The sequence below is a fragment of the Camelina sativa genome, chromosome 13 (assembly GCF_030686135.1).
Source record: "Camelina sativa cultivar CO46 ecotype springtype chromosome 13, ASM3068613v1".
Taxonomy (NCBI): domain Eukaryota; kingdom Viridiplantae; phylum Streptophyta; class Magnoliopsida; order Brassicales; family Brassicaceae; genus Camelina; species Camelina sativa.
This window is the reverse complement of record NC_141892.1, coordinates 20,976,232-21,043,470: the sequence shown is the minus strand read 5'-3', so window position 1 is coordinate 21,043,470 and position 67,239 is coordinate 20,976,232. Positions and strand designations below refer to the sequence as shown.

Sequence of the window (67,239 nt, the reverse complement as noted above, 5' to 3'; positions counted from 1 at the left end):
ATAAATCTGCCATGTAAAATTACGTTCTTTATACCATAACCAATTGTACAAAACGAAACCAGATTCACTAGCCCCGGCATCTCTACTACATTCTTGATCTAAAGAACATACCAACAACACTTAACATTTACTTGGCAGCTGCAATGAGCAACAAGCTAAAACCATACTAATGTTCATCATTTTATCCACTTGTCGATTTCTTTCGTAGTAGCTTTCACAAGCTTCTTGGTACTAACAACAAGTTCATCAATAAGAGAATCAACTTCATTCCTGTCAACAATTCAACAAGTCCCAAATCATCATCATCCGAAGTCTTAAATCACTAAGATTTATAAAAAAAAAAGACTAAATTTTTATAACTCACAAAGATGGCTTCCCAACGTTATAATAAGAACGAGAGTGATCATAAGCAGCTCCTCTTCCAACACCATAGCCAAAACCTACACCAATTCCACAACCAGCTCCAAACCCTAAACCAAACTGTAATCCAGGCACTCCTGGTCCGAATCCTACACCTGTTTCCATCAAATCTCTCTACTCAGTTTATCTATAAAAAAACAGCTTCGAGCGATTCGTAACTCTGTTCAATCGAAATTAGAAATTTTTACCTCCGATAAGACCGGCACCGAAACCGACTCCGCAACCAAAACCGAGTCCAAAGGCTGGACCAACATTTCCAACGTCTTTGATTCTAACTTGAGGAAGTTTCCAGAGCAATCCCTTGTCATCGTCTCCGCTTCTTCTTCTTCTGCTACTCATCGTCGTCCCCCACTCTCTCTCTCCGTCGCTCTTTCTCCGTGGATTTCGCTATTACATTACTTTAATTGGGCCTAAGGCCCATTCCTTGTTTTTATAGGCTCGATTGTTTTTCTTAGGGGTTGGTGGGCATTTCCGGTTAATTTGGATTTATGAAAAATCTTAGCCAAACTCAAACCGAAGTTAATTTGATTCGGTTTTAGTTAGGTTTGAATTAGTTTGGTTCTGTTTCAATTCGTATTGGTTTAGTTTGGTTTTATTTCAATTAGTTTGTGTTCCGGTTGTTGAACGTTGGTTACTTGGTTTCCTCTCGTTTAATTCAAAGACGATTGAAAAAAATAGAGTTGCAGAACATAAATGGGCTTGCTTACTAGCTTAAAAAAGCTTCACCCCGGCCCAATTAAGAAGGTTAAGAAAAGAAAAACTTACAAAACCTTCATCTTCAAAAACGTTATTAAGACGATTGATATCATTCGTTTGCGCCGAACTAGGAATCTGCAGAAACCCTAATTTCGTGAGGAGTTTGATTCATCAGTTTCCGCCATGGAAGAAGTATGCGAAGGCAAAGAGTTCTCATTCCCTCACCAAGAAGAAAACGTCCTCTCGTACTGGACTCAAATCGATGCTTTCAAGACTCAGCTCAAACGCACTGAGAATCTCCCTGAGTACATCTTCTACGATGGACCTCCGTTCGCCACCGGGCTTCCTCACTACGGTCACATCCTCGCCGGTACGATTAAAGATATTGTGACTCGGTATCAGTCCATGACTGGTCACCATGTCACTCGTCGCTTCGGATGGGATTGTCATGGTTTGCCTGTCGAGAACGAGATTGATCGGAAGCTGAACATTAAGAGGAGAGATGAAGTGCTTAAGATGGGGATTGATAAGTATAATGAGGAGTGTAGGAGTATTGTGACTCGTTATGTTACTGAGTGGGAGAATGTTATTACTAGGACTGGGCGTTGGATTGATTTCAGGAATGACTATAAGACTATGGATTTGCCTTTTATGGAGAGTGTTTGGTGGGTTTTTGCTCAGCTTTTTGAGAAGAATCTTGTTTACAGAGGCTTCAAGGTTTGGTTTGCCTTCTTCTTCCTTGCATTGTTTGAATTTGGTGAATAGAGATTCTTATTGTTGACTCATTACTTGATTGCAGGTTATGCCGTATAGTACTGGTTGTAAGACTCCTTTATCTAATTTTGAAGCTGGTCAGAACTACAAGGTGTGTGCTTCAGCTTTTGCTAATGTTAAATTGTCTTTTGTTGTATAATTTGATCTCTGATATTGGTAGAATGGGTGTACAGGACGTACCTGATCCAGAAATTATGGTGACTTTCCCTGTTATTGGGGATCAAGATAATGCTGCTTTTGTGGCATGGACTACTACTCCGTGGACTCTTCCAAGCAATCTTGCTTTGTGTGTCAATGCAAAGTTTGTCTATGTGAAGGTTCGTAACAAGAACACTGGAAAAGTGTATGTTGTTGCTGAGTCTCGGTTGTCAGCTCTTCCCACTGATAAGCCCAAGACCAAGGTAAGTAATGGACCTGCTGGTGATACCAAGAATGCAAATCCTAAAGCGAAAGGTGCTAAACCTGAGAGTGCAGCTGATTCTTATGAAGTTTTGGAGAAATTTAATGGAGCTTCTTTGGTTGGGAAGAAGTATGAACCTTTGTTTGAGTACTTTAGCGATTTCTCAAGTGAGGCCTTTCGAGTAGTAGCAGATGATTATGTCACTGATGACAGTGGTACTGGTATTGTCCACTGTGCTCCTGCCTTTGGTGAAGATGATTATCGTGTTTGTCTTCAGAACAAGATAATTAAAAAGGTTAGATTTGACTACACCCTCTTCCTTATCACTCCGTTAAAATAGAATAAGATAGAAATAGAATTAAAAAGGTTCGTCATGACCGTAGTTAACGTAATAGAATTTCTATTCTATCTCTCTTCCTTTGTTTCAGTTTCTGACCACATGACTAGAAAATATAATGTAGTGTCATTCAGTTGGGGTTTAGTTGATCTTAGATTTTGGGTTGGTAATTACGTGGGATTTCGTAGAAATGCTCATTTGTTGTTACTTATTCTTCTGCTTAGGCTTATAGTATCGTTTAAGTACCCATGCCTGTCTACTCTACTAATTTTGCTTCATCTCATTGTGTTAAACATACTTGTATATGATTTTATCCGTCCTTGCAGGGTGAGAATTTAGTTGTTGCTGTTGATGACGATGGGTTGTTTACTGAGAGAATTACTGGCTTCAGTGGCCGTTATGTCAAAGATGCAGACAAGGATATTATTGAAGCTGTTAAGGTGATTACTGATGCCTAATGTTTTTAGCCATGATTAGTCGGTTAAGATTATAATGATTTGTCATGTTTCTTAGAGAACTTAAGTGCATTTTGAACCATTGGATTGTTTTACTGTCGGTGATTTTTTTATTTATGAAGTAATATTATTTTGTTATATCAGAACAAAGGCAGGCTTGTGAAAACGGGGAGCTTTACTCACTCATATCCATTTTGCTGGAGATCAGACACCCCTCTCATATATAGAGCAGTTCCGAGTTGGTATGCTTCATGTTTCATATGAGCTTGAGTTAAGGTCTTAGTAGTTGGATCATTTAGTGCTAGTATAGTGAGGCATTTTGTCTCTTTAGGCCTTTCTAACTTTGGCTTTAAAGATGTAGGATTTTTTCCTGTACTAGTTCTCTTGGGATAAATGATAATCCTAAGATTTTTCACATGATTATATCGGGCAGCCCCTTTTTGGAGCTTTATAAGCTATCTTTGTGTATATCACCAAACTTTATATGATATTTTGATTTCCCATGTTTCGTTTATCTATTTTAGATTTCATATGTAGGAGTATCTGACCTAAATGGCACGTAGAAGAAATTAGCAGAAATATGATATGAACGTTGATCTGTCTTTTTCATGTGTGGTTAGGACTTTAAAGTTTGTTTCTGGTTGACCTGTTAGGTTTGTGCGCGTGGAGCAAATGAAAGATAAGTTGTTAGAAAGCAATGAACAGACGAAATGGGTACCTGATTATGTGAAGGTTAGTAGAAGAAAGGATCAGTACTCTTGGGTATATATTACTAGTGCGTTTAGATAAGTGTCTATGAAATAATTTCTCGATTAATCTGCAATTCAGGATAAACGTTTTCACAATTGGCTCGAAAATGCAAGGGATTGGGCTATCAGTCGAAGTAGATTCTGGGGCACACCTCTTCCGATATGGATCAGCGATGATGGGAAGGAAGTTGTTGTCATGGATTCCGTGGAGAAGCTTGAAAAGCTCTCTGGTGTCAAGGTCTCTTCTTTTGTTGTTTGCATTTCTTCGTTTTATGTCTGTCTCTCTTTCTGCTGTAAATACCTATCATGCACTCTTGGAAGATAAATTGGTTAAAATAAAATACATCATAATATCAGCATATAGCTCACTGAAGCTTTGGAAAGTCTACTGTCACGATCTCGGTTCTTCTATATGGAACAATTGTTTTGCTGGATAACTCAATATTCCGTCTGATATCTGACTAGATATTTCTAGAAGTCTTCGTTATATGTTCTGTTCACTTTAATGACATCCTCTGGGGGTTTGTTCTTTTTTTTTTTTCTTGCTGGAGTATGTAGTTATCAAAAAGTCTGACGCTCATTTGTTTTTCTGATGATTTATGGTGAAGGTCTTTGATCTGCATCGTCACCATATTGATCAAATTACAATCCCATCAACTCGCGGCCTTGAATATGGTGTGCTCCGTCGTGTAGAAGATGTAAGATGGATCCAAATTCTTTCATTAATCAGATAATTCATGATTGTTTGGGGTGTTACGATTAAATCACGCTGTTGCAGGTTTTTGATTGCTGGTTTGAGAGTGGGTCAATGCCTTATGCATATATCCATTATCCATTTGAAAACAAGGAGCTATTTGAGAAGAACTTTCCTGGTCATTTTGTGGCTGAAGGGCTTGATCAAACTCGTGGATGGTATGTCATTCCACTTTTTGACTGTGGCTAGAAATATAAGCCGTTATATTAGTTAAGCTTTAGCAATTAAAAACCATATCATTTTAGTTCTCAGGGTTTGTTCCGTCCGTACTGTGTTGGATGATTTTAATTACGCTGAATGATTCCACTTAATTAAGTAATGAGTCGAAGCTAAAGGAAGTTGTGATAAGTTTACTATGAATTGTGATTCTACAAGTGTTTTAACAAATGCATCATAAGCAATAATTCTTTTCTACTAATTAGGCAGTGAATAGTATATAAACTTTTGGTTTGGTCTGCACAGGTTTTATACTCTTATGGTGTTATCTACTGCATTATTTGGAAAACCAGCGTTCAAAAATCTGATATGCAATGGTCTTGTGCTTGCTGAGGATGGAAAAAAGATGTCTAAGAAATTACAGAATTACCCACCACCTTTGGAAGTCATAGATGAGTATGGGGCTGTAAGTTTTCCCTGTAATATGCTCTTATACTGCGTTTTGAGTTTTTTTCCCAATGTTCTCTAGCTATGGAAATCTTAGCAGCGTGTGTATAACTGTATATCATAACTTAGTGACTATATGTAAACCTTGACAGGATGCTGTGCGATTGTACCTGATAAATTCTCCAGTTGTACGTGCTGAGCCACTACGGTTCAAAAAAGAAGGAGTACTTGGTGTTGTGAGTGATTTTGGTGTTTAACTTTCTTGCTGCTTATTGGAGTAATTTGTTGTTTGTCTGAATTTTTCTGGTCCGTATTGGGATTCACTAGGTCAAAGATGTTTTCCTTCCATGGTACAATGCATATCGGTTCCTTGTTCAGAATGCAAAGAGACTTGAGACTGAGGGTGGTGCACCCTTTGTTCCTACTGATCTGGCAACTTTACAGTCGGCAAACGTTCTTGATAAGTGGATTCACTCAGCTACGCAAAGTCTTGTCCGTTTTGTTCGTCAGGAGATGGATGGATATCGGCTTTACACTGTAAGTTTTTTACATGTAATTTTCAGCATGAAATGGTGTTTGTATTTAGATAGACGTTATTAATTTCTCGTGGTATCTCTAACATCTTTTTTTTGTTCCTTTTCTTTTTTTTTAGGTGGTTCCTTATCTCTTGAAGTTCCTCGACAATCTCACTAACATATATGTTAGATTCAACCGCAAGAGGTTAAAAGGCCGTACAGGAGAAGATGATTGTCACACTGCTCTTTCAACTTTATTCAATGTATAGTAAAAATAGTTTGCAGGGATACTTTTTTTTGCATAGTCATCATCATTTGATCACTTATTGTAACTAATAATTGACTATTTTCAGGTGCTCCTTACTTCTTGCAAAGTGATGGCCCCTTTTACACCTTTCTTCACTGAAACTTTATACCAGAATCTGCGGAAAGTGTGTAAAGGTTCTGAGGAAAGCATTCATTACTGCAGTATTCCACAAGAGGAAGGAACGGTAAGAATCAAGTCCACATCTTTAATATCCAGGGATAAAATACAAAATTTCTGACTTTTTGCTTAATTATATTTTCTTCTTGTGTTTAAACAGAGCGGGGAGAGGATTGAGCAAAGTGTTACAAGGATGATGACAATCATTGATCTCGCTCGGAACATTCGTGAGCGTAACAGACTACCCTTGAAAACTCCTCTAAAGTGAGTGTTGGTACTTTATTTTTTTTCAGTTTCCACGTTGTTATTAGCCTAAAACATGAAAACAAATTCATACATGTTTGTCCTTGTTGTATATCAGGGAGATGATTGTAGTCCATCCAGATGCAGAATTCTTAAATGACATAACTGGAGTACTAAGAGAGGTCTGTGATGTTACGGAACAGTAGTTTATCTTCTGGAAGTTTTAATCAATTATATTATATATATGAATTGTTTTTGAGATTGTTGGTGAGGACCATTTGAAATCAGCAAATGATAGCTATGTGGAAGAGAAATGCTCAAGGGTCCAGAGTCCTTAGGCTTTTCACATCAACTATTGATACGTAGGATTTATCTGTCTGATTTTGCATTGCAGTATGTCTTGGAAGAACTTAACGTAAGATCTCTTGTATCATGCAATGATACTCTGAAGTATGCATCTCTAAAAGCGGAACCAGATTTCAGGTTAGTTAAGGTTTCTTCCTGTGTTTTTCTTTTAACTGTCAAGCTCAATGTGCTTTTTAGCCTTTCTGAAAGAAATGTAGAGTGAAATTTTACATGTTCATTCCTGCAGTATATTGGGAAAGCGACTTGGAAAGTCGATGGGCCTTGTTAAAAAGGGAGTTCAAGAAATGTCTCAAAAAGATATCTTAGCATTTGAGGAGGCTGGGGAAGTTACTATTGCTGACCACTCGCTAAAGCTAACGGATATCAAGGTCTTGCGTCTCTGGTGTTTTCCTGTGCGATAGCATGAAGAATATGTTGTTACTTGCTAAATTCTGACACATCTTTCATATGTTATTCAGATTGTCAGGGTTTTCAAACGCCCAGAAGGTTTGAAAGATAGTGAGATTGATGCAGCTGGAGATGGTAAGAATCATAAGTAACTACCACTTCTCTGTGGTCAATTTTATGTCAATCTTGATTCAGTATATTGGTAAGGATAAATATAATGTTTGATTTTGTTCATGGTGCAGGTGATGTTTTGGTGGTTCTGGATCTACGAGCAGATGATTCTTTGGTTGAAGCAGGTGTTGCCCGAGAGGTAAATATATATAACATAACGTCTAGATGAAACAAAAGCAACACAGTTTCTTATAACTTGTATATTTTCTTTGGGTTTCTTTTTTTCTGTATCTGAATATTCTATATCAAGATAGAGCAGCTGTTGTGCTCATGAGCTTTCTTTCCCCGTGTTATAGATTGTCAATAGGATCCAGAAACTACGGAAAAAGTCAGGTCTGGAACCAACAGACTTTGTGGAAGTGTACTTTGAATCATTGGACGAGGATGAATATGTCGCGAAACAAGTTATTCACTCTCAGGTAACTGGTTTTGGTTTGTTACTCAATTCATGTTAACTTAAGTTCTACTTGAAATTTGCTTCGCCATGGGATTAAACGAAAATTTATGTTTCCAACATGAATATTATCAACCACATGCCTTACTTCTGTCGCATCATTCTTGTTTGTTGGACAGGAACAAAACATTAAGGATTCAATTGGCTCCCCTTTGCTTCTGTCTACTTTAATGCCATCACATGCAGTAAGTCATCAACACTCCCATATCTACTTTTTTTTGGCACAGCAGAAGCATAATGTTTATCCTCCTATCGTTTATATAACAGGTCATAATAGCCGATGAGATATTTACCCCAAAAGAAACATCAGATGAGAGTGCCAAAAAGGTTCCAAAGTTGTCATATAAGATAAGTTTGGCCAGACCGGCTTTAAAGTTCAATGAAGAGGCTGTTCTTGCGTTATACTCAGGTGAGTCACCATCTCGTTACAATGGATGTCTACCATCAGTTCTCTTTTTCTCTTAACAAGTCTACACTATTGGTTACAGGAGATGTGAAGTCTGCAACCGGGCTTGAAACGTACTTGTTATCAAGGGATCATTTGAGTTTGAAATCAGAGTTCCAAGCTGGACAAGGGAAGGTTTGTTTGTGCCACTCAGAATCCTGATCGTTAGTTACGCTTATTGATAACCCAAATTGTTATAGTTTATTCACTTTCATGTATCTTTTATGGTAGATAACTGTGAGCTGCATCGAGAACCTGCCTGCTGTGACTGTTGTTCTAGGAGAACATCTACATTTGAGTGTCGGCGACTTGCTAAGCAAGAGGAACGCATAATCCCTCCCTCGGTTTTGTCTGATTGATTGTGGTGACTCAGGGATTTATTTCGACGGTTAAATTGTCATATTTTTCTTCTTCCATATCTTACCTTCAAGTGTTTCTTTAGATTGTTGCATATTTTTCTTCTTCCACATCAGTGTTGAGACTCGGTATTCGTTCTATTTGTACAATATTATTATACTCGGTATTCGTTCTATTTATATGTGATGAGTCCAGTGACCAAAGTTGAACTTGGAATTTAGAACAAAGAAGACGCTTGGATATCTAAAATTTCCTTGTGAAAATTGACTTTTTGTTTATGTTTTCATACATTTTTTTTGGTAACATTTCGCCTGTTCGTTATCTAATCGCTGCGATAGCGACGGTGACCAAAAAATAAGACATCGACAAAGGCAAAAATCAAGTTGATCTGAAAAAAATACAGTCGCAGGAGATGGAATTTTCGTCGCTAGTTCCGGAGAAGCTGCCGCTGTTATTTATAGCGACTGATAAACTGTGCAAAAACCAATCGCTGCGACTAAATTGAAGAGGGATCTAAGATTCTCTCTTATTTTCTTATACTTTTCTAGTTTCTATCCCTGTCGCAGCGATGAGGTGCCGAATAGGGCCATGTCGCATGCTCGTTATATAATCGCTGCGATAGCGACGGCGACCAAAAAATAAGACGTCGACAAAGGCAAAAATCAAGTTGATCTGAAAAAAATACAGTCGCAAGAGATGGAATTTCCGTCGCTAGTTCCGAAGAAGCTGCCGCTGTTATTTATAGCGACTGATAAACTGTGCAAAAACCAGTCGCTGCGACTAAATTGAAAAGGGATCTAAGATTGTCTCTCTTATTTTCTTATACTTTTCTAGTTTCTATCGCTGTCGTAGCGATGAGATGCCGAACAGGGCCAATATAAATTAAAGGCGAAGCGCTCTTCCATGAATCCTCCGCATTGAACAAGAGAGAGATCCAGGAAAAACCAGTACAATCCCAAAGAAAGAAACCCAAGATCCGGAGATTGCCATCTCAGATCTGGAAAATCTTGGTCCAGCAAAACAAAATCAACCACAAAGGATCTCAAGTCGAAATTCACCCACATCAAATCCCGACCAAACCGAATCACATAAAGAATCAAAAACATCCGAAGCCGAAACACATAGCAAACGAGAGAGAGTTTTTCTCGAAATAGACTGCTATATTTTATCACGTATTTGTAACTACATTTGACATAAATGCAAATGTAAAACTAAATAAAATATTAATAATAATGTTGTTCCGCATATATAGTTATAGTTATTTTAAATAAACAAACTTGAATATCTAACAACGAAAAATACATAACGAAAAAAATATATAATTGTATAAAGTCTTCTTCTCCCTAAGTTTGGGTTTAAACCTAGATAGGGATGGTTAGTGATGTTAAGATGGATCTACCATGTCCGTTAAAACCCTGTCCATTAAAATCTGCCCATTTAGTACTATGCTCTTTTAGACCCTTTTATATGTTACCCATTTAGTACTATACTTTCTTAGACCCTTTTATATGTTACTTATTTAGAACCCTGTCCATTTATTTTTGTTGCTTTTACAAGTACCCATTTAGGCCTTTATGATTTTTTTTTCTACAGTAATTTTTTGAACAGAGTTTAATCTGTTGCAAAGTTATAACATGTCCTGATGTCCAAAACGAGTTTGTTGCAAATTATAATAGTTAAAATTATAATTTGTTGCAAAGTTTAAAATTATAATATGTTTGAAAGAGGAACACAATACACAACAAAGTAATCAAACTACCAATGTAACCAAATACAAACATCTTCACAAATCACAAACCAAACTCATTACTAAAAACAAGTCTTAAATCTCCTGATGACTCCATGTGTTTTGAGAATCCTTTTCATCATCTTCTTATTTTATGCTACCTGTTAAAAATGTTAAAAATGTGAATTAGTTGCAATTTAGAGCTGTTGAAACAAAGTAAAGCTTACCAATTACGAGTATGAAACTTACCTTCATATTCTGCAAAACCTCTTAACCAGTTACGAGTACACAATAGAGCTTGAACATTCTTTGGAAGCAAACAGTTTCTGTACGGAGTTAACACTCTAGATCTGATGCTGAACGTCGACTCTGAGGCAACTGTGGTGATGGGTATACTTAGCAAATCACGTGCCATACATGCTAGATCACCAAGTCGATGTTGGTTGTCTTTCCAATAAGACAAAACATCCAAATTCGGAAAAGACTTCCTCTCTAATCTTGGCTCATCTAAATAGATATCCAAAAGTGTCTTTGTATTGTCCACCCCAACTCCAATGTTTCTTTGAAGCTCATAAAGATCCTGCAGAAAAATTCACATCGAAGTCATCATTATGATACAAATTCTTAGTATTGTAAAGAAAGTAGACTTACATTATCGAAGTCATCATCAAGTGGAGACTCAGAAACTAACTCATGTGGAGTTGGAGCTGCTGAAACACCTGAAGCATTTGCGATAGACTTAGCTTGATAATCCTTGTAGAGCCTAACCAAATTTGCTCTAAGCTCATCTTTTTTCAACTTAGAAGTTGTTGGATCCACTTTCTCATAAGCCATCTCAATCATTTGCAGTTTCATTCTTGGATCTAAAACAGACACCATGGACAAAATTATGCTGTAAGCTTTCCAATACTTCGAGAACATTTTTCTGCATATTCTGAGCTATCTTTTCAACACCTTCATCATCACAAGATGCAAATTTCCTCAACAATAGCTCAATTCTCCATACTTGTGTGAAATACACATTGGCAGTGGGATACTTCGATCCAGAAAAATGTGTAGTGATGACATTGAACGGTTTCAACAACTCACAGATTTTTTCTCCACGATTCCATTCATTTTCTGGGTAATGTCTTGTAATATGTGTCATACCATTGCAAGCTAACAAATGCTTTCCTAAACTTTAAAGCCCTTGCAAGCATCCCATATGTAGAGTTCCAACGATGAGGAACATCAAGTGACAGACCAACTCCACTTTTAATTCCAACTCTCTCTACACAAGCTGCAAAAGCTTCTTTCCTTGAAGGATATGCTTTAACATTTCTAACATTCTATCTAATATTGTGCAAGATGTCATACGCTAGATCTAAACCAGCTTTGACTATGAGATTTAACACATGACCACAACATCTCACATGCATAAAATCACCCATTAGTAAAAAAAACATGTATATCCACCAAAGAATTTGTGGCTGAGCCTAATTATTCGTGGCTATAAGTAAAAAAAGTCACGAATAGTCACCAAAAAAAATCGTAGATATAGCCTTGTAACTAAATTATTGTCGTGACTTTTCATGGCTATGAAGTCACGAATTTGTTACTCATGATTCGTGGCTAATCTTAGCTACGAAACTATCACTGTTACTTCGTAGCTTCCAGTAGCTACGAAGCAACCACAATTAATTTGTGACTAAGCCTAGCCACTAATTTTATGAACATTCATGTCGAAGTTAGTAGCTCCAAAACTACAAAAATAACCATCTAGTTTCGTGGGTGATTGTTTGCAAAAAAAAAAAGATTAATTTTTAAAATAAAAATCTGCAACGAAAAGCTAAATTCAGAAAACATGAAATCAAATAGCAATATTTTAACTAAGTAATCTTATCTTACATATTACCAAAAGAGCTTACTAAATAACTGTTCTTCTTGTCTTACATATTACCAAAAAGACTTACAAAATAAAAGTCTAACTGTTCGAAAGTTTAACATAAAAGCTATAAACATCATAGCCTGTAATTTAAATATCTAATGATGCACATCAGGCATCTAAGTTGTCTTGGTTTGAACCTGGAGTAGGTGCAGCAGTTGTAGAATCTGCATCAGAAGCAGAAGCAGAAGTTGTAGCAGGAGCAGCAGCAACAGAGGGTTGTCTAACTCCAAGAGACTACATGAACAGAATAAGAGCTTGTCGTGATGCAACCAGCTCGTCTATAACCATAAACATTGGTGTTGAGTCGCTTGAAGTTAGTCTCCAAAACAGAGATCAGCACTTCCGTGAAAATTCCATCTTTGCGTCAGTGTGTCCTCCGCACAAGATCAGTGAAGGCTGGTGCTTCATCCAAACCAGACTCAATCATCTATAAAACAAAGAGGAAACATTAGTACATATATTAAAGTAAATAATAACATACGAGAAGTATAACACTTACCATCTCATGCTCAATCTGCAAAAAACGTCGAGGACATACACAATGCTTGTGAACCCCTATGCCATCATGATTAGATAAGTGGTTTCTAGCATTCTTTCTCTTCTTCTTTTCTGGTTCTGTTTCCCAGTACTCCACTAGAGTGTCCTACTCAGCCTCGCCAATGTACATGGGTCTCTGATTTGCCCTCTTCTTTATGCTGATGCGCTTGTGTGTGGCTCCTGGTGTCATCCATCTACATTGCAGATCTTGCAATTAGAAGCACAAATAAAAAAAATCCACAAACTTGAGTAAAATTTAAACATAGAACAAAGCCAAGTTAAGAATCGACATCAACAAATCCTAACCCACATAAACATGTTCGTAATACATTGAAATGAGTAAAAGCTCAGAAACAATTACAAAATTAATTACACCCAATTAAAGCAAATACATAAGTAAAGTTATAATACAAAAATCGAACACTTGTTTATGTTTAAAATTCAAAATCAAACATATCTAAACATCATCTGAGTTGAAAACGTGATAAAATCAAAACTAAAACAACAATATGAACAAATCAAATCCTAGAAAAACCTAAACAGAAACAAAAATAAAAGATCTAAGCAGCCTTAGAGAAAGAGAGAACAAAAAGAGGCGTTAGGGTTTTTAATTTTAGCTTCTTTTTTCTAAGTGTGGTGGTGATATAAATGAAGAAGGAGAAAAAGTAGTATATTATAATACCCTTAAAATTACTATTTAGCCAAAATTTTCATTTAGCAGGAAAACTAAATTAATTGGTGGAGTTGTGAGAAATTAACTGCTGGGATGGTGGGACATTATTTGGGTTAGTCCACCCAAACCAAGTGAAATTTGTTTAAAAGAATTATTTAATTTTAATGAATTTTGATAAAAATTTCTGATTTATTAATATTAATTTCTATATGATTTAGTAACACTAATTTTCTGATATAATAAAATATAATACACATAATTTGATAGGATAGCCACAAAAGTACCAGAAAAAAATTAGTGGCAAGGCTTTAGTCACCATTTAGCTACCAAAGATTTTCGTGACTGTATAGCCATCACAGTTTTCGGGTGATTGGATGGACAGTTCAGTGAATGGGCCACAAAAAAATTTAGTGGTTAATAGGAGTCACGATTTAGCCACTAATACTATCGTGTCTATATAGTCACTCAATCATTCGTGACTATTTTGTGACAAATATTGTCACGTGCTATATTGGTGATTATTTCGTGGTTAAATGGTCACGAAATTGTTACTAATTAATTTAGTGATTAATTCGTGACAAATAAATTTTTAGTCACAATTGTTGGTGACAAAAACCTGGCTATACGTTTTTTTTTACTAGTGACCATCCTAAAAGAGGCCACTGCCACTAATCATCTGAAGTTGATCCTTAAGGATCTTTTGCATACTATCGTAGTATTGTTATTTGTTGCATTATCTAAGGCAATAGAAAATAGCTTCTTCTCAAGACCTCATTCTTTCAAACACTCCAATATCTTGATGGAAATTTCTTCGCGAGTGTGAGGAGACTTCAGTTCACAAATTGCCAAAATCAAACAGTTTAAGTTCCAATCATCATCGATGAAGTGAGCCGTCAAACATATGTAACTCATAACTGTGGCTCGAGCAGACCATAAATATGAAGTGAAACACACACGACCTCGATGTCTTGCAAGCATCTCTTTTACCTTAACCTTTTCAATCTCATATCTTCTGTAGACATCTGCTCCAGCTGTTTGTCTGCAAATCGGTTGGCATTCCGGATTAAATACTTGTCTATTGCTCTCACTTTTTCATATTCAACATAGCGAAACGGAAGATCATGATAGATTATGATCTAGCTGGTCATCTCTCGGTCTTTCTTCGGATCATATGGAGGCATGTCTTCCAATCTAGGCTTCTTTGGACACGTCAACAAATGGCGATGCAAACTCTTTGTTCCATGTGTTTTAGTATTAATCACCAACTTCATACCACAATGGATGCATTTTCCTCTATATTTTTTTATCTTCTTCTATCCCGACTGATACAAATTCCTTCCAATACATAGCAATGTCAAGTATCAAAAACTCAGGAAGCAAACATAGTAATACCCAGGAAAACCCAGGAAGCAAACATGATTCATACAACATAGAACAAGACCAACACCAACCAAATAAATTGAACTGAGGGATTAGAGAGAGACCTTTGAATCTATTGTTATGGTGGCGTGACGGTGGAGAAAAAGGGTTGTGTGGCGTGATGGTGGCGTGACGGTGGCATAATATTCGCCGGGACCAGAGAGCAAAAGACGACGGAGGTGGAGTTGTGACATTAACCCTAAAATCTCCTAACCACTATACATCGTCGTTTACATCATTTCGAGAAAAGTAAACGGGCTCCCCATTTAAAATTAAACAAGACCGTTAGTTAAAAGGATTAAAGGGGTGCACCCGATTAAAATTATTGGTTTCTTTAACGGATTCGGGTCTAAAAACGCTGTATATAGCCCTTTAAGACCTGCAGGCCTTAAGCCCATTTTAACATCACTAGGGATGGTTAGTGATCTTCTTGTTGTAACTAATGATGTAATCCTTAAATTAATAGTGGATGTTTGTGAGCTCGACTCACACGAGACGTACCAGTAATCATTCCATGAAGTCGTTAAGTCGTTGGTCTTGTTTAGGTTTATGTCGATTGATCCGTTGATGTAACACACGTTTTCCGGAAATGAATGAAATATTAAAATTTATGTTGAGAACTTAAGTGGGATCAGTTTAATTTTTGTTGGTTTATTAAGTTGGTCGATTTATTGATTAAACTAAAATAATGGTTTAGTCAGCTATGTTTCATCGAATTTGTGGCCTGCTTGACTTTGATTTTTCGGTTTAGATTCGGTTTTGGAAAGCACTAAGTAAGATTATAAAGGCTTGGACGCCTACCCTTCTCCATTTTAGGTTGGTGCTCTTCATTTTAGAGAGAGAGAGAGGGAGAGAGAGAAGCTTGTTGTTGTGTGAAGGTTGGTGTTGTGTGAAGAAGAAATATATCTTGATGAAACGATCCTAACAGAAAATCCATGATTCGAATGAAAAACCGCGATTGATTTTTATAAGCATATTTGGAGGAAGATAATCGAAGAAGAGGAGAAGCAGCATGTTTAGAAAGAATACAAAATTCGGCGGTGAGAAGCTCTGGTGCTAGTGGCAGATTTTTGAAGAGAATAACTGATTCTAGACTTGAAAATGTGTTCATGAATCTAGAAGTCGTTGAAGAAGAAGCTCATATTGAAAAAGAAGGAGATGCACCTATGGCAAGGTTTCTAGGAGGATTGGCCAGAAATATTCAAGATCAAATGGAGTTACAGACCTATGAGGACCTGGAAAAGATGTTGCACAAGGCAATTCTGATTGAGGAGCAGCTTAAAAGGAAGATCAATACTCGATAAGTCGCTAGTTCTAGTTCATAGTCGAGTTACTACAAGGAGAATGGAGAATGGAGAGGTTGAAATTGAGGAAGAGAAAGAATGTGATTCTACTTCATCTTTCGAAGAACATGATGTCTGTGCTACATAGGAAACATTGTTGGTTACACAAAGATATTTAGTGACGTAAGACAAGGTCCAAGAAGTAGAACAACGAGAAAACTTATTCCACACAAGGTGTTTGGTGAAAGATAAAGTGTGCATTCTTATTGATGAATGTGATTTTCACTTCAAAATCTTTTACCTCAAATGATCACACGACTACTACAAGTGCACAATTAATCGGTTGAAGTATTCAAGGATCGATCTACAGAGAGAGAGTTGTTGTTTAGAGATTCTAGTGGAAGAGATGTAAGACTATGACTCAAGAAAAAGGGGGTTTTGGTTGTCACTATCGTAAGTAAGCAAATAAACAAAAATGAAAGAAAATAAAATAAATGAGTCAAGCGTTGGGCATCAAGGGAATCACAGGGGATCAATGACCTATCTACCTAGGAAAGTTTAGGGTTAGTCTGTTTTATCGAAGACTATGACTACGAAACACGAAAGAACAATTAATTTATAGGTCATAAGCTAACCGTCTAAGATCCCTATAGACACTCAACTATCGCAGGCAACGACGCTTAGATTTAACATTTAAAATAGATTTGATTCTAATCTATGAAGCTCCTTTGGTAAGGTCAAGCACATATGGTCAAGTCTTGATTCTGAAAGTCACATATCCTTGGCTTCCCCCTTTATCTCCTCTTTGCAATGAAATAGGGCATAAGGCTTCTCTTTGTCCTACATCTCCTCAATCTGAGCTGAACTCTCCCTCTAGACCAGCAGAGAAATTTACCTCGTTTCAAGGTGAAAAAAAGCAGGGTTGGAAGGCTGTTCATGGTGGTAAGGCTTGTCTTAATTCAGGTGATTCAGTTGTTAAGCAAGCTTTTGTGGATCAGGTGGAAAAAGATACAACTACTTACTCTAAGGAATTCCAGATCCCTTCTTTAAAAGTGGACAAGTTCATTTCTGTTCACACTTCTGATTTGTCCAATTCTGCTACCGCTTCACTCATAGATGTTCCTCCACCTCCTGCTACCTCAAACCGTTTTGATATGCTCTCAATGGAGGAAAATGCTATTATTACAAATAAGGACTCTTCTTCTATGGTTCTCTACAGTTCTTCTTCTTCTACATTATCTTCCTCTAAAGGAAAGAAACCGAAGAGAAAGAGGTTTGATCTTCTATCACCTGCTCCAGGTGGCATTCTCTCGATACAAGGAGGGAAGCGTCACACTTAATAATATGTTTATATGTCGAACAGCTTTTTTTGGAATGTGCGAGGTCTTAATGAATCGTCAAAGCATCGACCTCTTTGCAAGTGGCTTTGTTGTCATAAAGTTACTTTTGGAGCCCTTTTGGAGTTGCATGTTAAAGAAGCTAATAAGAACCATGTTTTATTGTCTTTTGGTCCGGAGTGGACTGTTTTATCTAATTATCAGTTTTCAGACTTGGGGAGGATATGGATCATTTAAAAAGCACCTACTAGAGCTAGAGTTCTTTCTATGGACCTCCAGTCAGTTACTTGTGAAATTTTTTTGGAGGATGGGACTAATCTCATTTATACTGCGGTTTAAGCTTCAAATGATGATGAAGAAAGGAAAAAGTTGTGGTGTTCTCTTCGTAATACAGAGGCCAATTTTGGTTTATCATACAGGTCATGGATGATTAATGGAGATTTTAATGACATTCTCTATCCAGCTGAAACCTCAAATGCTAACATTGTTTGTTCTACAAGAGGAATCAGGATGTTTGGTGATTGCCTAGCTGATTTAGGTCTCTTTGATCTTCCGTTTAGTGGTCCTCAATTCACTTGGACAAATAAAAGATCAATAGATCTTACTGGGAAGAAATTGGATCGTTGCTTGGTGAATGGGCGTTGGCTGTCAATGTTCCCATTTAGTCATTGTACCTTTGAGACTCCAGAGTTTTCAGATCACTCACCTTGCTTTATTCAGCTTGTCACTACTCCTCCTTCTTATGGTACACGTCCTTTTAAGTTTTTTCCCTCTTAACAAAGCATCTAAAGTTTCTGAACTCTGTGTTTGAAGCTTGGGTTAAGGTTGGTGTTCCTATGTCTACCCTTAAAGACTTTTGTTTCAAGCTGAAAAAGTTGAAAGGTCCTATGAAATTTTTGATGAGGTTTAATTTTAGTGACTTAGTGAAGAGAGTAGTGGAGGCTCACTCTAAGCTTAATGCCCTTCAGCTGATAGCCTTGAATGATCCTTATACAGTCAATCTTCAGAATGAATTGTTAGCAAAAGACGTGTGGATGCATCTTAGTCTTGCTGAGGAATGTTTTTTCAAACAGAAATCTCGTCTCACATGGTTAGGTGAGGGTGATTTTAACACTTCTTTCTTCCATAAGGTCTCTATGGCTAGAAATGCGGGGAACGCCATAAAAATCTTGTTAAATCCGGATGGCTCTGCCACATCTTCTCTCAAGGAAGTTCATGAGCTAGTTATAGATCACTTTGCTGGAATTTTGTAGACAATTAAGGGTCGGTTTTGTCCTCATTTGCTTGTGTTTCTTGAATCTTTGCTCCAATCTACTTGTTTGAATGCTCAACAATCTTCTCTGTCCTCTCCTTTCTCAAATGAAGCAATCAAGACTTGCCTGTTCAAAATGCCTTTGAATAAAACTCCTGGACCAGATGGATTGCCTGCTGAGTTTTTTAAGTCGAGTTGGTATATTATTGGGCAGGATTTAACAATGGGAGTGCAACAATTTTTTCTGGATTCTTTTATCCCATCCGCCTTAAAATCGACAAGTCTTATCCTTATTCCGAAAATTCCAGGGACACTTGATGTTAGGGATTTTCGTCCTATCTCTTGTCTCAAGATGGCTTATAAGATCATATCTCGGCTTTTATTAGATAGGTTAAAGATTCATCTTCCTGATCTTATTCTTCCTAATCAAACCGCCTATATTACGGATAGACTACTATTGGAGAATGTGTTATTGGCCTCAGAAGTTATGCAAGGCTATCAACTTGCTTCAGGTAAAGAAAGAATCACGCTGAAAGTGGACATTTCTAAGGCCTTTGATTCGGTCAGATGGGACTTTCTTCTTAGCTCTCTTCATGCTTATAAGGTTCCTCAGGGTTTCATTAATTGGATTAGAGCATGTGCATGCTTCCCTTCATTCAGTATTAGTATTAATGGGGTTTATTCAGGCTTTTTTAAAGGAAGGACATGTTTGCGCCAAGGAGATCCGTTATTCCCCATTCAGTTTGTTATGATAATGAATGTGTTATCTCTCATGTTGAACAAAGCAGCAGAAGAAGGTTCTTTCAATTACCATCCTGGTTGTGAGGATCTTAAGCTTACACATCTTTGTTTTGCGGATGATTTATTAATCTTCTTAGAGGGCTCTGAGCACTCTTTGAGAGGAGTTATGTCAGTCCTCTCAGAATTTGAGGAAATGTCTAGACTGGGAATGAATATTGAGAAGACCTCCATGTTTTGTTCCGGTTTAAGTGAGAGTAGTTTGGAAAGGCTACATTTACTTTGCAATCTGAAGCACGTCTCACTTCCAGTCAGGTACTTGGGCCTTCCTTTATGTTCGAGGAAACTTTCGGTAAGAGATTGTGACCCCTTTCTGTCTCAAATAAGAAAGAAATTAAACTCATGGACTCATAAGTTTCTGAGTTTGGCAGGAAGGTTAACACTTATCTCTACTGTTATTTCGAGCATTATTGATTTTTGGACTAGTGCTTTCTTCCTTCCAAAGCAAGTTATTAAGAGGATCAATAGCCTCAACAGCTCTTTTCTATGGCGAGGCAAGATTGATGTTCCCTAAGTTAGAGGGTGGAACCAAGGAACATTAGTAGTTGGAATGAGATTTGTGCCTTGAAACTTATATGGATGTTGTTCTTTAGAGATGGTTCTTTGTGGGTGGCATGGATTAGAAGTAAGTATTTTTCTAAATCTCCTTTGTGGGCGCTCAATGAGAAAAATGTTACTTACTCTTGGAATTTTAGAAAATTACTTAAGCTCTGTCCCAAAGCTCTTAATTATTTAAGCATCAATATCGGCAATGGTGATTCTACCTTCTTTTGGTGGTATCCATGGACTCCTTTTGGTTCTCTCTACCATTTTCTAGGATCAGATGGTCCTAGTCTTTTAGGGATCCCTCTGCTTTCAACTGTGGCTGAATTGAGAATTGAAGATGGTTGGTCTCTCCCTACTGCTAGATTAGAGAGACAATTTCTTCTCCACTCTTTCATCTATACCATTACCATGTCTACTTCAAATGATACTCCGGTTTGGGCTGTTGATGGTATAACTCACAGGTATTACTCTTCAAAAGTTGTCTGGTATGCTGTTAGGATTTCAAAATCTGTTAAATCTTGGGCTCCGCTTGTTTGGCACAAAGTTGCCATCCCAAGACATGCTATAACCACTTGGTTGTTTATTCTCAATCGTAATCCTACTCTTGATCGTTTGTCTACTTGGGGTTATGATGTTGAGTTAGACTGTCTCCTTTGTGGGTTAGGCCATGAATCATGAAATCATCTGTTTTCTAACTGTGCATTCTCTGCTAAGGATTGGCATTTGATAACGAATAAGCTTCAGATTTCTACTTCTCTGATTTTATGGGATCAGATCCTCCTTTGGCTGCCAAGGTCTTCAGTTTCCAAGCATAAAAAACTTCCTCTCCTTCAAGGATGGCAGGGTGCGATCTATGAACTATGGTGAGAGAGAAATCGACGGTTTCATGATAGTATCTCGCTATCTCCGGTTGCACTTACAAAGATCATTCTTTCTACTATGAGGATAAGTGTAAAGCAATGACTCACAAAATTGCCACTAGTAGTCACAACATTATTTTTGTGGCTAATTAGCCACATCATTGCCACTAGCCGGCTACAAATTGCTTCGTTCCGAGATTGTGTCTATTTCGTGGCTAAATTATTGTAGGCAGAAATATTTTGAAGCTTCAATATGGCTTTAAAAGTTTTTCTTGTAGTGGAAGTTTGTTTCTTTTGTCAGATTATTTTTTGCAGTTTAAAACAAATAAAGTTGAATACTTTCCGAAGAGGTATTCTTGATCAGGGAAGGTGTCTTTGTTTATGTTAATGGCGGCAACAAGTTTGTAGCTTTTTATTGTATTCCACTATTTTAACTTAAAAAAGGTTGAAACTTTCCGCCGAGTTTTAGCCGCCGGATAATTTTGTACTAATTACTACAAGTTTGGACAGCTTGGACAACTTCCACACTTTGACAGCTTTCTCGGCTTGGTTGGATACCAGAGATCATACTGTACCATGTTGTCTGTGGAGACTCGTGGCCCAGGCCACCCTCTATGCAATCTGGATGGAGCGTAACAGTCGCTACCACAAAAAATATCCACAAACGCTCTGGTACTCTTCAAATCTCTCGACCGTCAGATCAGGATGCGATCTTGGCAAAACAACATCGCAGGAATTTCAAAAATCTTTTGCAAACCTGGCTCAAATATGACTAGTTGATCTACTCATTGTCCGTTAATGCCAGACCCTCTCTTGTTTTCATTTTTTTTTTTTTTTTTTTGCGAAGAGATAGCCTCAAGTTTCTAAGTTAATGTAATTTATTGCAAACGTTTCATTTTAATGAAATTCACAAGTTTAAAAAGTTTCACAGCTTTTTATTGTATTCCATTATTTTAGCTTAATAAAGGTTGAAACTTTCCGGCGAGTTTTAGGCGCCAATTAATTTTCTACTAATTACTACAAGTTTTGTTTGTCTCCTCTTATCAAATTTCAAGTTATTGAGGTTTTTTTTTTTTTTGTTTTTTTTTGTTTTTGTAGATTATAAAACTTGGCCAATGTTAAAACTTCTAAATAGCGTAAATAAATCAATTTGGTCCTGAGTTACGATATGTTTTTGTTCAAATAAGCTTGGTTTAATTCCGGTTAAGCTTTGGTTAACACTCTGTCTCCTCCTGTGGCATAAATGTAATTTCACTATGAATGGAAAAAAGAGACGTCGTTAGTTTTTTTAGCAGACACGGCTCTGGCTGTTATGGAATCTCCCGGCTATATCCTTGTAACGCCGTTAAAGTCTCCATATATAAGAGACCAGTGTACGTTGTAGCTCCTTTTTAGCTCATGAGAAAAAGCATTGTAAAATCTCTCAGGGTTTTAGAATTCTCTGTGCACACAAGGTGTTCGACGAATTGACTGTGAGGCAGAAACTAAGAAAAGACTTATATCAACATGTCTTTTAAGATGTTTGAAGAAAAAAAGCTTAATGGAAGATCAGAATCCATGCTCATCTTGGTATTCATGGTTTGAAGGAAGTATTAAAGATTGAGGAAGAGGATTGAAACAAGTATGTTAAAATAGCTGAAGATGAGAAACTTTTTGCCAAGTTGAGTCCAGGTCGTGAAGAGAATAACAAACAGAGGCAAGGAGCATGATCATCCTCAGCGTTGGAGATAAAGCTTTGCGAAAGATTATGAAGGAAGAAACAGCTTCTGGTATGTTAAAAGTTCTATATGACTAGTTCTTTAACAAGGAGGTTTTACTTGAGACAGAAGTTGCATAGCTTGAGGATGAATGAAACCAAGTCTGTTGTAGAAAACGTTGATGAGTTTCAGAGGTTGATTGATGAATTACGTAATGCTAAAGTAGAGATGTCTGATGAAGACCATGCTATATTTTTGTTGATATCTTTGCCATAGCAATTTGATGCGGTTAGAGATATGTTTACGTATGATAGAACGAACTTAACGTTAGAGGAAGTCATTGATGCTGCACTGTCCAAAGAGATGGAGCCAGGTGGAAGGTGTATAAAAACAAGTTAAGAGAGAGTTCAAGAATAAGGACTGAAGTTAGAAAAGTTTGATGGGAGTGGTGATTACATTTTATGGAAGACAAGGATCCTTGCTCATTTAGAGATTCTTGAATTGATGTAAGCTTTAAAAGATTGAGGCGCGTGGAAACAAATATGTTGGAAAGATGAAGGTAAGAACCATTGTGTAGCTTTGATTCTAGATCTAGAAGAGAAGAAGAGAAAGTCAAGGAGCATGATAGTTGAGAGCTTAGAAAATCAGGGATGAACCAAAGCTAGAACAAGTCTTACACACTTGATGAAGTGATTTGTGCTGTACTGACTAAAGAGTTGGACCTTGGTTCCGTTTACAAAGATGTAAATTAAAAGCTCTGCAGAGAGTCTTCTCACAAGCAAAAACATAATAATTGGTGGCTCTACTTGTTTGTTTCGCAGAAGAAACACATGAAAACAAACAGCTTACGATAGAAATATTTGCTTTTATAGAAAAGTTAGGTAACTGATTCACTAATTTTCGAAACTATATGTGACAATATGCGGAGGAAATGGTTAAAATCAACCCCAACTATTTGCTAAACGCTTTTTTATACTTAAATTTCAACATCCAGCAAATAACAACATGAACTGTATTAAAATTCAAATTTGCTATTTAAACTATATAAAATATTGTTAATTTCAACCTCTGCTCGAACAGTGTTAAATCAGAGTTTAATGATGTTAAGTCATTAAACTCTTAGTTTTGGTCAATCCCAGTGTCATATGGATGTTACAGATCGTTTGACTCAACATCGTTAAACTCGAATAGAAGTTGAAATTGACAACACTTTATATAGTTTAGGTAGCAAATTTGAATTTTAATATAGTTCATATTGTTATTTACAGGGTATTAAAGTTTAGGTATAAAAAAGCGTTTGGCAAATATGTTTGGTTTTTTCTGTAGTGAAAAGTCTAGCCAACTTTCATGTGGTGACCTTTTCTTATTGTATTCGATCGTCTAAAAAAGGACTATCTCAACTGTTTTAGTTTAATTTATTGTTAAAAAACACAAGATACAGCACGTACTATATAATTAAGTGTATAAGAAACTTCACCTGTGTGTATGTCGACATTATGCACATAATTTGAGTCCATATATGCATAAATATATCAGGAAAGGATTTAAAGCAACTGCAACTCACATCATTAGGGTGAAGAGTATGAGGATAGCTGGGGAAAGTGTATAGAGGTCAACAATAGTCTCCCCGGTATGTCTTGAATTGACCACTTGAAATAGTGATCCAACCAACTTCTCGTACGAACTCATTCCTTCAAGAGACTCGGAGCTCCACTCAAAGGTGCAAAAGAGAAGAAGCTGTATCATTAGAAACCCTAACACCGTCAATCCAAGAAGGACACATAGACGAACGGAGAGTAGATGAGAGTATCCCATCTTTTTGTGGTTCTTGAGAATGTAACTAAACTCGTCGCGCTTTGTGATCTTATAAAGTCCCCAAATGAGGAAAACCAAGAAGCAAGGGAACAAAGTGTTTCCCATCAGTACTTGAGGGATTAAGAGCCAGATGAGACCAGAGTTCTTGCGAAAGATGATCATGTTCTCATTAGTGGGGACAAATCCACAGTTAGCAAACGTGGAGACAGTTGTGAAGACGGAGAAGGTGAGAGGTGAGATTTTTTTGGAACTAAGGACATCTCTCGCCGATTTAACAAATTTTACGTACACAAGAAGCAACACAGAGCCAGCTAGGTTTGATACAAGATGATAACTAAGAACCACCGAGTACAAGCACTTAGATGCCCTTTCATCGATCTTTTTAAGACCCTCGCAATTATCTACTACAGTCTCAAGGTCACTACGGCCATCCTCTATCGGACGGTCCAAATGAAAAGACCCCATAAGATGTCTAATCTTGTTATGAGGGAAGACGAAGTTGGTGAAATGGGAAAAGTAGAGGCTTAGAAAAGAGGTGAAGATTTCGCCTCCGAGCAACATGAGGATAGTGAGGAAGATAAGTTGAGTGTTGGAGAAGACTTCCATGTCAACGGTGGACAGGGAAGAAACTGTGATGGCAGAGACAGAAGTGAAGAAGAGGTCCAAGTCATGAGGACGTGAAGTGGTTCTTGGCTTTGTGATTTTGAGTGCCAAGAACCCTAAAAAGGAGAAGAATGAGAAGTAGATGAAGTAGAGAAAAAATAGGGAATTAGATTTAGTAAGCTGCGAACGGAGTTTAGATAGTTTTGCAGCAACTCTCTCCATTTTTAGTTCTTGAGTCTGTCTATGCATTATTATTGGCCATATAAGGTGAGTTTATATATTACAGATTACACGTACATGAACATTTTCAGCCACATATTATATGGTGACTATTACTGATATGATACCAATATATAAAATTTTCCACTTCACGTCGTTATTTTCCAGAGATTTTCTCTTTCCAGTTTCGAAGGAATACGATATAGAATTCTATACGAAATGAGAAAAAAAAAAAGAAGAAGCAAATATTGAAATGCGTAATTTAATTGACGTGGCAAAATTCTCTTCCTTAATTGGAATGAAACGAATTGTTCTTTATTATTTGTTTGCTCCAAAATCATCCAATTCCATGCATGATACTTTAGCCTATGTAGAGATCAATTCATCCAATTCTTGAGAATAGAATTGTTGGAATTAGGAATAATTGATCGAAGGAAAGAATGCTTATATATAGTATATATATCAGTAGTTCAGTACTATAGCAAAAAGACTTTAACAATGGATGAAGTGATTCAAAGGAACTATAGTAATTATAAGTAGAAGGAATAAGGTACTAGATGGAAATTAAAGAGTCAACATAATATGTTACATTTGCTCGTAGATTGAAGAGAGAATTCGAGCAAAAAATATCAAAGTCAAAATCAAAGTCTAAAAGGCAAATTTGGAAAACACGAGTTTAGAATTTCCCAGCATTTTACTTAGATAAGCAATCTTGTATAACTGTTGAAAATTTTAAAATGTTTTCTTGAGAGAGTTATACGCACGAGGAGTAAACTGTTGTATGATAAGGGGACCATTGGTAAAATGTAGGAAGTGATACAATATAATATTTAAATGGTGAATGTATCAATCACTTGCTAGGTGGCCAACTTAAAAATGAATGAAATTCGAACCTTTGATGCAGATGTTGACAATTGAGGCCAAACATAATATGTTCATGCTTAAATGCGTTTAGCACTAGAAAATCATTTCCTTTATATATAAAATGTTATCTTCTGCTAGGTGTAAATGTTTTTATATATACGAAAAAATTTAGGAGATCTTCTTAAGCTTAGAGATAAAATTATTCGGAGCCACAAAATGTTTGTTGAATAACCTTTTCGAAGAAAGGTACCATTTTTTAAGTGACCTCTCTTTTTGCGTCTTTGGATTCGTCTAGCTGTCTTAATATCAGATTTAACGATGAGAACATTTCACTATTTCAGTAAGCCAGACCGTGTAAACGTGTACGGTGTACTTATCAATAGTACTAGTTATAGTGTCTGTCCGACCTACGGTCACTTTCGAGAATTTACTACTACGGTCACTTTCGAGAATTTACAATATTTGAAACCTGGGTTGTTTATTGTGAAGAAAAAAAAAGTACACATGTATGTTCCATATACTTTCGTATTTATTGTACGGTTCCGTCTCCAGTCGAACTCGTGGCTCATCCCGAGAGATCTTATATACCTAAAACAAGATAAAGGGAGATGTCTGAGCAAAATCTAATACTACACACTTGATCTAGAATAATCAAATCACTTTCTAAGTACTACGTGTGATTAATTACATGTATACTCTTATCGATTAAATTACATTCATCAAATGTATAGGTAACCACACAACATATATAACACAATCACATTCATCATAGCAACCAACAAACACTCTTCGCATAACAAGATGGATGGCTCATAAGTCCCTAGAATGTCACTATTCAATAGTAAGGCAAAACAAGTTCATGGGAGAGGACATATGATACATCACCAAGTGCTTTTCGAACCACGGATTGATTCACGCAAGTTTTCAGTGTTTTTCCTTGATTGAGAGTTTGAGACTTTCTAAATATCTTTTTTTGATCAAACATATTGTATTCCATTCATTCACTCCTAAAGGAGGTAAAGTTTACAAGATCTTGAACCAAGAAGTAAAGTTATTTTATATAATCCCCAAGTGAAATATTACGATCAACGTGTCTTTTTTATCTCCTTTAATTAGGGCGTCTTCTCGCAAATAATATTATTTAAAACAAACTTAAGGCAAGCAATATCATATCGCGAAGACGTGAACGTGTCTCTAACACCATGAGGTTAAAGATAAATGCGTAATTTGTTCTCTGTCTTTTCCCACTAACTTTGGAGATTAGTGGTCAATCACAAATCGGATGCTACATTCTTCAACCACTTCTTGTTCTCTTCTTTCAAAACCCACATTATCGATCCATGGATATTACGTGAATACCACTTTTATTATCTACTCAGCTTTGAACCTTTTAACAAAAAAGAAAAAAAAAATTCTCAAGTAAACTTTCAACAATACGAACTATTTGTTTATATTGCACTTCGAATGACATTGATACATATGACTCCAGTTTCCACTAAAGCTAACACTACAGGAAAATTGCAAACCAAAATATCGGTTCAATTTCATCAGGAAGCATAAGCAGATGGACGCTAGACTAGGCAAAATTTTTCTTTAGATATCGAAGCAAACAGATCCCAAAAACGCAGAGAGTGATATATGTATATATATATATATATATATATATATATATGACAGATAAAACTAAGTATCCATCAACATAGAAGGATTGTCAAAGTCTTATCTTACACACGAATATGCAGAGCAGAGACTGAGACCCATTCTCACTCGAATTGGTAATGTTTGTCAACAGCAACAGAGACATCCCAAGTGCAACTCATTCCTTTAGGGAAAACAACAAAGTCACCTGCTTCAATCTCTACACCTTCTTCAGATCCATCAGGATACACTTTCACTTTCCCCTCTAGCAGATAACAAGTCTCCTTTGAACTATATGTCCATGGGAACTTGCTTGGAGGACAACCCCACCTATGCAATGAAAAAATCCAACACTGAGAAACTGTGTATCTTTCTGGCTTCTACATATGGCAATATCACCATTTCCACAACAACAAAGAAAAAGCTAGAAACTTTCTTATCCGGGCAAGAAAAAAGTTTACAACTTTCAAGATCAGAGGTTACATATGACATGATCATGGAGACTGAATTCAACAAAAACAAAAAAAAGAGAGAGGCTTTCTTATACGGGCAACAAAAAAGACTAATCCTTTCAATATCAGACTGATCAGTTGACGTAAAAGATTGTCTAATACACCCACAAAAATTGAAACCAGGACTTGTTTTGAAGCACCAAAAAACAAAGCTAAAGGCTTTCTTCTTTGGTCAAGTAAAAAAGACTAAAGCTTTCTTATTTACTAGCAAAAACAGAGGAATACATAAATCAACTGATGTACTTGGGCCAATTACGAACACCGAGTTGGGTGAGTTTGGACTCAGGTGGATTCTTCTCAATGGTGATGCCCAATTTCTCAGTAGCCATAGACTCGGCTCTAATCCCAGCCATGGATGGTGATCTTCTTGAGTCGTAGAACTTGTTTGATGTTCTTGTGAGGATAAGCCGATTTGGGTTGATGCTTGTTAAATTCACAAGACCAATGCAACCCATTTTGATATCTTAATAACTTACTATTAATTAATTTGTTCTCTCTGGTTACAACTAACTAACTACAACAGAAGCTCTATTTTGATTTTTATTTTGTGGATCAGTAATATGGTAATAACATATGATCCATTCATATCTTATCTCTTCCCCTCGTTATATATATTTTTTTATTTTGTTTTTTTTCTTTTCTTTTTATAATATATTCAGAGATTGAAAGCTAAAGGAAAAACAAAAGATTTAAAAATAAGAAAAATTATAAAATTTATATAAGGAAATATATATATATATATATATATCTTATATAATATGAGAAGGTTTTTCTCTGTTTTTTGCTAAGGAGATGACACTTGGCATGTTATTTCTCTAACACCTGTATTTATTTTATTGTTTGGACCTAATTAATTAAATTCATTTGTACTTTGGACATAAATAATTAGAGGCCCATAAAACAAACAAAAAAACTCTTCATATTTCATCATAGGAAAAAACTAATTATAGTTTATTTTGAAATTTTAGAATTTTGAAACTACAGGTTTCAATCTTATGTATGATTCAGGGCAAAAACGGATTCTAAGTTATGTATAAAATTTATTTCTGGGTTTCAATCTTATAAATGATTCATGGACAAGAAATGATTCTAGATTATGTTAGAATGAGGGGTATTTATGTGTTCTCAAAATTCTCTTATAAATTCATAAATTTTTGGATTATCATATACGCTTAGTTTATGGCCTTTAATCTTATATAATCTAATGGTGGGATGTTTTCCGTAAGTAATTTGAGAAATACTTACTCATTTATTTCCCATTAGACCTTACCAATTTGTTTTCCATAAAAGTAGAATCATTCCGTTTTCCATGAAATTAGAATTCAATCTCTAATTACTCTCCTTTTAAAACAATTTTCAGTTATTATTATTTAATTTCAGTCATTAGGTTCAGATAAAGAATTATATTATTTTTATATATCTTTCCAAATTTCAATAGGTATCTTGAATAATTTTTAAATTATTTTTGCAGGTTAGCATGTTTATTGTTCACTTTAATACTACATAGAAAAAAATTATGCGAGACAAATTTATTTATTCATTAGAGTGTTTATGTTGTCTTTCCTACTCTCCATGAGCTCTGGTCCAGGAATTATGGATGTCATACAATTTATGTATGTCCTTTCTTATATTTTAGAATTTCAATTTTTTCTTTTTTTTTGGACATTCATGTGGTAAAGCAGGATAAAACTTCTTCTTATTGGACGATGCATATTAGTTTCTCCATTGTAAATTTAATTTCTTAGTAGTCTTCATCTTTAAGCAAAAAAAAATGTATTTAAAACTATTATAAAAAAGGAAAATTGTATGTTTACTGTCATTAAAAATCATGTTGTTAAGCTTGTGATTTCTTTTTATATCATAGTATGATATGAGTTGCATTTTTCTATACTATATATGATTAATTTGACTTCTATAGTTTTGAGTAATATATGTTAATTGTATATTGATATCATATATTTTTAAGAATCTTAGTATCAAATAGCTTTAGAATTAACCATCTTAGAAATAAAAGAACAAAAAATTTCTATAATTTTCCACTTTCACATATAATAGTTTACTTTCTAAGAAATATTATTATTATGACATTTGACATTATAATATCTTACGGTTTGTCTTCTAAGTAGATACGACAAATATGATTATTCATTTTATTCAATTGCATATATGATGATGATGAAACAAAACCATTGCATGTTTATACTCATACAAAAATTAGTGTAAGTTTTAAACCATCATAGAGTCTCTAATAATTAAAATAAATGAAAAAAGAATAATATTATTATAATTGAAAAAGGGAAAATCGGTTCTCAAGGTTTAACATATAATTTAGCATTGTGAAACTTTCACAAACTATATTAATATATATAATTTTATTATTGATAATACATATATGATATGAAAAATAACTACTTAATAAAATTAAATATAATTAATAAGCATATTAATATGTTTTAATAACAGCATAAGTATTCAAATAAAATTATATTACAAATATTAAGTTACATTAAAAATAAAAATATTATATTGACGAGAAAATCACCAAAAGACGTACAATATTAGAAAAATGTTCTCAAATTTCTCTACATCTAAAAATAATTTTATATGATGAGAAAATTAATGAGTCTCTCACGAATGTACATGCTCTAATATGTATTAAAAATCTAAAGGAAGAAAAAACTACACACTCTACTATACAATCAAAATTTTGTTCATGTGTTGAAATAGTCTAACACTATATATAAAAGGAAAACTCAAGTAACACCAAACAAATCCATCCAGAAAAACTAAAATGACCAGTATATTTTTAAAATCACAATAATAACCATTTCTGAATAAACAAATAAAAATAATAATTTCCAAATTACTAAAGTTGAACAACATTGTACGCTAAATCCGTGCGTAGCACGGGATGACTTCTAGTATATATATATTATAAACTTTGTTTTAGATCATTTAAAGCATCAATTTTCGTTGACTAATTTTTTTAAATATTAATTTTCCTCGACCAAGTTAAAAAATACATGACTTTAAATATGATAATTGAGCAACTAACAGACGTTTATATGCTGTTAACCACTATTTATTAGTACCAAAACAATGTTGTTTTAATGAAATTTTTAATTCAAAAAATATCATTTTAAATAATAAATTTTTAAATGTAAGTCATTTAAAGCATGAATTCAACTGTCTGTTAACATAATTTTCATTAGCTAATTAATATATTAATGGTTAAGAACTCAACTCTCTCTTATTATTATTACTAAAGTCGAGAGATATTTATATATATGAATTATAATGAATTTTCTTCCTATATAAGATATCATATACAAATTACTCAATCTTTATTTAGAGACAATTTCATTCAAATAAAAATTAGTGTGGTTTCTAAATTAAACTTCATTGCTTTGTGTTCAATCATATTTTTCCTCCAAAAATTCTTAATTTGGCTACAAACTTATTGGAGAAGGACTAAGCACCCTTCAAATAACCCGAGTTAAACCAAAATGTATCAAAATAAACCCTAAAACCTGAGAAATGGTTCCACGCCCCAATAATCCGTAAAACCTGGGTCATGGATTTGTCTAATTCTATAGTTATTGAGTGGTTACGAACTTCGATTACACCTCGAATTTTTCGGCAGTTTTGTTTACTACAGATGCACATGATTTGTGGACAAATTTGAAGGAAAATATTTTGCGTTGCATATAAAGTACGTGTTCATCATCTAAGAAGAAATCAAACACACATTGTGGCAAGTATGGACTTGAGAATATATATTGTTGGCATCTTCACGGTCATCCCAAGGAGTATACTGGGAGAAATGCAGAGGCTCTTCACGCGGTGGTCGGACTCGTCGGAGTACAACAAACACTTCAACGGTTTGTGTACGTTCTTCACGTCCCCTACCTCAATTTTTCTTTAGTTCCATCGTCATCCAATTTTTTTTTAAAGCATATGAAGAATTGTACTGCCATTTTTATAAGCATATGAAGAATTATATTACAGGACCTTTTTCGAAGACTCAGATCGGAAGTGGTGAGGTCGAATCTGATACAATTGATATGAGAAGGTTTGAAGAGGATTAATTAGACCTGTTGGTGGAAGGTGGTTAGAGCTCCCCACCATAGACGTGGACCATTGGGTATCCATATTGAAGGGAGAGAAATATTACCTGCCACTCATGAAAGAAACTCCAAGTAAAAGAGGGCTTGAGTCATTCGTCTGGCTGGTGTAGGGTCCTAAGGTCCTTACAACGGTGATATAACTGTCCTTCAGTGTGTGTGATTGCTATCATTTTGGTGTGTGATTGATATCATCTTATCTACACCTCAAGTGTGTGATTGCTATCATCTTACAGTTAGTTTTAATACACTCTCAACGATGTGCTTATATACTCGCTCAAGAGCTCCAACTAAACATGAGTGAAAATGGGTTTGGACTGATATATATTAAAATAGAGTATCAGTTTGGGTTGAATAAACTACTCGTGTCTTTTATATATATATATACATAGTTTAAGTATAGGACTCATACACATTTTGAGAATTTTATCATCTATTTACTTTACATATTTTAAAAAGTTGATAAACGATATAATCTTACAAATTTTTAATAATAATTCAGAAAAATGTATGTTTTTTTATTTAGAAAATTGTATGTTGGATTTTTGTATTTGTTTTAATATGTTTTGTTTAACATTTAGATTCTATAATTTTAGGTGGATTGTATTTTTTTGTGTTTGGTACCAGATAGGGTTGGCGTAATTCATGCATGCACTAACCTCTCTTAACTCATTTGATATCAAACTAAAATATTTTGTGTATTTTAGTAGACCATTCTGTAAAAAAATATCTAATCATATTTATGTAAACACTAATTACCCGCTCCATAATTTGATCCCCAACATTTTTTTAGCAAGTTAAAAGCATATAATATAAATTATGGAAACTAATTTCTTTTAGAATTATTTTAAGTATATATGTTTTCTAGATGTTAAAATACAAATAATAAATCTTACACCCAAAAAGTTACTTTGTACATCCAAATTAATAATAGGGAGATAACTTTTTTTATATCAAAATCTGATAACGGCAACATCAAATTTCACATAATTTTTCATGTGTTAAAGTGGAATCTCAATAAATTTCTCGTCCTTCGACATCGGTCACAAAAATCAGTACTAGCAACAACAAAATATATGGACGACATTTATCACGAGGAACAGAATTAGCTCCACAAACTTATTTTTCTCTGTTTGTCCTGTATGGGTAGATGTACTACGTTTCATTTTCGGAAATGTTACCCCACTTTCATGTTTAGGCAAAGGTTACTTTAAATACGAACATATGTTTTGTGATCAAGCATGCTCTAAACAACATCCTTTCATCTCTTCTTTCTTCTTTATTTAGTTTTAAGTTTTCAACTATGGAACTTAACCTTGATTCGATATTCGCTCCAGCGGTTCCCAATGAGATTCATGGAATCAAGCTCTTGAGACAAACTTCGGATGCTAAGCTCGCTGAACTCGGGGTTGCCTCTTGGCCTTTGTCGGTTTTCTTTCCTATACTCTTTTGAATTTTTTTTATAACTAGGCTTTTTAGTAGTGTTTTTACCCTTTTAAAGGTTTAAAGTACATCATAATTAACATGCGGAACCAACCAATTGCTTTCTATTCGTGTGGCATGTTAATGTTCATCTAGCCTGATAACAAGAAATAAAGCACTAGGCCATTAATTCCCACAGAGGTCGAGAATCCGTATTCATGTCATTTGAATCTATGAGGGTAAATAATGATAAGACTCATCATGAGAGCATTCTAACAACATCTTGACTTCTTGTCCGAAAAACCTATTGAAATTCATTTTGTTAGGTCTTATAACAGGAAAATATGTGAATTTTTGACTGATTTTATTTTTACAGATTTATGGATTCATCCCTCAAAAAATTGTTAACGTAATTTCTATGGATGAAAAATCCTTCTATAGAATCTGTCGAAAATGAGTAATTTGACCTATAATTGATAAATTGTCGTACGTCAGTTAAACTTTCTTTGAATTGTCTGAGAGGACCACCTTTTGTCAAAAAAGTCATCAGGTTAGAGTTCCAGGTTTTCTATAGATCAAAGAAACCACCTGACAAATGTAAAACCTATGAAATTTAGAATGACAAGACTAAGGTATTATAGTAACTAGGTTTTAAATCCACGCTACGCGTGGGTATATTTGATATATTTTGATGAAAACTATATATGATTGATGACGGTAGTAAAATATTATCTTATAAAAAAATTAAATTAGTATTAAGAAAAATGTTAAATTTCAGATACACAATTTTTTGAAAGATAAAAATCAGTTGTGTTATAAAATCAAATCTAATAAAAAAAATCATGAATTTAACTCGACATTCAGGCGAGGCGAATTAAACTGATGAACTCACATATCCTAAACCATTTCTTTGACTACCAGAAAAACAAAACAATTTTATCATCATGAATTTAACTCGTTTCATATTTAATTGATCGTTACCACCTATGTTTTCGTGTTTTTATTCAATGTTTTCTTATTCTTCATATTTTTTCTTGTCATTTCTATTATCAAATTTTGTGGTAATCGTCATCATTACTTTTATCGTCTGGTTCTTTTTCTTCTTCATCCTCGTCAACTTCTTCACATTCTTCCACTAAAAAACCTTTTTTAAGACTACCACACAACTTGTTAATCAATCAAACTCCAAGAACAAAATCATTTCTTTTCTCATAAAAATAAAAAATAAGATAAAAAATAAAAAATTAATGAAAGAATATCAACTCATCTATAAAATCATACACAAAATATGTTTTACTGCTCATAAGAAATAAAAATCACAAACGTAGATAAATAAGATAATTTATGTTTTACATAAATACTTATAATATTTTAAACTTTTAAATGGTTTCGAAATATAAATTTTGAACCTCTTAAAAAGTTTCAATATTTATAATATTTTGAACTTTTAAAATTTAAAAATTATAATATAATAAAACTTTTTAAAAGCTAATAACTTTTAAAAGTTTCAATATTTATAATATTTTAAACTTTTAAAATTTAAAAACTTTTTAAAAGGTAAGAACTTTTAAAAGTTTCAATATTTATAATATTAAAACTTTTCAAAATTTTAAATATTATAATTTATTTTTTGAAACTTTTTAAAGTTTTAATTTGATTAAATAAAAAACTGGATCAAACCGAATATACTTTTAAACTTGGACGCCTGATAAATCAAGCTTTCCTGTTCATTCGTTGTTGGAAGCATATTAATCTTATTTATACTAGTTCTGAATCATTGTCTAAAACATTTCTAGCCGATGTGGGATTTGTGCATAGTTCTTTTATTTCCATAAATTTAAAATTTTCCTTTTTCTAAAAAATTCTGGAAATTTAAAAAAATGTTAATGAATGACATGTCAAATCCTGATAGGTTGTTTAAAATAATTCTTAACATAGAAAATTCTAGGAATTTTTAAAAAGTTAATTAGTGAAATGTCTAATCCCTATTGGTGGTTTAAAATCTTAAGTGGACGTCTTTAGGAGCTTATAGCTTCTACTTTTTATTAGTATAGATTTATACATTTATTAATTTATCGCTAAATTAGTAATAATATTTTATAATTTATTTGCATAATTTCTTAATTTTCTTTGAAAAAAACTCGTATCAAAAATATTTTTGGGTATAATCAGTATATTTCTATAACCAATTACAAGTAAGAAATCCAGTATCATGTCTAACAGGTTAGAAATCCAGTATTTTGATTTAGTAAAACTATTAAAATTGAATTCTAACAAGAATTAATATAAAATTCAAGAAAAACAAACACCACAAGAGTCCTATTTAACTAAATTTTCTTACATATAAAAATTATTAATTTATAGGGAAAATTCCTAAAATAATTGACTTAATTAATATTTACCAGAAAAAAACATGAACTTTTTTCATTGCTAGAAAAACACGCAGACTAATTTCCAGTTAATAAAAATACATCAACTTTCCCGTTTTTCTGATTTCCTATCTATCGGTGTTAAGGCAGTCAACGACTTTAACAAAAACTTAAACATGGTAATTAGAAGAAAAACAAGAAAGTTGATGTATTATTTATCAACTGGAAATTAGTCTGCGTATGTACTTTATGGCAATAAAAAAGTTAGTATTTTTTTCTGGAAAATATTAATTAAGTCACATTTTTTTGTAAATTTTCCATTAATTTATAGTATTGATGAGATCATATTTACATAAAAATTTTAAAAATATATCTATGTATAATTTTATTAAATTGTGTCAACTGTTACACAAGCCAACTCGGACCAGATATATATATATATATATATATATTAATTTTCAATAAATATTATTTATCAAGTATTAATTTATACATGTTTTACTTAGATTGATTATATATGCTTTAAACATATGCAATCAAAACAGAAAATAAAGAAACAAACTAGATAGTTACCTTTGTGCCGTACAACACCGGAAATATTTGCATAAACTTTATTATAATTTGTTAATAATAAAATAATAGCAGAAATTTTATTTGATTTACTCTATACATTTTATAACCTTTTAAATTTAATTTACTTTGTTTCATATTTTGATTTCAACCCGTCTTTGGTACATGAAACAATGTTCAAATTCATGAATTATATAAATTTGTAAAATCCAGAATATAAAAAAAATGTTTTGAAGCGGTCACCTTTAGAAATTTTGATGTAACTTTTTGATTTATTTTTAGTTGTATATACTATACTGAATAAAATATAACATTTGTGATTTCTTAGATTTTAATAAGAAAAAATTATTTAATAAAATATGTATAATATTCAATATATCTCAAATAAAAGCAATGTTATATTTTAGTTTTAAAATATATCTGTCATTATTAAACGATTTAGGGATGAATATATTTAATTTTAGTTTTATTATTGTTCAAAATAGTTTGTTACTATTTCTTAAGATTTTTGAAACAATAAATGAGATCTTTCAAACAATTTCATTAAATAATTTCCAAAATATTATTTTGTTATGTTATAAACTAATATAAGCTTTTCTTTTGTTACTTATTGAATTAATTAAAATATAATAACATTTTTGTAATATGCCACTAGGGTTAAACTTTTATCAACATTGGGTAAATAAGTATATAGAGATTAAAGATGTGATCTTGTTCTATCATCTATGGTGGGACTTAACCCTAAAAAAAAATAAACAAAGAAATTGTTTCATTAAAAAGAAAAAAAAAATGAAAACACTCATCAAACCTTGGAAAGTTAGAATAAGTAGATTTAAAAGTCATGTTGAGTCATAAGTACATGTATATGGTTTGACTAACTGCGAGATCATACTTAAGCAGATGGGAAAGCATTCCACGCAAATTTCCATGGCAGTTTAAGAACACAGAAACGATGTACTTCGTCGAGGGGCAGTTGAAGGTGAAGGTAGAAGAGCATCACAAAGAAGGAGAAGCCTTAGAATTAATGGCAGGGGATTTGGTTGTGTTTCCTAAAGACATGAAAGTTTTTGTGGATGTAACTGAAGAAGTGAAGAAACGTTATTATAGAGGAGAGGGAGAGATTGTAGAATCTGAATTACCTTAATATATATATTAAAGGGATTTTAATCTCTTATCCTCATAAGGCTACTAGAGTCTATACAAGTAAGTTTGTATCTTGTAATCATATCTTTTACAATGTTGAATGCATTATGGAATAATAAAAGATGACTCGGGTTTCTTTCGAGGTCACAATGCAAGGAGTGTATTTGCATTAGAACCATATTAAATTAACATAAAAAATATTGTATTTTAAGATTTGAATTTTTTTTTTTGACATATAATTTAGTCTATTTTTCAAAAATTGGACAAAGTTTATAACTTTTTTGACTATTTTTAAGCCGATTCTGCTTAGATCACTGGTTTGGATGTTGTCACGAGTCATCAAAGTTACATTTGAATTTGATCCATCATCCACGAGGGGGTGTTTATATTGTTCTGCAGCATAGTTGATGAAGAGGCAGTGACTGGATTGAGGCTTTGAATATATTCTTGTGAGGTTAACCATTCTTGGCCAAAGCCAGATTATTTTCCACCATTCCACATGTGTTTTCGCTTGAAATTTGCGCTTGTTGCTAGTGCTTCTACTAACAATCGCCACAGAAAAATGTTTAATATTTGGGACTGTCCGTTTTTAAATTGCATACTACACCTTAAGCTTTGTATCACATGGTAAAGCCAGTCTAGTTGTGCTATAAATCCGGTTATATCTAAAAAAAAAACATATATTTCAGTTAACCAAAAACCAAACTAATCTGAAGCTCTTACTTAACCAAATTAAATTTAACATCTCGCCGTTTGATTCTTAACCAATAACCGAAGCCGAACCGAACAACCAAAAATCTCAATTAAAGTTTGGTTCGGTTCTTTATCTCTCAGGGCTTCATATACTCAAAAAGTCAACCATCTCTGCCTCACCCATTCACCAGTTTCAGTTTTCAACTCTCAGATTTAGTAAATTCGAAGAGACCATCTCTTGCAAAAAAAGCTTGAATCTTTGGCTTCTACTACATCTATTTCTACACTCAGAGTTTGTGAAAAATCCAAATGGGTAATCATTTTCTAACTCTGTCTCTGCTTCTCGTAACAGTCTGCGTTTGCGTTCCCTTCATCACCACGAAGCTTAACCCTAAAGAAGCAATCCTCTCTATCTCCTCCGATTCTGAGTTTCCTATTAATATCCACGGAGTCAAGATCTTGCGTCAAGCTTCTGATACCAAACTTGCTCAACTAGGCGTCTCCTCTTGGCCCAAGTCTGTAACTTTCTCTTATCTCTCTCTCTCTCTTTCAATGACGTTGATAGAGAACTAGGGTTTTAACAAGCAGAACTGTTAGTGTTGATCTAATCTGAGTATTTTAGGTGATCAGGAGTCAGGACAGTTTGATTTCTTGCTGCAAGAATCTGTATTTAGAGTCTAATTGTGTCTGAGAACATGTAGATTTGTGTTAGTGTGTACATTTTGTGAATTGATAGCTTAATTGGAAATAGACGAAAAAAAATGAGAAAGAGATCACATTTTAGACTGAGTTGTGATGTGCATTTGTGTAAGGTGGGAAGGAGCTCCAAGCAAGTTTCCATGGGAGTTTACAAAGACAGAGACGATGTTTTTCGTAGAAGGGAAAGTGAAAGTGAATGTCGACGGATTCAACGAAAAAGATGAAACCTTTGAGATAGGGAAAGGAGATGTGGTTGTCTTCCCTAAAGACATGAAAGTTGTCTGGGAGATTACTGAAGCTGTGAAGAAATGTTATAGCTTAAAGGAGTAGTAAGTGACTTCACATTTGATGTTTGTTTGTTGTGTTGTATCTTTGAACTAAGCCGATCTGTGTTGATGGGGGATTATGATACTTAGACTAATGGAAAGGACCGTTGTTATAATTGTCTTGCAAGTTAGTGAAAACTACCCCACATGTTGAATCTTTGGCTTCTCTTTCATTCATTCAAGACTCACTGTTGTGTAAATCTAATGGGAAACTCTAAAGAAGCAATCTTATCTCTCTTAAATTCTGAGGTTTCCACTGTAATTTACGGAGTTAAGATCCTACATCAGGTTCTGGATACTAAACTTACTCAACTAGATAACACTTCTTGGACCAAGTCAGTCCCTCTAGGTTAGTTTCAGTACACACAATCCTAATTTCATGGACTTGCAATGTCTCACTATGCTGAGCTTGTGGACTTGTGTCATGTGTGCTAAAAGAAGAGTATATTCCACAATGACAAAAACTAAAAAGTTCAATTATGACTGAAACATGTAAATTTTGTGTTACTCTCTTCAAATCGTTGGTTTATTAGCTTGGTTGACTTGAAATTTTTGCAATCTTGATTTTATTTTAGATTTCTTGAAATGTTTGTTTTATGTTGAAACCAAAATTGAATATGAAATAATGATGTTTCAATGAATTTTCATAGAAGTATAAAAATTATATATTATACAAAATTTTAATTAGGACCCCAACAGCTCAAGTACATGACAGTTCTAAGCGAATCTTCAGTCTTCTTGGCCTTCTCACTCTCAGCAGAGGAGATAACCCCAGCAGAGACAGAAGAAGAAGGCCTTTTCCCTTGAGAAGAAGATCTAACGTTGTTACGGAGATGATGGTTCACAGACCGGAGTATGTAGTTCCAACGACAAAGACCTAGTTTGTCTTTTAACGCCTCTACGGCTCCAATGCTCACTGCCACTGTCCATGCTTTGCTAGTAGAACTCATCTTTTGTTTAGAGTTTTTTGTATACACCTTCCTGCGTTTTTTTTATGTGTTTTACGTTTTAGAGAATTGTTTGTTTTGATGATGTGTAGAGAAAGTGAAGTGGATTGGTGTGTTTATGTAAAGAGAGAAGAAGCCAACAATATTGGATTTGGATGTGAAGTTGGGGAGTTTTAAAAATAGAAACCAAGAGGCGTTTGGCTGGTGGTTTGATACATTTTCCTCTTGTCTGGATATTGTAAATGACGGTTTTAGCCTTTTTTAAGGGAACAATGTCTGGAAAGCCACAATCGGGGCAAAAAAAATTTACAATGCCAGTGCTCTAATAATTAATTTCCGGATGAATATTTTTAATGGACAGAAATTATGAAAAGACTAAAAAACCTAACAAAAATCAAAAAACTACAAACCCAACCAGAGAATCCGATCCAAGCTTATATCCGACCCAAAAACATAAATCAGTTCGGATCCATCCCAATCCGATAATTGAAAACAGTACACTATTGTACTAGTTATACCTTCTGAATCACATAATTGAAAACAATATATAATTGTACTAGTTGTACCTTTCGATATACTTAATTGAAACAATACACAATTGTAATAGTTGTATCTTCCGAATTACTTAATTGGAAAACAATACACAATTGTACTTAACTGAAAACAATACATAAAATTCCGAATACATGTCGATGACCAGATCCCGTCAATACCAAAATCTTGTTTCAACATCAATCGAATCAAGGGTGTTGCAAATTTTTTTCCAAATCTATGCCACAAGTACGCTTGTTCTTCTTTTCCTCTTTCGGCGACGTTCTCCAGCAGATGGAAACCAAGTTTCTTGAGTTCTTCCACTTTTTGGTGTATAATCCGGCGGTTTTGCAGACATGGCCTCAACTTCTGCAGGAACATTCCAATAAGACACATGTGGAACTTAATAAATTGTTCTATAATATGCCAAAGCCCACATCTCTATCAAGTAATACTTAGAGCATAGACCATAGATGTTGATATCAGCTGTTCTCCATTCATTCCTCATGAGCTTTCTCGCTGCGGCTATAACATGTACACAAGGGTACTTGTCTATGTCAAAACATCTGTAGGAGCATCTTTTCAGCTTCAAATCAACCAAATAAGTCACACCATCAAGTCCAATTACGCTATATTCAAGCTCCAAACTGTTAAGCTCAGTCACGGACAACTTTGCTGCAGTTGCACATCGCTCGTGCAATATATTCTCCATATATGGCACCACATGTGTTGTGTCGGGAGCAGAAGCAGCCTCTTCCCTATGTTTGTTGAACCATTCAGAGATTTTCTCGACAATTGCATCAATCATAGGTCACAAATGTAACTTCCTTGTAGGTCGAAATGTACTGTTTAGTGATTCTGCTTGATTGCTAGTAACTATTTTGTACTTATCTCCTTCAAATTGGCACATTGCCCATTTGTCAATCTTGGTTCTCTCATCTAGAAATTTAGCTGCTTTTGGGAACCTGCTCCTAAAATCAGCATACTCTTTGTCGAACTCAATTTTGGTATAAAGATTAGCACAGTCCCTGAATTTTTCTGCGGCGATATCCTTGTCATGCGTAACCTTATCTTTTATGTTTTGCGACAAATGCCAAACACAATTGCAATGATATTCGCTCGGGTACAAATCCACCACAGCCTTGATAATGCTTGAATGTCTGTCACTTATAAAAACCAATCCAGGAATATCTGGTATAACGCTTTTCAAGTTTGTCAAAAACCAGTTCCAACTATCATTATTCTCACTATCAATTACACCAAAGGCAAGGGGGTATTGGTGTTGATTAGGATCCTGAGCTGTTGCAAAAACTAACATACCACCATAGACAGTCTTAAGGAAAGTTGCGTCCATAACTATCACTTTCCTCATTGCACTGAACCCTTCAATGCTAGCGCCCAAAGCGATGAATATGTACTTGAACCTATTTTCTTCATCCAATTTCAAACTTGTTACTGACCCAGGATTGACCTCCCTTAACATGTGAAAATAAGAATACAACATCTTGTAACTTGTTTCAGGCTCCCCCGAACATCACTAACATGTTGTTTTTTTCCTCTCAAGGCGGTAGAGTAGGAACAATCCAAACCAAGTCTTCCTTGAACAAGAGTTATGATATTTTTCGGAGTCGGTGTATCAAACTTACCTGGATAGTCTGTATGCAAAACACTTGCTACCAATCGTGGTGTGCCTTTTTGTTTGACATAACTTGTACTCTCAACACACCGAGAGCATGTATGCATCTTTCTATGTACCCTAACACTCCAAAAATATGATTTCTCAACTTTTGCAACTAGTAAGTACCATTTGCAACCTATTGCAGCTTGAGTACATCGTACCATAAGTCGCGTCGGTTCTGACTTAACTGCCTTGACACTAAAACAATTCTCATTTGAAGCTCTGTTTAACAAATCCCAAACCGCCTCCTTAGAAGCAAATTCTTGGTCTATTTTCAAACCCATAACATCTTCCCATTCTTTAACAACATGCACTTTTTCTTTAAATGAAAGCTCAACATATTCATGCCTAACATCCACAAAGTCATCCATCGGGTGATCCACATCCACAATTTCTTTACCTGATACATTCTCACAATCATCATTATTAGCATTCTCCATCAACTCCTCAATGATCGGTTCATTCTGTTGATCCCCCTCTTTGTGAATAGTCAAGATTGTTGCATCATTAACTACATCATCAACTCTACCATTGGATTCCAACACCACATAATTAACACCATATGAACTTCCTCGCTCTGCTCTTGAAAGTTGCTCGCCCCCCTCCATAAGTTCTGACTCACCAGATAACTCCACACGCAAAACTGGTCTTAACCCATCTTTATCCAATGAAGTTAAAAATACATAAACATCCTCTTCATCGCAAATATTTGACTCTCTTCGACCTTCACATAGACTGTAACTCAATCTCACCATTCTTGTGGCTCTATCTAATACAATCTTCTTACAGATCTTATCCAATAGCACTGAATAAGTTATCTTCTCTAACGATGATGTCTTCAACAATACAACATATAAAGAGCTTTTGGAAATCCACTCATGCTCTACTGAATATGATCCTCTATAGTGAAAATGTACGTTTACTAGGATGTTCTTCTTCATCGACACCTGAAAATAGAACAAACTATATAACAATTACGATTTCCAGAAACAACTATAACTCATGTGTACTAGCTGTCCCAAGTTGTCCTAAAAACAGTAACAGTGGAACCTTCGTCCGTCTGCAACTTTCGTAACATCCAATAACATCTACCAACTGGGAAACTACACTCCCCACTATAAACAATACAATTACCCAACTACATTCTAATAATTACCAATGCATATAAAAATCCATTCCATAATTTTAATTTCACTCATCTCACATTCTTTCTCCAATTGTGGATGATAGGAGAATTATTATTTTGACTTACCAACTGAAAGATCGGGGGCAGCGACTGACATGTGGGGTAATTCAAGCAACACAAGTTGAAGAGATCGGAAATGGAACTGAACAAGAAATCGGGGAAATGGAACTAAACAAGAAATCGGGGCTCGTTTTAATTTCTCACCCTTAGATCTAGAAACGGGTTGGATCGGATAGAGAGGGGAAGCGGGTGGATTCAGAACTGATTTTTTTATCTTTTATTTTAAATCAATTATATTTCCTTCTCCTTCATTAAGGGTAATTCAGAAATATCACATACTTCTATGGCATACAGATTAAACACTGGCATGCCAGATTTTTTTTTTTCTTTTATGGCATTTTGACATGTTCCCCCATTTTAAGAAGCAACTGGATAAAGGAGTAAAATTGTGAATTTGATAGCTCATTGATTAAATGAGTGTGCCACTATGTATGCGCACCTCGGCACCTGGTTTGTTTGTGCCTTAGTGGGATTTTTTCGGTGTATCTCGTGTTTTGTCATACCTTCCAAAATGGTTTTTTTTTTACCACTTGGACCAATATATATATATATATATATATATATATATATATATATATATATATATATATATATATATATACAAAAAATCAAAATCACATTGCCATTGCCATCCAAAAAGAAAAATAAAGCATAACCACAATGTTCTGTGCAAATAAACAGCCAAATTCGAGAAAAAGTTTCTCCCTCCATTTTTATTTATTTGTCATTCTAGCCATAACTTTTTGGTTCAATTTACTTGTCATTCTCAGTTTTCAATGCACTTTTTAATAGAAATTATCTTATTTACCCTTCACTATATAAATAAAATATTAAATGCTTAAATTTAATGTTCAAATAAAGGTATAATAGACTATTTATATATTTCTTAATATGTGTGAAACAACCTAGAATGACAACTAAAAACCCCAGAAGGAGTATTAGACTTTCAGTCCCGATAGAATCAAATAGTAACTAGAATTATTAATGTTTTTACCGTATTATAAAGAAAAATATTTTTTTTTTGGTATATATGGAGAGATTTGTTCTGTTTTTCTTCCTATTTTCAATGAATATTTATTTTTATTATTAAATACAATAACATTTTATAATTTAAAACTTAGTTTTCGAAGTTAGTAACTCATGTGATAGTGATACAGTCATTTTTATCCATTAACTATTTTGTTTCAACAAATTTAAAAATTAAGTAGATAATTATAAAAAAAATATTTTTTAAACAACATAAAAACATAATTTTTATTTTAAGTTATAAATTTTATAAAAATAATAAGGAAATTATTATACAATTAATTAATCTGATACCATAATTAAAGAAAATCTATAGTTAATTATTAATGAGATAATTGCTTTTTGTAGACCTTTATTTGGTCTTGAATGTAGACCCTATTCGATATTTGAAAAACATAACCACTAAAGCACATATATATTATTTACATGTAACTTAAAGCACATATATATTATTTACATATTATACATATATTTTTCTTTTAGTTTCTTGGCATAAAAAATTTGAAAAAATACTAAATTTATATGAATTTTTGATAAATTTAAGATAATGATAAATTCTCTCAAAAAAAATTTGGACGAACTTAATAAAAAAAAAACGGCAGCAATAAAATAGGCAAAAGTGTCATTGTCAACCTTAATTAGTCACTCTTAAGGCCTTCTCTATCGGTAGGTTTTAAGAGGGGATATAACTGAAAAGAAGAAAAAAATAAATCAGAAACAAAGAAAAAAATTAAGAGGCTCTCTTATATAGTATACTGGATTTGATAATAAGAGACGGTACGTGACACTTATTTATTGGACAAATTCGATTGATTATTTTCTTTCTCTTCCTCTCTCCCTCTCTTTGTTTATCTGTCTCTCGATCGAAGTCGTGAATTGGCTATGGAAGAAGATGGAATCAAAGAAGATGGAATCAGAGGAGATTCGGGTCGGAGGATATTTTTGATGGTCGATTGATTTTTATTCTTTCTCTTCCTCTCCCTCTCTCTCCCTCGATTGAACTCGGAGGAGATTGAATTCAGAGATTGCCCTTCGCCTTTTTGATTCCGGTGAGTTTTTCGATTTCTAATCTCCTCATTCAATTTTTTTTTTTTGTTTTTGGTGTAAATTGTTCCAAAACATTGGATTGTCGTGCATATGATTCTCTGTTTTTATTGGTGTTTGTGTGATCAACTTTTGAACTTTCGAACTGGGTTTGGTGGCTTGAAGGTGTTTCATGTTTGTTCTTTTCGCAATTGGCTAAATCCCAAACCGAGAATTCACAATTTCAGAGATGCAAGAGATAGTATGAACTAGTAAAACGATGTAGATTCTGAAGATGTTGTGTTGAATGAAGTTTTATAAGGTTTAGAACATGTGGTGAAATTTCTACTAAGTGGCTGTAATGGATGAAACATGGATAGAGAGATACATCATAGATGTCACAGTGATGGTGCAATAGTTTAGACAAAGATAGTGGACAAAGCTGATACGAAGGATGAAGTATTACTTGATACATATGTTGGTAGAGCAAAGCTTAAGTAGCGTTTGGTGATCGTGCTGACACAGTGATTGACACAAAGCAGAGAAGAAGATAAGGTGTTGAATCAAGAACTCTGCAGTTAGATATATCAGAGGAGCAGTTAGATGTATCAAACGTCTGAAGCAGTTCTTGTACTTGTCCGACGTTAATACATGAAGTAGTACAAGAAGCTGAATTGAAGAGTTTGAGTACAGAAGCTTAAGGCCGACTTGGACAAGCCAAGTAAGCCAAGTGGCGGTTGTTGAGCTGGATGAACATCTTGAATGGAAGATTCAAGATGGGATCATGGAGAGAAACTTTCCTTTTTGTTGTATAATAGGAATTTCCTTTTTGTTGTATAATAGGAAATTCCTATTTGTTGTATAATAGGCAAATTGTCAATCCTAGGGGTTGTACAATTGTTAATCTCTCAATTCCTATTTGTTGTATAATAGGAAAGTTGCTAACCCTAGGGGTTGGGCAATTGATATAATACTGAGAAGGCGCTTCATGAAGACTTGCGCGCTTCAAGGTAGTTTCAAGAGATGCACACAAGATGTGTGGTGTCGCCCCATCAACAAGATAGAGATATCTTTTGATGGTTTTGTTGCAGATCTACACTAGTCGGAAAAGACAATTAGTGGTAGTCTTCTTTCATTGTAATTCTAGGAAAGAGTGGTGGTTGCCATATAGCAATTGTAGGTTGCAGCCTTTTCTAGTGAATGAATTCTGGACTAGGTCCCGGGGATGTAGGTTATCCGAACCCCGTTAACAAAACTTGTGTCTTATTTACTTTATGCTCATACATACTCAGAGTCGATCATACACGTAATTAGACTTAGCCACAAATATGTGTTTTCAGATTCGTCTCAAAAGAAGGTTTCTTCTCTTTCTGGTTTTATATGTTCGTGTGTGAATTTAGGAACATAATTTGTAACTTAGATGGAGGAAATCTCAAGTGCTTTGGTTTTGAAGCAATCTCTTTGCTTATTAGGGCTTTGTGAAAGTTTCAACCTTTAATGCTCCGATGGAAAGAAGTTCTAAACTTTGTTTTGTCTTTTGCTGTCTTTGGTAACTTTTAAAAACCTTGTAGGTGGCTGTTGGGTATTGATATGTCTGAATCCAAGGACCACTCTCCGGGAAAGACTGAGTGAGTTCATTACCAAGTTTCTATTTTGCTATTCCCTTTGGTTTAGCTGATTGATTATATGACTATGAGCTCTTGTTCTTTGTTTTCCTTTGTAAAACAGATTCGTCCCTGAAGCAGACCCGACATGCCATGAAAAGAAACTTAAAGGTTCGAGAATGATACATCAACTGAAAACCAGTAGATTTGGTCAGAGTCGAAGTGATCTGATCAACGTAGTGAGGCAAACTATGGAGAAGATGCTCTCAGAACTTTCTGCAGGGGATAAACTACAGGAGCGATTGGCTAAAGCGTTGTCATTGGTAGATTTATCACTTAAGCTAAGTCCTGGCTACAAAACTACTGCTGCCACAGATTTTTTTCGGTTGCAGAACGAGATAGTGAAGGCAGTCTGGTTACTCTGTAAGGTCAGGTTTCCTGAGCTGAAAAGATTGCATCTTTTTTTAGACCCGGAAGCTGAAGGAGGAGGTAAACAAATCTTCCTTTCACTTCCTAACTCCCCCCTTGATATCTAGTTTTCTATTTATGACATATATAACTGTTTGGACAGATCAAGTTGCAAAATGAAGAGGAAGGTCGTGGTGACTGATAGGTCAGTCTCATTTGCAACTTACTGCACTTGTTCTTATTTGTAGCTGTAGTATTTAAATGCCCCAATCTGCTTTCTTATCTAATCATGGTTTTTTTCTTTTTGCTATTCATCTACATGTGGCTATTGATAATGCTAACTACAAAGGCTAAACATTTTAGAGATTAGCTGCTTTCAGTATGAATTAGACGTGAATTGCTGCTGCTTTTTTTTTTGTTCAACTGTAGATGGTGATTTGATTTGCATCATGTTCTGGTTCTTCGTCGGGAAGAGAAACTATCGAGTACTTAGATCAAACAGAGGGTTTTGTTGGTTCTCCTTAGGATAAAAAGGTCGGTTATGTGAAATTGAAGAATACTCTTAAAACATATGCTCAAGTTTCAATGAGAGAGAAAGGAGAAGGTGATCAATCGGTTGGATCAAGCTTCTATCAAGAACAACTTTAATAGTAAAGCTGGTTTTGAATTTGGGAGTCATGGAGCTCATATATAAGTGGAATCATTGTTTGACTCTTCAGAAAATTTCAGGTTTTTTGGAGACAGACATGAATTTAGAGTATTGGAGGAATCGTGGAGGTTGATTCCATGGATTTGATTATGCTTTGTGACGATAATTAAAGAGTGGATTTCTAGCTATTGTGAATGGATTTCTAGCTGTTGTGATGACTAGAAAGAATGAGTTATGGTAAACGTTGGTTCGAAACTACAGATGAATTAAAGAAAATATGTGATTCAAAAGAAGCCATATGACCGTTGTGAGCTCAGGAGCGAGAAAAAAAAAAAAAATCAGAGAGGTGGTTTGTGATCAGAATCATGTCGAGGAAGAGAGGAAATTTATCAATCTGAGTTTGCGTACAGAATCTTGGTCCAAAAATCTAGTATAATCACATCAGGCCCAGAAAGAGCCCACTTAGAGCAGGAAAATAAAACGCGAAATCCACCCATCTGTAGACTTTTTCTCTGGTTCGTCACTTGGATAATGAGAAGAAAACATCTGTTCAATAGCTCGTGAAATCAAATGTCCAATTCTGAAAATTGACAAGTCTCTCTAGCAGATTTTTGCAAAATCGACAGTTTAAAGGACTCCCAACATCGTTAATATTACACACGCTTCGAAGAAGAAGAGGAAGATATCAAGAGCGTTTTCTACATGATTGTTGGAATTTGAAAGGAAGCAAAGTGTTTATAGTTGGAGAATCTTTCAAGCAAAGGTGTATTCAACTTCTGGTTAAAAGAATTCATCGAGATGAGAAAGAACCACAGAATGAGATGATTGCTGCAGTACATTGTTGTAGCGGTGTTAAACCATTCCGGAAGGTTGCATCCTTTTTTGGTTGAAAATATGGAACTTCTTCACTGAGACGATTCACAATACGCAAGAACAATGACTTGTTCATTCGAAACCGTCTGCGAAATTGCCTCTCCGTGTAAGTTGGATTATCAGTAAAATAATCGTTCCACAAGCGTTCGTGCCCTTCTTCCTGTTTTCTATCGATATATGTACGTTTATTCCTTTCGGCCGGAATTTTCTCTTCAGCAGCTTCAAATTGATGGTCAAATTGCTCTTGAAAAAATCGTCGGATATATGAATCGACAAAAGAAGAGAATTTTAACGGATTTGTCAGAAAAGCTATGCAAAGATCGCTTTCTACATGGAAGAGCTCTCGATTTTGGTGTTTTAATGGCCGGAATACAAACCTTAGTCTGCGAAGATGTAGAAATCGAAGCTTTCGCCGTTGTGTCTCCAAGTAATGAGCTATCTTCATATTCTTCCTTCGACTGTACAAACAAGACCAAGCAAGCTAAAGAATCGTTGAGGACAGTTATGTTGGAACCCGAGTTGATATAGAATCGGAGAGATTTGTAAACTCTAATCATGGAGTTTTGACAATGTCTCTTTTGAGGTTTAAAACCCTAAGAAAATGTATATAATTAGCTCTGTATAAATGACTCTATAACTAGTGACTAATATCATCATTCCATAAGTTTTGTTCAAAATTTAATAATTTAAGATAATGCAACTAACTAAAAAGAGTTAATATTTTAAGAGTAATATATAAATACCTTGTTAACAAAGAATTTGGTACGTTGTGTTATCAAAACAAGATTTATTGATCTTTACTTTAGAACTGAGATAGTTTGTAATAAATTAAAGGCTGTTTACAGTAGTCAAAGCTTGGAGTAAGCGAGTTTTTGCTAGTACAAATTTTGGATTTTTTTTTATTAATGCTTATCACATTTTTCAAGCCTTCCCTGTTGCATTTTCTCCAGCTTAATAAAGAGAAGTTTCTTGGTTTCGTGTAATTAACATTTCATGTTTTGAGTAATTTGTTGGTTTTTTTTCACAAAACGATGGCTACTTCATTAATTGTTTCCTTTGGTGAAATGCTTATGGATTTTGTCCCAGACACTTCTGGTGGTTCTCCGGCTAATGTCAAACCACATTTTTCTTCATGTAATCATCATCGGATCACTCTCCACCATCTTCTTTGTTTAAATTTTTCAATTCTATATACTTTTTCTAAATGTGAGGATCTATCCACTACAAGAAAACACGGTTTTTTCGACTACAATCGGTGACTAAATGCGTAGTCGTTAAATTTAGCGACTATTTTGCGACGAATCATATATAATCGTGTTACTACAAGAAAACTCGCCATAGCCGACTACATTTTACGACTATTATTCAGTCGCTAAATTTAGCGATTATTTAGTTACTCCGTTACGACGATTTTACGACTAAATAGAAATGATCGTACTGTGGTCGCTAAATTGTGACAACATATAGTAGTCGTCAAAGTAGTCGCCATTTAACGACTACTTTACGACTAATATATAGAATTATAAACGCAGTCGTAACCTTGTCGTTATATAGTCCCTCAGTTACGACTAATTCGGTAGACGCATACAAGTCACCAATTAGGCGACTATATTGCGACAATATCGGCGGGTCGTACAGGTTGTCGCTTAGTAGTCGTTATTTAGCGACTATTATGCGACACTTTTGGTGGGTCGTAACGTAGTCGTATAAAAGTCGTAATCTGCCGGTATTAAAAATCACGTTTATTTCGTTCGGAGATTGGTGTACTTGTATTATGCGACTGATTTTTATTAGTCGCTTGGTAGTCACCAAAATTGCCTATATATACCAGCTTCACCACTTCTTCTCTCCTCACTCACCATTTCTTCTCTTCTCACTCGATCAAAACAAACACATTTGTGCAAAGTTAAAAAAAAAAATCTTCAAAAATATATATATATATATATATATATATTCTATTACTCTTGTATAATATCAGGGAATTACAATTATAGTAATTTTCGAGAGTGGATGTATAAGAGGTTCGATGAAGTGACGGGCAATTTTTCGGCGGAGTTTACAACGGGGATGGAGCAGTTCATGACATTTGCAAATAGTCAATCTCTAGCACAAAATAATGGGGGTATGTTCCACTGTCCTTGTAGTCTTTGTAAGAACGATAAATTTATGTCGGGAAACAGAATTTGGAATCATCTTTTTAGCAATGGATTTATGCCTGATTATTATATTTGGTATATACATGGGGAAGAAATCAATATGGATATAGGAACTTGATAATGTAGATAATGTAGATGTGAGTAATGTAGATGTGAGTAATGTAGTAGAAAATCTATATGTGGATATGGTGAATGATGCATTTCGTTATAATGTGGGCTTAGATGATAACTATCATGAGGGTAGTTCTCAAAATGTAGAAGAACCAATACGTAATCATTCAAAGAAATTCTACGATTTGTTAGAAGGCGCAAAAAATCCATTATACGATGGTTTCCATGAATGTCACTCACAATTATCGTTAGCTGCTCGAGTCATGCAAAATAAGGCGGAGTATAATATGAGTGAAAAGTTAGTGGATTCGGTGTGCGAAATATTGAATGAGTATTTACCAGAAGGAAACCAGGCAACGGGTTCACATTACGAGATGGAAAAATTAATGCGCAATTTAGGTCTCCCATATTATACAATTGATGTTTGTATTAACAATTGTATGATATTCTGGAAAGATGACGAAAAGCAAAAGACTTGTCTGTTTTGTGGTGCTCAAAGATGGAAGCCAAAGGATCCCCGACGTAGAACCAAAGTACCATATAGCCGTATGTGGTATCTACCTATTGCTGATAGATTGAAGAGGATGTACCAGAGCCACAAGACTGCGGCGGCGATGAGATGGCATACTGAGCACAAATCAAAGGAGGGAGAAATGTGTCATCCTTCAGATGCGGCGGAGTGGAAATATTTTCAAGAACAAAATCCTTGATTTTCAGAAGAACCCCGTAACGTTTATCTTGGATTATGTACTGATGGGTTCAATCCGTTTGGCGTGTCTCGTAATCATTCATTGTGCCCTGTGATCTTGACTCCATACAATCTACCCCCTGGTATGTGCATGAAAGAAGAGTTCTAGTTTCTTACAATTTTCAATTCTGGGCCAAATCATCCGCGAGCTAGTCTGGATATCTTCCTCCAACCTTTGATTGAGGAGTTAAAAGAGTGGTGGTCTACTTGATTCGATGCATACGATGTGTCCTTGAATGAATAATTTTAATCTAAAGGCAGCGCTAATGTGGACGATAAGTGACTTTTCGGCGTATGGCATGTTATCAGGATGGACAACCCATGGAAAATTGTCTTGTCCAGTTTGCATGGAAGATACAAAGTCGTTTTATCTCCCTAATGGAAGGAAGACGTGTTGGTTTGATTTTCATCGAAGATTTCTTCCTCACGGTCATCCATTAAGGAGGAATAAGAAAGACTTCCTCAAGGGAAAAGATGCTTCGAGAGAGTATCCACCTCAGTCATTGACGGGTGAGCAAGTTTATTACGAGCGGTTGGCTGAAGTAAAACCACCAAAAACCAAGGACGTTGGTGGAAATGGTCATGAAAAGAAGACTGCTGGCTATGGGAAGCAACACAACTGGCATAAGTTAAGCATATTATGGGAGCTGCCTTACTGGAGGGACCTCAGTCTTCGACACAATATTGATGTGATGCATACAGAGAAGAACTTTTTGGATAACATCATGTATACTCTTATGAGTGTGGAGGGTAAATCAAAAGACAACATCATGTCAAGATTGGATATACAAAAATTCTGTTCTCGGCCACAATTACATATTGATAGTGATGGTAAAGCTCCTTTCCCACCCTACACTTTGACAGAAGAAGCGAGAACAAGTTTACTAGAATGTGTCAAACATTCGGTGAAATTTCCTGATGGCTATTTGTCAGATCTAGCTAGTTGTGTTGATATGGAAAATAGAAAGTTTTCAGGAATGAAGAGTCATGACTGTCATGTTTTTATGGAACGACTACTTCCATTTATATTTGTAGAACTCCTAGATCGGAACATCCACCTTGCATTATCAGGTATTAATTAATTTCATATATATACCTATATTTATAAAGTCATTTAATAGTAATTTTAAAGTAATTAACCCCAATATTTTGCATTGTATATTGTAGGGCTTGGGGCATTTTTCCGGGACTTATGTGCGAGAACTTTGCATAAAAGTCGCATTCAAATTCTAAAACAGAACATAATTCAGATCCTATGCAATTTGGAAAAGATATTTCCACCATCATTTTTCAACGTGATGGAGCATCTGCCTATACATGTCCCCTACGAAGCTGAATTAGGAGGCCCTGTCCAATATAGGTGTACGTATCCTTTTGAAAGGTTTTTTAAAAAATTGAAAGGAAAAGCAAAGAACAAAAGATATGCATCCGGATCAATTGTTGAATCTTATATCAATGACGAGATTGCTTATTTCTCAGAGCACTACTTCGCCGCAAATATACAAACAAAATCAAGGTAAATTCTAAAATCAATCAAGGTAGATAAAACTGTTATCATTTATTTGAAAGTCATTTACTTTTCTCATTCGGTCAGGTTAACACAATTTGATCAAGGTGAAGCCCATGAATATCATGTCCCTGGAGTACCTCCAATATTTACTCACATCAGCCGTCCAAGTGGAGAAATGAATGAAATATGGCTGTCTGAAAGAGACTATCAATGTGCACATGCATATATTTTACAGAATTGTGACTATTTTCAGCTAATTGAGAGGTATATAATTAAGTTTATATCGATTAAGTAAAATAAAATTTATTATATATATAATCCACACAAAATTTCTCATATATTTGTGTTGGTCTTGTATATATAGTATGTTCGAGGATTTTATTGGTGCAAAATATCCAGGACTTTCAGAAAAAGAACTCTCCACTAAAAGAGCAGAAGAATATCATCTATGGGTTAAAGAATATGTCTTTATATAATACTTATTAAAAATATTTTTATTATATATTATAAATAATTTACATATATGCAGGTTTCTTACTGGAACGCCACAAATCCATTTCCTACCTGGGTTCAAGAGATAGTGCATGGACCTTTGAACAAGGTCAAAACATGGCCAATGTATTTTACAAGAGGCTACTTGTTTCATACACGTGATCATGGTGTTGGACGAAAGACTTATAACTGTGGAGTTTGTGTTAAAGATGAAAATTACACTGATCCATTCTCGTCGTGATGCTGAGGTTGCTGCTCGTGATGCAGAGCTTGCTGCCCGTGAAGCACTACATTTCCAAGCTGTGGCTGAGCAGAAGGACAAGTTAGAGTATTTGTCCTTAGTGGAGAAGTATCTGCGCAAAACTGACCCGGCCTTTATGGAGTTTTTGAAGACTCAGTCAGCTGAAGCAACCACAAAGCCACTCTCAACCACACTTCCTGCAACAGTTCCACCTTCAAATCCGGTTCCTTCTCCATCTCCAAACAGTGATGCTTTTTAGGTTAACTTCTCACCCTCCAATTTCATAGATCTAACTAATGAGCTTGTCTCTTTTGTTGAGCTTGTCTCTTTTGTTGAACTTGACTCTTTTGTTGAGACACATGTATACTGGTATGCATTTGTCTCTTTTGGTTTGTATATTTGTCTTGTGAGAAACTTGGTATGCATTTGTCTCTTTTGGTTTGTATTATGAATCATCGGTTAATATGAATTTATTGTCTCAATCTTGTTTTTGTTGTATTTACAATATTGGTTTCATAATATTTTGAGAAACTGGTACCAATTTCAATTTAAAACATTTACAAATTTGTTATCCACAAAACATTAGGCGCTAAACAGATGTAATTTGGGGCATAATAGAATAGTAGCCAAATAGTCGTAAATCAATAGCAAGTATGTTATGACTACTTTACGACTACAAGCAAAATTAATGTATATCATGATTAGTCGTAAATCCGTCGTAACCGAGTCTTCAAATGTTACGACTACACTACGACTCCTTTACGACTGCCTATATAACTGCTGGTTAATCGTAACTCTGTCGTATCGTAGTCGTAACTATTTACGACTCTGTTACGACTATTTTTACGAGTACGGAATTTTGTCGTAAAGTAGTCGTTAAATAACGACTATTTTTACGACTAATTCTTTTACCGACTAAGGACTTATGACTATACGTTTTAGTCGTAACTGAGTCGTAAACAGAGAATTAGCGACTGCTTAAAGACTCTTACTGCAGTCGGGAATTGGCTGTTTTCTTGTAGTGTGTATTAGTCGCTAATTTGCGACAAAAATATTGTGTCGCTAAATTAGTCGCTAAATGGCGACTAAAAGCGACGAAGCAAGGAAGTTGTGAATGTTGTCGTAAAATAGTCGCTGATTTAGCGACTAATTGTGTAGATGCTCGTGTTGTCGTAAATTTGGCGACTATTTTGCGACATTTGAGGCGGGTCGCAAAATTTTGTCGCACATTAGTCGCTAATTTAGCGACTGATTGAGTAGTTGCTATTTTGTCGTAAATTTGGTGACTATTTTGCAACAAAAGTTTGCGACCCGCCGCAAATGTCGCAAAATAGTCTCTAAAAGTTGGTTTAAAACACGTTTTTAGCAATCCAGAGTAGGTGTACCTGTATTTGGTGACTACGTGATATAGTCACTTTTTAGTCGCTAAATATGCCTACATAAACTGAGCTCACCAAACGTTTTTTTCACTCACAGAAACACACAAAGCAACACCACAAAAAAACGAGATCATAGAGATTTATAATAATGTCAGGAAGTTACAATTATAGTAATTTCCGGGAGTGGATGTACAAGAGGATCGATGAGGTGACGGAAAATTTTACAGAAGAGTTCAGAGCCGGGATGGAGCAGTTCATGCAATTTGCAAATAGCCAGCCTTTTGCACAAGAAAACGGGGATAAGTTTTTTTGCCCTTGTAGTAGGTGCAAAAACGAGAAGCGTTTTCTAGGACTAGAATTTGGAATCATGTTTTTAGTTTTGGGTTTATGCCAGATCATTATGTTTGGTATAAGCATGGGGAAGAAATAAATATGGATATAGGAACGAGTACCGTTGATCGGACATTTATTAGTGGGAGTGAGGAAGTGGGTAATGTAATAGAAGATAGATATGTGGATATGGTGAATGATGCATTTCCTTCTAATGTGGGTTTTGATGATAACTATCAATGGGATGGGGGTTATAAGAGTGTAGAAGAACCAATACTTAACCATTCAAAAAAATTTTATGACTTGTTAGAAGGTGCAAAAAATCCAATATATGATGGTTGTCGTGAAGGTCACTCACAATTATCTTTAGCTGCTAGAGTTATGCAAAATAAGGCAGTTATAATATGAGTGAAAAGTTAGTGGATTTCAGTATGTGAAATGTTGAGTGATTATTTACCAGAAGGAAACCAGACTACGGGTTCTCATTACGAGACAGAGAAATTGATGCGCAATTTAGGACTCCCATATCATACAATTGATGTTTGTATAAGCAATTGTATGTTATTCTAGAAAGATGACAAAAAGGAAGAAAAATGTTTGTTTTGTGATGCACCAAGATGGAAGCCTAAGAATGACCGACGCAGAACCAAAGTACCATATAGTCGTATGTGGTACTTACCTATTAGTGATAGACTGAAGAGAATGTATCAGAGTCACAAGACTGAAGCAGCAATGAGATGTCATGCTGAGCACCATGCAAAGGTGGGAGAAATGAGTCATCCATCTGATGCAGCGGAGTAGAAGTATTTTCAAGAACAAAATCCTCAATTTGCTGAAGAACCCGTAACGTGTATCTGGGATTGTGTACTGATGGGTTCAATCCATTTGGGATGTCTCGTCACCATTCGTTATGGCCAGTGATGTTGACGCCATATAGTCTACCCCCTGGTATGTGCATGGATACTGAGTACTTGTTTCTTACAATTCTAAATTCTGGTCCAAACCATCCGCGAGCTAGTCTTGATGTCTTTCTCCAACCTCTTATTGATGAGTTAAAAGAGTTGTGGTCTACTGGAGTCGATGCATATGATGTGTCCTTGGACCAAAATTTCAACCTAAAAGCAGTACTGATCTGGACGATAAGCGACTTTCCTGTGTATGGCATGTTATCTGGATGGACAACACATGGTAAATTAGCTTGCCCAGTTTGCATGGACGATATAAAGTCTTTTTATCTACCTAATGGAAGGAATACATGTTGGTTTGATTGTCATCAGAGATTTCTTCCTCCTGATCATCCTCTGAGGAGGAATAAAAAAGACTTCCTAAAGGGAAAAGACGCTACAAGAGAGTATCCACCAGAGTCCTTGACCGGTGAGCAAGTTTATCATGAGCGGTTGAATTCTGTAAATCCACCAAGAACCAAGGACGTCGGTGGAAATGGTCATGAAAGGAAGATGCATGGATATGGAAAGCACCATAACTGGCACAAGGAAAGCATTTTATGGTCGCTACCGTATTGGACGGACCTTAATCTTCGACATAATATTGATGTGATGCATACAGAGAAGATTTTTTTGGACAACATAATGTACACTCTTATGCGTGTGAAAGGTAAATCAAAAGATTTCGTCATGTCAAGATTGGATATAGCAAAGTTCTGTTCTTGGCCACACTTACATCTTGATAGTAGGGGTAAAGCACCTTTCCCGCCCTATACATTGACAGACGAAGCCAAAAAAAGCTTATTGGAATGTGTGAAATACTCGGTTAAATTCCCAGATGGCTATTCGGCAGACTTAGCTAGTTGTGTTGATATGGAAAATGGAAAGTTTTCAGGCATGAAGAGCCATGACTGCGATGTTTTCATGGAGCGGTTACTTCCATTTATCTTTGCAGAACTCCTTAACCGGAATGTCCACCTTGCGTTCTCAGATATATTAATTAATTATTTAAAGTTCTATATATATATATATATATATGAAGTGAGTAAAGGTTTCTCCGTAATTAATGTGATGAAGTTTGAATAAATATAATATTGCAGGGGTTGGAGCATTTTTCCGGGACTTATGCTTAAGAACTTTGCAAACAAGTCGACTTCAAATTCTAAAACAGAACATTGTTTTAATCCTTTGCAATTTGGAAAAGATATTTCCACCCTCCTTTTTTGATGTGATGGAGCACCTGCCTATACATCTTCCCTACGAAGCTGAACTGGGAGGCCCTGTCCAATATAGGTGGATGTATCCTTTTGAAAGGTTTTTCAAAAAATTGAAAGGAAAAACAAAGAACAAAAGATATGCGGCAGGATCAATTGTTGAATCATATATCAATGACGAGATTGCTTATTTCTCTGAGCACTACTTTGCTGCGAACATACAAACAAAATCAAGGTGAGCAATTAAGAGTGAATATTTTTAAAGTGATATTTAATTTAATAGTCATAATAATAATTTTTTAATTTTATGGTCAGGGTTAACAAGATTTGATGAAGGTGACGCGTTTGAATATCATGTCCCTGGAGTACCCACTATATTTACTCAAGTTGGCCATCCCAGTGGAGAAATAAATGAAATATGGCTTTCAGGTGATGACTATCGTTACACACACGCATATGTTTTACGGAATTGTGACTATTTTCAACCAATTGAGAGGTATATAATTAGTTACATGTCACAAACTATTTACATTTTAAGATATCTAATTCCACTATATTTTCTCATATACATTTGTGGCGATCTGGTCTTTCTATATTTAGTATGTTCGAGGATTATATTTCGGCAAAATATCCAGGACTTAGCGAGAAAGAACTCTCCGCGAAAAGAGCTGATGAATATCATTCATGGGTTAAACAATATGTATGTTAAATAATTTTTCGTGATATACCTATTTTACTTATTGTTATTATTTAAAATAACGGGACTTATATGCAGGTTACTTATTGGAACGCCTCCAATCCATTTCCTACTTGGGTTAAAGAAATTGTCTATGGACCTTTAAACAATGCTAAAACATGGCCAATGTATTTTACAAGAGGTTATTTGTTTCATACAGAGAATCACGATGCTGGACGAAAGACATGTAACTATGGGGTCTCTCTTAAAGGTGAAAATTATGTGAACGCATCTGATGCTGCAGATTTCTACGGGACATTAACTGATATCATAGAACTTGAGTATGAGGGGATGCTTGGGTTGAAGATCACACTATTTAAGTACAAGTGGTATGACCCTGTTATTGGTAGAGGCACTCGCAGAAGTAATGGTGGCGTTGTAGACGTTCTTTCATCCAGAAAGTACAATAAATATGAACCATTTATTCTAGGTATGTATATAATTTTCCACATTAATTATATATTATCACTATTACCTTTTATATATAATATGTGTAACCTTTACACGTTGATTGCAAAAGAGCATCTCAAGCCCATCAAGTTTGTTATATTCTGTACCCATACATAAAGAAACCGAAGCATTTGTGGCTCAATGTTCTAAAAGTAAATCCGAGGGGAAATATTTCTGGAGAACCAACTCTTTGGCAAACAGAAACTGATGATGATGTATTGATCACTACAGTTGAAGATGTCATAGTAGACAATTTGGAAAAAGGAGACCCAATAAATCTCGATTATGATGTTGCAGACGCGAAACCTGAAGATGAATTTATGTGTAATTTATCGTCTTCGGATGATGAAGAAGAAGATGACAAAGAACCCTGATATATAAAATAAATTATGTATAAGATATGTAAAATAATTTACTGTTTAATAAACATTTGGAAGACATTGTTAATTTCTTTAAGATTATTGTTTTATACAATAAGTATAAATTTTTTTTGTGTCATAAAAAAAAATTTAACAATTTGACTTTGGGGTTACTCGAACCCAGGTCTGATGATATTAATCAGGGTACATTAACCATCTGAACCAAATCCTTTTTTGTGAATATAAACAAAATGTATTGGTTATATTGTGTAACACTCCTCTTATATTTTGGGCAAAAGAAATTTGGGCCCAACAACATTTCGATCTGATCCATCAAAATCGATCTGAGACAAACCTATTCCTAAACCTAAACCTAAAACATTCGATCTCTCCTTCTTCCTCACTTCCTCATCTCCTTCTTCCATTAACCCTAAATCAATCCATCAATTCGATCCATCTCCTTCTTCTTCAATCTACCTTCTTCGATACATCATCCTTCTTTCTCAATCTAACCCTAACCCTAAACCTTCTTCGATTCATCTCCTTCTTCCTCAATCGATCCATCTTCTATGTCGTCGAATCCTGCTGTTAAGAAAACCAAAAAGAGAAAGGTTGCACCCAACCTTTCTCAGAGAGCCGGACCCTCTAACCAACCCCCACCCGTCGTTAGAAGACCCAACCCTCTTCCACCTCAGTACAATTTCACGCCAACGGCTCGAATTCCTTCCCCGTTCACGCCCCAAGAGCAACAACATTTCCGGAACTTCCCACCGCCACAGACGCTTTTCCAGAACTCATCCAATCAAGTTCCTGATCCGCCCATTTCGACACCTGAGGTTCAGAACAATACTGCTCACATGCCAGAGGATCATCTGCTATCTCCAACGCAGCACTCTCATGGTCATAGTCAACAACCGTCTTCTCCCGGTAACAACTACGAGCCTCAACTCCAGGATGAGCCAATGCAATCTCTAACTGCCCTGCTAATGATGCCTGGCCGTGAGAAGTTTACGACTGTTCTCTCTCCCATACAGTTGGAGAAGACGACTTGGTAATGTTTCTAGCTTTGGTTTGATGTAGAATTCGATTTAATTGCTTTGGTTTGGTGCAAGCAATTGGTTTGTCATACTTAGGATGTCTTTGGTTCTCATAGTTTGCGGATTGAATTCTTTTGTTGCTTTAAATTGGTTTGTCTGATTGAAAGTTTCAATCTCGTTGCTTTCAATCTCTTTTGTTATGTAGAAAACTCACACTTGGGATCCATTGATAACAGGAACCGTTCAAGAACATTTCAACACCATCTGTAACCGTCGGATGAAGGGCATGGTTAGCGATGCAAAGACGTCTCGAATTAAACCTTCATGGATTGAAGGTACTCTCTGGCAAGAGATGGTTGATAATTGGGATACTGAAGAACAACAACAAAGGAGTTCAACCTATTCCAAATGTCGTTTGTCTGACCGTAATGGTCTAGGTCCTCACATCCACTTATCAGGACCCAAGTCATATAGAGAAATCCAAGATGATCTGGTTAAGTCATTTCTAATTTGTTAGTTACATTTATATCCTTTCTATATTTAAACACTTTCATAACCATTCTTTATTTTGTAACATTGTAGGAAGAAGAGTTGGGAAAAGAGGTCAGTATGGGTGAAGTTTTTTTCAAAACACATACAAAGCCGGATGGTTCTTATGTGGATGGCAAGGCAGAGAAAATTCATCAAGCTTATCAGCAGAAGTTGCAGGAGAAGATGGTTGAGCTTGAGGCAGATTCAAGCCTTTCAGATGGTACTTCACACCGTCGAGAGCTCACCACCGATGAATGTACTGCCATCTTCCTTGAGGTTAAGTACCATTTCTATTCGATCATGAATTTGTTTTGCTCTTTATTTACAGTTTTTCTTTTTGGTAAAAACAGTGCACTGAGAAGGATTCACGAGGAACTCCTTATGGTCTTGGAAGCCTCAAAGCTAATCTTGGCAAGGGCAAGCAACAATCACAAACCGAAGCCTTTCTTACATTGCAAGAGCAACTCAAGGAAGCCCAACGACAAATTGAAATTCAGGCGACTCTCAATGCTGAAGCTGCTGCTCAAGAAAAAGAGACTGCTCGAGAAAAAGAGACTTCTCTCCTTGTGGCTGAGCAAAAGAATGAGATCAAAGAGTTGTCGTTGATGGCAAAGTTTACGCGCGACACTAATCCAGCCTACCTGGAGTTTATAGCCTCTCAATCAGCTGAGGAGGACAATCAACATTCACCAACAACATGATCAACTCCAATATGGTTCCTATATTCTCTTTAACTCATGAACCAAGTTCTTTTGTTCAGTTTGTATGTGTTATAAACTCTTTCTCTCTTTGGTTTTGGTTTGATTTCTGTTTTGGACTAATGTATTTTCTGGTTTCAATAAAATTATGGTTATTTATATAATGTGTTTTCATTAGATTTTGGACTTGTATATTATGTTTGTCCTCCATTTCATTAATTTCAGGATTAATATCAGGATTACAAAACAGTAATAACCAGTTAATTTTATTATTTTCTAAAACAAAATTGTCGTTATGTAGTCGTCATTTAGACAGAACATTGTCGCTAGGTTGTCGTTAAATAGTCGTGAAATATGACGACTATTTAACGACAACCTAGTATTGTAATTTTATTCATGTAACAAAGTCGTAACTTCGTTGTAAATTAGTCGTCATATTTAACGATTATTACACGACAACTACTAATACAGTCGTACACTAGTCGTCAAATTGTCACTAAATTTCGTTACTACATAACGACGACGTGACCACAATTTACTGACAACAATGTATAGTCGTTAAATAGTCGTTATCTGAAAGATAAGTTGTTTATTTAACTCCTATTGTACTTATTGTTATTGCAGTTACTAGGGTGGCTCGTAGCAACTCCATTTTTCTTCATTTCGCTTTACGTAGTGTTGCTGCCATGTTTCAAAATACTGGTCCGCAAGTTTGGCGCCGCTTCTTCAACCCCAAAGCTACCTACAAGTATGGAGACAGAGCTGAACCCAAAGCCAAGAGATGCTTAAATTCAACAAGAGTTAGAAAACCTCACTGTTGTTTTTATCAATACGAAGCCCTTAAATTCTAACATCAAGCTGCGTAGACTAATGTATAGAGTATACACACTTGCATTGTCAAATCCTCACACTCTTGTTTGTAAACTCTTTCGGAAATGTTAGTAACCAAAATTATTGGTGGTTACATGTAAACGTCTAAACTCGACAGGTCCATACATAAGCATGAAGTCATATCAAGATTCACATTTTCTTCTCCAATTCTTAATTTCCATCCAAATTTCATGAGATTCATTTTATAGATTGGATTTAACAGCCCACAATATTTGGTTCATTAATTTTCAAGTTGTGTCTAATATTTTGGTCTCAAGAACATGGTTTTGTATACTCTGTCTGCGTGTGAGGATCAAACGGTTGTCAAAGCAAATATCAAAACTATTACAACTATAAAATATGATAGGAATGGGATCTACAGTTCAGCTTTTACCGAAGGAATCATATTTTTCTTACCGAATCTGTCTCAAGCCTAAGTTGCAATATTAAGATCATAAGATTTAATAATATAATAATATTAAACATATTACAATTATAAAAACTTTAAAAAATAATATTTAAATTGCAAATTTAAAAAATTTATAATAAAATTCAAAATACAATACCAAATTTTTATGAAAAAAAAATATTTTAAATAAATAAAAGAAAAAAACCAAACAAACATATTACTTAATTAATTAAAGCTCACAAACATTTTATTTAATTAATACATAGTTTAATGTCCAAATTTATTCCATATATTCTCAATCAAATCTTCCTTTAATTTGTGATGTGCTTGTCTATCACGAATTCTTGTATGACCATCACTTAAACCCTCTAGATTTGAAGCCATATTTACTGAAAACGTATGATCCGTAGAGGATCAGGTTCCATCTTCTTGTTGGAATTCTTGTTCGTCATAAAGTGTGTATGAATTTCGTTCATCTTCGACAATCATATTATGGAGTATGAGACATGCTCTCATAATATATGCAATTTTACCCTTCGCCCATAAAAGAGATGGATTTTTAATCATGGTGAATCTAGATTTTAGGACTCCAAATGCAAGCTCAACATCTTTTCGTGCACCTTCTTGACGTTCTGCAAACACGCGATTTTTCGGGTGTTGTTGTTGTGGGATTGATTTAACAAATGTCACCCATTCGGGGTAAATACCATCCGTCAGATAGTAAGCCAAATTATACTCACTTCCGTTGACATAGTACGTAATTTCGGGAGCTCGACCGTAAATAATGTCGTTAAATATTGGTGATTGAAACATTTAAATCGTTACAAGTACCTGGAGCTCCAAAAAATGCCATATCCAGAGATCTTTTGAAGCTACCACCTCCAAAACAATTGTCGGTTTACTGGTGCCTCATGAATACATTCCTTTCCAAGCGGTTGGGCAATTTTTCCACTTCCAATGCTTACAGTCGATGCTTCCAACCATCCCGGGAAAACCCTGCTGTTCTCCATAAAAGAGTAGCCTTTCAAGATCCTCTGGTGTGGGTCGGCGTAGGTATTCAGTGCCAAACAAGTCAACTATGCCGACGACAAAATGTTCCAAACATTTACGAGCAGTCGATTTAGCAAGACGCATATATTCGTCAACCGAGTCCGACCCAATTCCATATGCTAATAGTCTAATTGCTGCAGTACATTGTTGTAGCGGTGTTAAACCATTCCGGAAGGTTGCATCCTTTTTTGGTTGAAAATATGGAACTTCTTCACTGAGACGATTCACAATACACAAGAACAATGACTTGTTCATTCGAAACCGTCTGCGAAATTGCCTCTCCGTGTAAGTCGGATTATCCGTAAAATAATCGTTCCACAAGCGTTCGTGCCCTTCTTCCTGTTTTCTATCGATATATGTACGTTTATTCCTTTCGGCCGGAATTTCCTCTTCAGCAGCTTCAAATTGATGGTCAAAAGATGGCTACTCCATTAATTGTTTCCTTTGGTGAAATGCTTATCGACTTTGTCCCTGACACTTCTGGTGTATCTTTAGCTGAATCCACAGGTTTTCTCAAAGCCCCTGGTGGTGGTCCGGCTAATGTTGCTTGTGCCATCACAAAACTCGGTGGCAAATCTTTTCTTATGTTAGAATATTATGCATAGCCTGTAGAGAGTGATGTGTGATGTTTTTTTTTTCAGTTTGGTGATGATGAGTTTGGAAACATGTTGGTTAACATATTGAAAAAGAATGGTGTGAACAGTGAAGGTGTTTGCTTTGACACCAATGCAAGAACTGCACTGGCCTTTGTGACATTGAAAAAAGATGGTGAGAGAGAGTTCATGTTTTACAGGAACCCCAGTGCTGATATGCTCTTGAAAGAATCTGAACTCAACAAGGATCTTATCAAGAAAGCTAAGATTTTCCACTATGGTTCTATTAGTTTGATCTCTGAGCCATGTAGAACCGCTCACATGGCGGCTATGAAAACTGCAAAGGATGCTGGAGTTTTGCTCTCTTATGACCCGAATGTTAGGTTGCCTCTTTGGCCTTCCACCGAAGCTGCAATTGAGGTCATCAAGAGTATTTGGAATGAGGCTGATATTATCAAGGTGTATATATATGTTTGTTTTGTTGTAAATGATGTGTTCTGTTTTGGTGATCTTAGTGTTGAGTTTGGTGTGATTAGGTAAGTGATGATGAGGTAACGTTTCTCACACGTGGAGATGCAGAGAAGGATGATGTTGTTTTGTCTCTCATGCATGATAAGCTTAAGCTTCTTATTGTAACTGATGGAGAGAAAGGTTGCAGATACTACACAAAGGTAACTAATTAAAAGGAATCAGATTTGATATGATTGTTCCTTACTAGAGTGATCTGAAGACTGGTGAAATTGCAGAAATTTGAAGGGAGAGTGCCTGGATACGCTGTGAAAGCAGTTGATACAACTGGAGCTGGTGATTCTTTTGTTGGTTCATTTCTTGTCTCATTGGGAAAAGACGGTTCCATACTCGATGTACGTTTAAGTTTTAACTGCAAATATTTTGATGACCGTTTTGAGGTTTTAGATTAGGCATATAGTGAATATTTTAGTTTTTGGGTGATTGGAGTAAATGTGAGTATTGCAGGATGAAGGGAAGCTGAAGGAAGCTCTAGCCTTTGCAAATGCATGTGGAGCCGTGTGTACAACTCAGAAAGGAGCTATTCCTGCACTTCCAACTCCATCTGATGCTCAACAGCTCATGACATCTATTAGTGAATTGTAATGATAGCTCATTGTGGAGAGTGAGAAGTGTTCTCTCCTTCCGAACTGATTTATGTGAGAAATAGCCCTACTGCGAGGCGTAAGCCAGCGAGGAAGGACTCATATTCGGCTTCATTGTTTGATGCACTGAAAGCCAAGCGAAATGACTGCTCGACTATTTCTCCAGTAGGAGAAGTGAGACGGACCCCAATTCCTGCTCCCGATCTGGAAGATGCTCCATCTACATGCAATGTCCATGGGACCTCGATATTGTCATTGACCGTAGAGGCTAGTGGGAGTTCGATCAGGAAGTCTGCCAGCACTTGTGCCTTAGCACAGGTTCGAGTCCGGAACTCGATGTCTTATTCACTCAGCTCGACAGACCATTTAGCTAATCTCCCAGACTGGCTTGGACTATGCAACACCGTCTGAAGTGGTTGCGTCGTTAGGATTATGATTGTATGGGACTGAAAGTAAGGTCGCAGTTTTCTAGCCGAAGTAACTACTGCTAAGGCCAATTTTTCCATCATGTGATACCTGGACTCTGCCTCAGTAAACGACTTACTGACATAAAAAATTGGTCGCTGCTCCCCCCTTTCTTCCCGAACCAAGACTCCACTTACTGCGCTGTCAGAAACAGCTACGTAAAGGAAAAGTGGCTCTCCGAACTCAGGTTTAGCCAAGACCGGAGGTTCAGACAGGT

The 67,239-nt window shown here is 35.3% G+C and overlaps 12 protein-coding genes, 2 long non-coding RNA genes and 3 pseudogenes across 14 annotated transcripts; 9 read left to right on the top strand and 8 right to left on the bottom strand.

The window, feature by feature from the left end:
- Positions 1-7: 7 nt before the first annotated feature.
- Positions 8-834, bottom strand: LOC104737035 (uncharacterized). The gene is made up of 3 exons (XM_010457129.3): positions 609-834; positions 365-515; positions 8-270 (listed from the first exon to the last, which is right to left on the bottom strand). Exons 1-3 carry the CDS (start codon positions 757-759, stop codon positions 177-179), a joined length of 396 nt encoding a protein of 131 aa, XP_010455431.1. The 5' UTR covers positions 760-834; the 3' UTR covers positions 8-176.
- Positions 835-1,128: 294 nt separating this feature from the next.
- LOC104738353 (isoleucine--tRNA ligase, cytoplasmic) lies at positions 1,129-8,753 on the top strand. Its single transcript, XM_087481601.1, has 25 exons — positions 1,129-1,833; positions 1,916-1,981; positions 2,064-2,585; positions 2,954-3,067; positions 3,227-3,324; positions 3,736-3,814; positions 3,911-4,069; positions 4,440-4,529; positions 4,610-4,743; positions 5,048-5,207; positions 5,341-5,424; positions 5,516-5,725; positions 5,841-5,966; positions 6,057-6,194; positions 6,288-6,391; positions 6,489-6,552; positions 6,765-6,853; positions 6,963-7,104; positions 7,195-7,258; positions 7,366-7,433; positions 7,591-7,713; positions 7,868-7,933; positions 8,016-8,157; positions 8,237-8,328; positions 8,425-8,753. The coding sequence occupies exons 1-25, from the start codon at positions 1,300-1,302 to the stop codon at positions 8,524-8,526; spliced, it is 3,570 nt and encodes a 1,189-aa protein (XP_087337727.1). The 5' UTR covers positions 1,129-1,299; the 3' UTR covers positions 8,527-8,753.
- Positions 8,754-12,120: 3,367 nt separating this feature from the next.
- Positions 12,121-25,298, bottom strand: LOC104737032 (sodium transporter HKT1-like). Its single transcript, XM_087481600.1, has 3 exons — positions 24,170-25,298; positions 12,703-12,934; positions 12,121-12,630 (listed from the first exon to the last, which is right to left on the bottom strand). The coding sequence occupies exons 1-2, from the start codon at positions 25,270-25,272 to the stop codon at positions 12,847-12,849; spliced, it is 1,191 nt and encodes a 396-aa protein (XP_087337726.1). The 5' UTR covers positions 25,273-25,298; the 3' UTR covers positions 12,121-12,630; positions 12,703-12,846.
- On the bottom strand, positions 14,063-14,760 carry LOC147929803 (zinc finger BED domain-containing protein DAYSLEEPER-like; annotated as a pseudogene).
- A 1,841-nt stretch (positions 25,299-27,139) lies between the features above and the next one.
- LOC104737030 (uncharacterized) lies at positions 27,140-28,872 on the bottom strand. The gene is made up of 3 exons (XM_010457127.3): positions 28,500-28,872; positions 27,835-28,074; positions 27,140-27,493 (listed from the first exon to the last, which is right to left on the bottom strand). The coding sequence occupies exons 1-2, from the start codon at positions 28,709-28,711 to the stop codon at positions 27,870-27,872; spliced, it is 417 nt and encodes a 138-aa protein (XP_010455429.1). The 5' UTR covers positions 28,712-28,872; the 3' UTR covers positions 27,140-27,493; positions 27,835-27,869.
- A 3,064-nt stretch (positions 28,873-31,936) lies between these two features.
- Positions 31,937-32,618, bottom strand: LOC147929802 (uncharacterized). The gene is made up of 2 exons (XR_015577520.1): positions 32,431-32,618; positions 31,937-32,350 (listed from the first exon to the last, which is right to left on the bottom strand). It is a non-coding gene; the product is annotated as an uncharacterized LOC147929802 (long non-coding RNA).
- On the top strand, positions 31,993-32,755 carry LOC147929801 (uncharacterized). Its single transcript, XR_015577521.1, has 2 exons — positions 31,993-32,143; positions 32,265-32,755. It is a non-coding gene; the product is annotated as an uncharacterized LOC147929801 (long non-coding RNA).
- An 859-nt stretch (positions 32,756-33,614) lies between these two features.
- LOC104737029 (uncharacterized) lies at positions 33,615-38,034 on the top strand. Its single transcript, XM_010457125.3, has 2 exons — positions 33,615-33,805; positions 37,642-38,034. Exons 1-2 carry the CDS (start codon positions 33,684-33,686, stop codon positions 37,883-37,885), a joined length of 366 nt encoding a protein of 121 aa, XP_010455427.1. The 5' UTR covers positions 33,615-33,683; the 3' UTR covers positions 37,886-38,034.
- A 612-nt stretch (positions 38,035-38,646) lies between these two features.
- On the top strand, positions 38,647-39,759 carry LOC104737028 (uncharacterized). Its single transcript, XM_010457124.3, has 2 exons — positions 38,647-39,092; positions 39,390-39,759. Exons 1-2 carry the CDS (start codon positions 38,887-38,889, stop codon positions 39,604-39,606), a joined length of 423 nt encoding a protein of 140 aa, XP_010455426.1. The 5' UTR covers positions 38,647-38,886; the 3' UTR covers positions 39,607-39,759.
- A 454-nt stretch (positions 39,760-40,213) lies between these two features.
- Positions 40,214-40,613, bottom strand: LOC109128467 (uncharacterized). The gene has a single exon (XM_019234839.2). It carries the CDS (start codon positions 40,550-40,552, stop codon positions 40,283-40,285), a length of 270 nt encoding a protein of 89 aa, XP_019090384.1. The 5' UTR covers positions 40,553-40,613; the 3' UTR covers positions 40,214-40,282.
- An 870-nt stretch (positions 40,614-41,483) lies between these two features.
- LOC147929800 (uncharacterized) lies at positions 41,484-43,699 on the bottom strand (annotated as a pseudogene).
- Positions 43,700-45,738: 2,039 nt separating this feature from the next.
- Positions 45,739-49,007, top strand: LOC104737027 (uncharacterized). Its single transcript, XM_087482692.1, has 5 exons — positions 45,739-46,079; positions 47,625-47,681; positions 47,782-48,146; positions 48,229-48,270; positions 48,495-49,007. The coding sequence occupies exons 2-4, from the start codon at positions 47,644-47,646 to the stop codon at positions 48,243-48,245; spliced, it is 420 nt and encodes a 139-aa protein (XP_087338818.1). The 5' UTR covers positions 45,739-46,079; positions 47,625-47,643; the 3' UTR covers positions 48,246-48,270; positions 48,495-49,007.
- Positions 49,008-51,558: 2,551 nt separating this feature from the next.
- On the top strand, positions 51,559-52,485 carry LOC147929799 (uncharacterized; annotated as a pseudogene).
- A 3,887-nt stretch (positions 52,486-56,372) lies between these two features.
- LOC147929798 (uncharacterized) lies at positions 56,373-60,381 on the top strand. The gene is made up of 12 exons (XM_087480722.1): positions 56,373-56,544; positions 56,619-56,770; positions 57,125-57,351; positions 57,393-57,502; positions 57,614-58,051; positions 58,169-58,481; positions 58,599-58,675; positions 59,028-59,208; positions 59,313-59,412; positions 59,488-59,878; positions 60,130-60,222; positions 60,377-60,381. Exons 1-12 carry the CDS (start codon positions 56,373-56,375, stop codon positions 60,379-60,381), a joined length of 2,259 nt encoding a protein of 752 aa, XP_087336848.1.
- A 1,155-nt stretch (positions 60,382-61,536) lies between these two features.
- Positions 61,537-62,687, top strand: LOC104738351 (uncharacterized). The gene is made up of 2 exons (XM_087480305.1): positions 61,537-62,101; positions 62,176-62,687. The coding sequence occupies exons 1-2, from the start codon at positions 61,904-61,906 to the stop codon at positions 62,524-62,526; spliced, it is 549 nt and encodes a 182-aa protein (XP_087336431.1). The 5' UTR covers positions 61,537-61,903; the 3' UTR covers positions 62,527-62,687.
- Positions 62,688-64,711: 2,024 nt separating this feature from the next.
- LOC147929797 (uncharacterized) lies at positions 64,712-65,408 on the bottom strand. Its single transcript, XM_087480721.1, has 2 exons — positions 65,331-65,408; positions 64,712-65,275 (listed from the first exon to the last, which is right to left on the bottom strand). The coding sequence occupies exons 1-2, from the start codon at positions 65,406-65,408 to the stop codon at positions 64,712-64,714; spliced, it is 642 nt and encodes a 213-aa protein (XP_087336847.1).
- A 352-nt stretch (positions 65,409-65,760) lies between these two features.
- Positions 65,761-66,558, top strand: LOC104738350 (putative fructokinase-5). Its single transcript, XM_087482305.1, has 4 exons — positions 65,761-65,904; positions 65,982-66,116; positions 66,192-66,308; positions 66,421-66,558. Exons 1-4 carry the CDS (start codon positions 65,767-65,769, stop codon positions 66,556-66,558), a joined length of 528 nt encoding a protein of 175 aa, XP_087338431.1. The 5' UTR covers positions 65,761-65,766.
- Positions 66,559-67,239: the final 681 nt, after the last annotated feature.

Coding starts and splice junctions, on each gene's coding strand:
- LOC109128467 (XM_019234839.2), bottom strand. CDS start 40,552: ATGAGTTCTACTAGCAAAGCATGGACAGTGGCAGTGAGCATTGGAGCC.
- LOC104737027 (XM_087482692.1), top strand. CDS start 47,644: ATGTCTGAATCCAAGGACCACTCTCCGGGAAAGACTGA. Junction 47,682..47,781: donor CACTCTCCGGGAAAGACTGA/GTGAGTTCATTA, acceptor TTTGTAAAACAG/ATTCGTCCCTGAAGCAGACC.
- LOC104738351 (XM_087480305.1), top strand. CDS start 61,904: ATGGGTGAAGTTTTTTTCAAAACACATACAAAGCCGGATGGTTCTTAT. Junction 62,102..62,175: donor GTACTGCCATCTTCCTTGAG/GTTAAGTACCAT, acceptor TGGTAAAAACAG/TGCACTGAGAAGGATTCACG.
- LOC147929797 (XM_087480721.1), bottom strand. CDS start 65,408: ATGGCACAAGCAACATTAGCCGGACCACCACCAGGGGCTTTGAGAAAA. Junction 65,276..65,330: donor CAGCTAAAGATACACCAGAA/GTGTCAGGGACA, acceptor TTAATGGAGTAG/CCATCTTTTGACCATCAATT.
- LOC104738353 (XM_087481601.1), top strand. CDS start 1,300: ATGGAAGAAGTATGCGAAGGCAAAGAGTTCTCATTCCCTCACCAAGAA. Junction 2,586..2,953: donor AGAACAAGATAATTAAAAAG/GTTAGATTTGAC, acceptor CCGTCCTTGCAG/GGTGAGAATTTAGTTGTTGC. Junction 7,105..7,194: donor TAAAGCTAACGGATATCAAG/GTCTTGCGTCTC, acceptor TATGTTATTCAG/ATTGTCAGGGTTTTCAAACG.
- LOC104737032 (XM_087481600.1), bottom strand. CDS start 25,272: ATGCATAGACAGACTCAAGAACTAAAAATGGAGAGAGTTGCTGCAAAA. Junction 12,935..24,169: donor ATACTCTTCACCCTAATGAT/GTGAGTTGCAGT, acceptor TCTGCAATGTAG/ATGGATGACACCAGGAGCCA.
- LOC104738350 (XM_087482305.1), top strand. CDS start 65,767: ATGGCGGCTATGAAAACTGCAAAGGATGCTGGAGTTTTGCTCTCTTAT. Junction 65,905..65,981: donor ATGAGGCTGATATTATCAAG/GTGTATATATAT, acceptor TGGTGTGATTAG/GTAAGTGATGATGAGGTAAC. Junction 66,117..66,191: donor GTTGCAGATACTACACAAAG/GTAACTAATTAA, acceptor GTGAAATTGCAG/AAATTTGAAGGGAGAGTGCC.
- LOC104737030 (XM_010457127.3), bottom strand. CDS start 28,711: ATGGGTTGCATTGGTCTTGTGAATTTAACAAGCATCAACCCAAATCGG. Junction 28,075..28,499: donor GGTGTTCGTAATTGGCCCAA/GTACATCAGTTG, acceptor TTCATTGCATAG/GTGGGGTTGTCCTCCAAGCA.
- LOC104737035 (XM_010457129.3), bottom strand. CDS start 759: ATGAGTAGCAGAAGAAGAAGAAGCGGAGACGATGACAAGGGATTGCTC. Junction 516..608: donor CGGTGCCGGTCTTATCGGAG/GTAAAAATTTCT, acceptor TGATGGAAACAG/GTGTAGGATTCGGACCAGGA. Junction 271..364: donor AACGTTGGGAAGCCATCTTT/GTGAGTTATAAA, acceptor AATTGTTGACAG/GAATGAAGTTGATTCTCTTA.
- LOC147929798 (XM_087480722.1), top strand. CDS start 56,373: ATGTCAGGAAGTTACAATTATAGTAATTTCCGGGAGTGGATGTACAAG. Junction 59,209..59,312: donor TATTTTCAACCAATTGAGAG/GTATATAATTAG, acceptor TTCTATATTTAG/TATGTTCGAGGATTATATTT. Junction 59,413..59,487: donor ATTCATGGGTTAAACAATAT/GTATGTTAAATA, acceptor ACTTATATGCAG/GTTACTTATTGGAACGCCTC.
- LOC104737029 (XM_010457125.3), top strand. CDS start 33,684: ATGGAACTTAACCTTGATTCGATATTCGCTCCAGCGGTTCCCAATGAG. Junction 33,806..37,641: donor GGGGTTGCCTCTTGGCCTTT/GTCGGTTTTCTT, acceptor ATACTTAAGCAG/ATGGGAAAGCATTCCACGCA.
- LOC104737028 (XM_010457124.3), top strand. CDS start 38,887: ATGGGTAATCATTTTCTAACTCTGTCTCTGCTTCTCGTAACAGTCTGC. Junction 39,093..39,389: donor GGCGTCTCCTCTTGGCCCAA/GTCTGTAACTTT, acceptor CATTTGTGTAAG/GTGGGAAGGAGCTCCAAGCA.